Below are 72089 nucleotides of genomic sequence, written 5' to 3'. Positions count from 1 at the left end.
TGATATTTTAGGCTAAGAAAAGATGCCTCCTTTTCATAGACTTTCACATTTGTTCATGAAAACAGGAATATAAAATTCAATTAATTTTATTAAGTACACATATATGCCACTTTTCTATATTGCATGTCAAAGTCATCAGATTCAAGAGGAACCTCTGGCACTTAAATTGCATCCTGGAACATTGACATCATCTTCCAAACTTTAGACTTTGGGGATAAGCCTTGTACTTGCATTCTTTCAATTGTTCCTTATAAGACAGGCAAGAAATAACTCCATGCAATAGGAAATTGGTCATCTATTGTGCTAGGAAGATTGCAACATTAAGAGACAGGCTGCCTCTTGATCTCTTCTTAGCAAAGTGAAAGGCATTTCTATCCCATCCTTTGTGACTCTCATCAAATATTCAAGATTTGCTATGGCATGCAGAGTCTGGTAGTATGACAGAGTAGTAACAAAGCAGAGGGGTAGGGGAGGAAGTGAACTACAGAAGGTTTGAATTTGAGTCATAGATTTTAAAGACTATGTATTTATGCTTTCCAATATTTGTTACCTAAAGGCTCAAATATATGTGAAAGCACCTACAGATACTGGGTAAGTCCTCTTCTTAGTGGGTAAGTCATCCAAGGCAAGACGTATTTATTAATGGCCTACTGTGTACCAGTGTCATTGGGATAGGAATTTAAAAAAAAGAAGAGAACCCCTATCCTCAAGGAGTTTACATTCCAAGGAGGGAAAGACGAGAGAGAGAGAGAGAGAGAGAGAGAGAGAGATAACTGAAGGAAGGTAGGATGGAATGTGTTCAGAGGAGCAATGTTAAAGTCCAGAAAATCAATAACAGATTCAGGAGTGGAATAAAGTCCAAGCACAGTGGATAGAGCACCAACCCTGGAGTCAGGAGTACCTGAGTTCAAATCTGACCTCAGACACTTAATAATTACCTAGCTGTGTGGCCCTGGGCAAACCATTTAACTCCATTTGCCTTGCAAAAAAACTAAAAAAAAAGTCCAAGTATAAATTCACCAATGAGCATTGCTATGGCAGAGAGATGTTCCTGGATAAAAAGACCACAAAACTGGAAGAATGTTTCAGGATGAGGACACTGGGGGCAATGAGGGAAATTTGTAGGGAGAGATAAAATAAGCAGAATCAGAGCCAGGAGTGCAGTGAAGGTTGGTTAATCCTAGGAAGGACTCAACAATGGAAGAAGAGAGTCAGTATGTCTGAGGAATCTTCCTGAAAGTTTCCTGGCAACTTTTTTCTTCAGGTTCCAGGTCAAAAGGAAATAAATTCTGAAGGAAAAGTCCTAAGGCTCCTGCACATTGAAAGTAATGAGCCAGGAATTCTGGGAGAGCAAAGAGCCTCAAGGTCAGATGGAACCTCTAAGATTGTGAGGAACAAAGAACTCTCTAAACAAGGTCCACATCCCTCTGGCCAAGTGGCAATGACTTTCCAAGATAGGTAGGAACCATGGAAACTGCTATAACTCCGACAAGAGAATACTGATACAAACGAACAAATGAAGATGTCAGAGAGGGGGCAATATGAACCCTAACCTTCAGTGAGATCCAAGTCTCAGCTTTAACTGTTAAGCATCCCCTTGGTCCCCCACCATTTTTATTATGACACTATTTGTTTGTGTATTTTTCCCAGAGGGAATATAAGTTAACTAGTGGGGAGAGGAAATGATGAAAATGGCAATCACAACTCATTTGAAGATATCATAGAAGTATTGTGTTTGGATATTAGTTCTTTATTTTTCACATGTAATAAATTTCTTTGTAAACTTTAAATTACCCACATAATATGACTTTTTGATACTTTTATTCCACTCATTCTTTTCATTGTTTATTTCAATGGATATTGAAAAATAGAAGAAGAAAGATACAAATGGCAGCTAGGTGTCACAATGAGTAGAATGCCTCACCCTGAGTTAGGAAGACCTGAATTCAAATCCAGCTGTAGACATTTACTAACTGTGTAGCCTTGGGTAAGTCACTTAACTTGTCTCTTTCCTCATCTGTAAAATGAACTGGAGAAGGAAATGGTAAGGAACTCCAATATCTTTGCCAAGAAAACATCAAAGGGGTCCTGAAGAGTGGGATATAACTGAAAGGGTTGACTAACAAAAAAGAAAGAGTCTTGGACAAGCCACTATACTTCTATTAGTACAGAGATTGTGATTTAGACCTGTATTTTGGGAGGCCCCAAGTTCTCTCTCTCAACGTATGTCACCTTATCTACAACTCAGTTGATTTGAAAATGACAGTGCCTTGCTTGAGGTCATATAGTAAATGTCAGAAGAAGAACAAGAATTCAAATCCTCCTGATTTCTAAGACAATTCCCTGCCGCATCCTACTATTCTTTTATTTTTTAGTGTCCTCTGGATTCTACTTGGGCACTGGTTGGTAGGTGGGAAAAGTAAGTCCTTTTTATTACTAAATAATTGAGATAATACTCAATATTCTGTAGAATCACAGAAAATACCCTTCATGTGATTCCAATGATAGTCAAGAATGTAGTAATGAGATGACCTTTATGCATTACAGATTTTCATTTTGATTGTAAGTTTTCTATATTTTGAAGGAGTTTTTTGTTCCATGTATCTGGAAGATTATGGGTACTTGGGATGGGAATACTTATTAAAATATTATCAACCTTTCATATGTCAATATTATGACTATATGACTATGGAAAACAGTAAGTAATGAATGTCAGATTACAGTAGAATATATTGTTTGATATTTCTAAGATATTTTGATGTCACTATTTATCATATTGGATTTTGTTGTCTATCAATCCACGAAAGGTATGAATCTCTTTTATATTATTCCATCCTTCAGCTTGTGGCTTGGTAGATCTAGAGATTCAGTAGATTCTAACCCTTGAAACTCCTAGATATGTTGCACAGTGCTTATTACTCTGCTGCATATTCTTTCAATGATCATTCCTTAAGCACATCTTTTCCATAATTTCTGGTAACAATGACTTGATTCTAAATTGGCAACAAGTTTTTCTCACAAAAAAATCTGGTTGGCGGTCATTTATTTTTCATGTTTCAACTGTCAGTACATTGTTAGCTCATTTCACATGACTTACTCAGGGAGGACCTTTTGAATCAATTCGTGAATCTTAGCCAAAGTTCCATTCTGCGCTAAACCATTTTTGGTTACCATTGACAGCTCAGATGATGTGTACTGCTATTAGCCTTTTCTATTTTTCAATTCAAAGATGACTGCTTATTTCAAATATATTTCTGTGGCTTTTTGACTTGACTGTTTGGTATTCTAAGATTGCTTATTAATCCTCTTCTTTCTTTTTTGGCGCTCAAGTGTTTATCTTCCTCTAGGAGCCTCAGGATGATGTGTTTGTTGGTATTTTATGGAGTTTTGCTAGAATGATCCCCAAATCTCTTATCCGTTTTACAATCCAGACAATATACATTAGGCTGGTGCTGTGTATTTATTAATTTGAATGTCTTACTTCTATTTGGCTTTGATTTCTAAAGCCAGTAAGTCTTCTAACATAATCACCTGCTGCTTTCTTGATGTATTTGTTTATAATATCTTTATGATGTGTCTTAACTGGAAAAGAAAAAGTTGTTTGTTGCTATCATCTTCATCCATTAGTTCAATATGTCCTCCAAATTCAAGTTTAAAGCCTTGTCCCTATTTATTTTTCCTTAGTTTTATGTATGAAATTTTATACTTATTTGAATTCAATTGACATTCTGTGCAGTAGTAGCAGTGGTAATAATATTATTTAAAGTAGTAGTAGTTAGTAGTATTTAAAATAGTGATTGTAGTAGCAGTAGTAGTAGTAGCAATAGTAGTAGTAGCAGTAGTAGTAGTAGTAGTAGTAGTAGTAGTACTAGTAGTAAGTAATAGAGTTGTAGTATAGTTGTTGTAATAGCAATAGTAGTGAAAGTAGTTAGTAGTGAAGTAGTAATAAGTGATATTTAGTAGTAGTATAGTTAGTAGTTGTTAGTAGCTATTAGTAGTAGTAGGTGTAGTAATTATAATGATAAACTATTATTTATATAGTGCTTACAAATATTATCTTCTCTTATCCTCACAGCAATCCTGGGAACTAAGTGTTATTATTAGCCTCATTTTCCTGATGAGGAAAGAAGATAAGGAACTTGTGGATTAAGCATTTGTGGCAGAATTTCAACTTGTGTTCCTAATTTTGTTGGAGTAAGATTACATGAGTTGAAAAAGCTATTGTGGATGATATTGGTGCTACAAACCTGTTCTTTTTTTCATGTCTTGTTAGTTTCCTGATTTGAGGGGGATGGGGAGGTTAATATAAAAAAGAGTGCTAATAATTAGTCAAATTAAGATATTCTGGAGGTCAGTGAGTGCTGTGAGACCACCAACCCAATAATATGATTATCAAGTAATCTTAAATGCTGCCATAGGGTAGGTTCAACCCTTATAGGTCATCTAGTCAAATAATATCTTTAACAGATTTTACAGAGAAGTAAACTGAAGTCTTAAATTACATAGAAAGTAAATAGCAGTGGGAGTTGTGCCCAGGACATATAAAATTATGTCAGCTACATTTTACTTTCTTCTTTTGGTCTATTATAAATAGCATGTTTTTTTAAAATTTTTATATTGGTGATAAGTGTTAGAAATATCATTTCTATTGTCTCTTCTTCCTACACCTCATTAGGCAAGGCAAAGATCTGAAATAATTATTTAGATATCAGGCTACTTTACACTCAAAAACCCCAGTAACCTGAATACTTGAATAACACCTGAATAACCAGATTTTATTCACTTCCTGACACAATTGTGTTCAGACAATTTGCATAACAAGTTCATCTGTGGTTGATTAAAAATAGCTAATAACAATTTGAGGTTTCCAACATTCATGTGATTTGTTATTTCATTTGATTGAAAGATGCTGTTATTATCATCCATGTTTCAGAGATGAGAAAATTGAGACTGAGAGAGAGGCCACAACTTTACCAGAATCACAGGCTTGGGATCCTTTGGATACCAGCTAAGTTCCAACATAGGATTTCAACTCATGTCTTCCTAACTCCAAATCTAGCATAGTAGACACTTATTTCACCTAGGTGGTTTAATTCCTAATTCATTGGAGCTATACTCACCATTGGCAGTTAGGACAATTTAATACCTAACCAAATATTTTAAGATATGGTATAAAGAAGGAAAAAAAGGAGTGTGCACTGGAAGTGAAAGATGACTAAAAGTAGAAAAATGTCATTAGAACTCTTGATAAACTCTCTGATGTCAGCAAGAATTTAATACGCATTTGAAGAGAAATGACTCACTACCTTATCCGTAGACATTTATTCATTTTATTCAGATTACTCAATGTTAGATTTTACTTGTGTACTTAATTTCATGTTTCCCATTCAGATGAATCACAAACAGTAGCTTGGGGCTGGCATCTTTGCGAAGGCTGATTTTTTGAAGTTATGTTAACAAAATGTCAACTTTAAATAAACAAAGGCTGACAAGTCACTAAGGGCTCACAATTGCACAGATTTTCACTGATGAAAGCATTTTCTAAGAACTAGGAAAAAAATTCAAGCAAGAATAACTTTTAGTATTTTTTTTATTTTGCAATATTACCCTTGAAATTCAGTAGTGTTTAGAGAACGGTACTAGTCCCATCTATCTAAGTTAGCTAGTAGTTGAGTGATTTTGTTGTGTAGAATAGTAATTATTTCCAAAAACTGATAGGGAAAATGAAAAAAAGAATCTATATGCTCCAAAATGTTTATAACAGCTCTCTTTGTGGTGCTAAAGAGCTTGAAATTGCCAGAATTCCCATCAATTGGTGGAATGGCTGAACAAGTTGTGGTATATAATTGTGATGAAAGTTTACTGATCTGTAAGAAATGGTGAGCTCAGTGATCTTAGAAAGAATATGGAAAAACTTGCCTAAAGTAATGAAGAGTGAAATGAGCAAGACCAAAAGGATATTGTATACAGTAGCAGCAGCACTGTTTTAAGAATGACTTTAGGGAAGTAAGTCATTTTGACTTATAATACCCAAATTCCCTCTAAAGGACATATCAAAAAAAGATGCTATCTGCTTCCAGAGAAAGAATTGATAACTAGAAGTGTGTACAGAATAATTTTGCCTTCACATACCTATTTTTGTCTAATAGTAGTCATCTCTAGGGGGGAAAGAAAGAATTTACAAGATAATCTTATTGTATATTTGAAAGAAATAGCACATTGAGTATAGTAGATTAGTCATTTCATTAGCTATCATCTTTTTTAATATGCGCCGTTGTGAAAGTGCTTATTTTAATCCATAAATTAAAAATAAAATAGATTTTTAAAAACAAAATATGGATAGTTAAAGATGTCACTGGAGGAGGCAGAGCCAAGATGGTGGTGTGAGAACAGCCTTTCCTAGGAATTCTCTACAAAACATTTCAAAAACCTTAAAATTATGACTAACTAAATTTTTGAGAAACATAAAATCCACAGAAAAATCCAGTGAGACAATTCTCCAGCCCAAGGTAGAAGAAAATGTGAACTATCTCATTGAAAAAAAAAACTGATCTGGAAAACAGATCCAGAAGAGACAATTTTAAAATTATTGGGCTACTTGAAAGTCATGATCAGGAAAATTGCCTTGACTTCATTTTTAAAGAATTTCTACAGGAAAATTGTCCTGATATCCTAGAAGCAGAGGGCAAAATAGAAATGGAGAGAATCCACCAATCTCCTCCTGAAAGAGATAAAACAAAACAAACCCAGCCCTCAGGAATATTACAGCCAAGTTCCAGAACTCGTAAATCAAATAGAAAATATTACAAACACCCATAAAGAAACAATCCAAATATTGTAGAACTACAGTCAGGATCACACAGGACTTAGCAGCATTTACATTAAGGACTCTTAGGGCTTGGAATATAATATTCCAGGAGGCAAAAGAGCTTGGATTGCAACCAAAATTCAACAGCAAAACTGAAAATTCTCCTTCAAGGGAAAAGATGGACTTTTGATAAAGGGTAATTTCAAATGTGCCTGTTGAAATGACCAGAGCTGAACAGAAAGTTTGATCCCCAAGTACAGGACTCAAGTGAACCATAGAGGGAGTGCATGAGAAAGGTACATTATGAGGGATTTTAGGATGAAATGCTTGTATTTCTGCATGGGAAGATGATACTGATAATATTCATATGAACCTCATGTATTAGGGCAGTAGAAGGAGTTTATGTAGACAAGGTACAGAAGACAGCTGAATTTGAAGGTATAATATATTATAAAAATGGAGTCAATGGGTGAAAAGGAAATGTACTTGGAGAAAGGAAAGGAGAGGTAGGATAGACTAAGATATTTTATGTAAAAGAGTTAAAAATAGCTTTTGCAATGTATGGAAGGGGGGAAGGTGAAGGGAATAAAGGAAACTTCATTTTCATCAGAAATGGCTCAGAGAAGAGACAACACATATACTTCATAGGTTATAGAAATCTAGAAGAAAAAGGAGAGAAAGGGGATGGGAGATAGGGAAAGGGGGAGGGGAGGAGGGATCATGGGAAAGAATAGTCAGATATAACGCATTTTCTTTTTTACTTTTTGTAAGGTGGTGGGATTGGGTGGCCTGTTCAGGACCACCAGGCTTGGTGGTTGCTTGGTCTCTGGGTTGGGATGTGGTCTTGGGGCCTCCTGGCCCTAGGGCCAGTGCTCTGTCTGCTGCACCACTGGGCTACTCCATAGCACACATTTGAAGAGGGAACAGAGTGAAAGGAGATAGAAAATATAATAAATAGAAGTGGGGAGGAATGGATGGAGGGAATTACAATCAGCAACAGCAACTGTGGGAAAATACGGAAGTAACTTCTCTGATGGACTTACAGTAAAGAATGTGATCCACCCTATAGGCAGAACTAATGGTATCAGAACACAGACTGATGCACATTTTTTTCTTTCTCACTTTATTTCTTGTGAGGATTTTTATTTTTGTAGGGAGAGGGGGGATCATGTTTACTTTAACAAAAAGACTATTTTAGTAAAGTGTAAATAAATAAAAATTAAATTAAAAATAAAAATAAAGGAAAAAATCATAGTTCCACTAAAAAAATATCAATGAAGGAGGCCAACTCTTTGGGTTATATCCATTCAATTTGATGTCTTTTATATACTCCAAAAGAACTTTCAGCAACATATACTGTAAGTTCCAACTAACTTATACTTTTTGTTTCATAAATTGAGAAGCAATAGCAAGAGGCTAGGATCCAATTACTCACAACCCTTAGTCCTTCTCCCAAGGGACATCCCATGAAATACCACCCACACCCAGAATACTCTTACCAAGGCTTACTTCTTGCCTGTTTCAGACAAAGACGTGGTGGTTTTCCTGGTGGTTTTCCTGCTATAATCTTCTAATCATTGAATATAGTACTTCTTTTTTAATTTTTAAAAATTTTTTAAAGATTTTATTTATTTTGAGTTTAACAATTTTTCCCCTAATCTTACTTCCCTCCCCCAACCCCCACAAAAAGCAATTTGCCAGTCTTTACATTGTTTCTATGGTATACATTGATCCAAATTGAATGTGATGAGAGAGAAATCATATCCTTAAGGAAGAAAAATAAAGTATAAGAGATAGCAAGATCAGACAAAAAGATATCAGGTTTTTTCCTAAATTAAAGTTAATAGTCCTTGGTATTTGTTCAAACTCCACAGTTCTTTCTCTAATTACAGATGGTTTTCTCCATTGCAGACAGCCCCAAATTGTCCCTGATTGTTGCACTGATGGAATGAGCAAGTCCATCAAGGTTGATCTTCACCCCCATGTTGCTGTTAGCGTGTACAGTGTTTTTCTGGTTCTGCTCATCTCACTCAGCATCAGTTCATGCAAATCCCTCCAGGCCTCCCTGAATTCCCATCTCCCTCCTGGTTTCTAATAGAACAATAGTGTTCCATGACATACATATGCCACAGTTTGCTAGGTTATTCCCCAATTGAAGGACATTTACTTAGTTTCCAATTCTTTGCCACCACAAACAAGGCTGCTATGAATATTTTTGTACAAGTGATGTTTTTAACCCTTTTTCATCATTTCTTCAGGGTATAGACCCAGTAGTGGTGTTGCTGGATCAAAGGGTATGCACATCTTTGTTGCCCTTTGGGTGTAGTTCCAAATTTCTCTCCAGAAAAGTTGGATGAGTTCACAGCTCCACCAACAATGTAATAGTGTTCCAAATTTCCCAAAAACCTTCCAACAATGATCATTATCCTTTCTGTTCATATTTGACAGTCTGAGAGGTGTGAGGTGATACCTCAGAGAAGCTTTAATTTGCATTTCTCTAATAAGTAATGATTACAGCAATTTTTCATATGACTAAAGATTGCTTTGATCTCATCTGTAAATTGACTTTGCATATCCTTTGAACATTTGTCAAATGAAGAATGGATTTTTTTTTAAAAAAATTGACTTAGTTCTTTTTATATTTTGGAAATGAGTCCTTTGTCAGAAACATTAGTTGTAAAGATTGTTTCCCAGTTTACTACATTTCTTTTGATCTTCGTTACAGTGATATTTTCTGTGCAAAAGCTTTTTAATTTAATGTAACCAAAATCATCTAGTTTGTTTTTAATGATATTCTCTATCTTTTCCTTGGTCATATACTGCTTCCCTTTCCATAGATCTGACAGGTAAACTACTCCTTGATCTTCTAGTTTGTGTATAGTATTTTTTTATGTCTAAATCCTGTATCCATTTGGATCTTATCTTGGTAGATTTCTTGTTTTAAAAACTGAATAAGAAACAATTTCTTCATTCTGACAAACCAAAATCCACTATTTGAGGATGCTTGATTTCTAATAAACTTACTTCCCCAGAGACTTTATGTAGCTGCTATGTAAAGATTAATAAATATTTTTTAAAAAAGAGGGCAGTCAGATGGCTCAGTAGCTAGACTCTGACCCTGGAGTCAGGAGGACCTGAGTTCAAACTTGGTTTGTTTAGCTAAGGTAAGGACAGAGTTATAACTAGAATGCCATTCTTTCTTTGTATCCTACCAATTTCTACTCTTACCCTGTGGCTCTTTTGGGGTCTTCCATTTTAAAATTTCATGAATGGAATCAATGCAAGGATGAGACCAATATCTAATCATCTGATGGCATAAATACGTTCCACTGCTTCATGTACCAATGTTTAATTAGTATTTGAACTGCTTAATACACTCATGGATCCATTGGACATTCTATGAAGGCTTATTGTAATAAAATCAATTCATTAACATTTACTAAATTCTTTGCTAAGTATCAATATTACAAAGATAAGGGTAAAACAATTCCTGCTTTCAGATAACTTAGACTCTAATGTGGACAACAGCTTGTCCTTGTAGAACTATTTACAGAATATATACCAAATGTATCCAGGTTAGTATGAAAAGAGTGGGTGCTAGAAGGTGGAAAAGTAAGCAGACCAATGTAGAAGGTGGTTCTTGAGTTATTTTGAAGGAAACTGGAGATTCCAAAAGGCAGAAGTGACCATGGAATGAATTTCAAGTATAGGGAAATGACATTCAAAGATAAGAAGAAGGGAAATAGAGTCATGTTTGAGGAATAATAAGAAGGCCAAGATGGGTAGACTAGACAGTAAGGAGAGGGAAGTTACATCCAAGAAGACTGAAAAGCTAGATTAAGACCAGATTGTAAAATGATCTAAATGCCAAATAAAGGATTTTATACTTGATCCTGTAGATAATAGGGAGCTATAGAATTTATTGAAATGGAGTGATATGATCAGCTCTGTGCACTAGGAAAATCACTCAGGCAGCTTTATTGAGGACAAATTAGAGTAGAGATGAGTCAGGAAGTTAATGTGGTAGTCAAACTACGAAGCTGTGAAGAAAAAAAAGAGCAAATTTTTGCAATGGATGAGGTGGAAAATGACATTGAGATCACATTCCTGAGTGACTATAGCAATAGTGACATTCTTTGCAAATGATACAAAAGAGGTTTTGGGGTGGGAGGCCAGGATGAAGTATAAAGTCCTATTTTGAACTTATTAAATATAAGATGACTATGGGACCTCCATTTGGAAAGCTTATGTGGGATTGAAACTCAGGGAAGAGACTGGGAATGGATAAATAAATCTGTGAATCACTTGGCATAGACCTCATATGTAAACTCTTGAGGTCATCAAGAAAGAGTGTGTTAAGAGAAAAGAAAAGTGACCAGGACAGAGCCCTTGGGAACAATAATAGTTAAAGGTCATTATATGATCATGAAAAGGATGAATCAGGTAGAAGGAGAATTAGGAGAGAGAGTTGTGTCAGGATAATTTGGAGAGAAGAATAACCCTGGGGAGGATGATGATCAACATTGTCAAATTCAGTACACGGCCTAAGAAAAATTAAGGTTGAGAAATAATAATCAGATTTTGCAATTTAAGGAATCACTTAGATCTCTTGAGATATTGCGGCTGAGTACTGAGGTCAGAAGCCAATTTGCAAAAAGGAAATAAGAAGAGAGGAAGTGAAGACAGTAATCCTAGATAACTTATGTCTACTAATTGGATTGAGAAAGGGAGAAGAAATATACGATGATAGCTTGAGATGATAGCAGAGCATAATGAAATATTTTGTTGTGGTAGTGGGATTTCCTCTAGTTCAGTAGTGCAAGCAAAAAGAAAGAAATTAGATGATGGATGGCAATTATCTGCCATTGAAGACAAGGGATTTAAGAATAGATGGAAATTTAGAGTTGAACTAATGAACTATGCAGTAGACACTGAGAAAGGAGAAAAATGAAATCAGAGCAGGGGAATGCCTTGAAGAAGTATTGAGAAGCAGAAGAATTGCAGACCTTTTTTAACATGCAAAATAGGGGTCAGGAATGTTGAGGCATAAGGAGGTATGGATTGATAGGGGATTATTGCCAGATAAAGGAATGTCAGAGTTTTTGATTCAGGAAATAGAACACTTGTGGGTAATGATGATCTAGCTTCAAGGAACTGCTGATAGGCCACACCCTGTTCTCTACAGGAATGTTGTTTGGATGGGTTGGACCAGTTGCAGTCCTGGGGGAGCCTGCTATGAATGAGAAGGGAATCCCCTTTTTATCAAACTTGTTGGTTCATTAAATTCTTAATACCAGAACCACTGGAAAATGATTTTACTTAGTAGTAAATTATATTATGGTTTTCAACTCTGGGAGTCCCTAAAAAGTATTAAGTTTAAAAAAAAGTACTCTCTATATAATATGAATAGTGTTAACAATTAATTCCTATAAACAAAGGAAAGGATAAACATGTGTGCATTAACAGTAACTTCACCTAAATACCTATATAATCTACTCAGAAAATAATACTTAAACTTTTCAGAACATAGATCAGTTTGCAGAATGGCTGGTTGCAATTTCACAGTTTGCCTTGGAAGCTCCTTGAAGTCAGCATTGTGTCATTTTTTTCATCTTTATATTCCAAGATAGAATAACCTTCAAATCCTGATGTGCTTTGTACATCGTTGAGTGTGTGATATTTTTTGAATGTTGAAGGGTTAAATAAGTACAAAATAAATAAATTCACTTTTAAAAACCATTGGAAGCAACTATGTTTGAATACAAAAGTAGAGGTATAGAGACGTGATACTCCCTATCTAGTATTTCTGAGGGGGAGGGGAAGAGAGATCAGGGCTTTTCTCAAATATTATGAGTTAAAAAACAAGGAAATTTTGCTTTTCAAATATCTCATCTTCATTTTTATACCTCTTTTCTTTTCAAATCATGTTGGACATTCAGCTACCCTCTTACCCTTGAACTTATCTGATCTTGGGACCTTATCATCCCTACAATGTTATTCCACCACATGTCTTCCACTAGTGAGTTCCTTTGGGAGTTTCCATTTTGGACAAAACCTAGACCAGCCATGCTTCATTCCCTTTCCTACTCAATTGTGCTTCCTACTTTAACAACATGGTTTTATTAGAATAAAAGTTCATTGAAGGAAGAAACTATCTTTCTTTTTCCTGTGGTTGGTTCAGTGGCTATCACATAGTACCCCATTCACCAAAATTACCTTCCATTTTGGTACTGACTGGATAGAAGCTAAGTGTCAGACTCTCAATATTCAAGGACATGTAAACTTCTTATCAGAGAATCCCAGGACCATTGAAATCCATTGCCAGAGAAGAAGAGGCAAGCCTTGTGATATGGATTACTCTAGAATATATCTCAGTTTTACTCAGCTTCCAAGTGGTTTCTTAAGCCCTTCAGGTATTTTTCTCTCTTTTTCCTAATTAATACTAAAATTACATTGTCCACTACTTACAACTTTTCTATTTGTTTCTCATGTCTGTCACTTTATTTCATTATTCTGTATTGGAAGTGACTGTGAGACTCTCTTTTAGGATACACCCTAGCAAGTATATATCTTTGATCATAGTCTTACTTAGTTCTATTAGTGCATGGAAGTTTTGAAGTTGGGGTATACCAGAGCCTCAAATCAAGGCTGTGATCCACCCTGGGGATCTTCCTCTGGTGATATAGACAGGAATCCATCAAGTCATATCAACAAAGATTTATTTATATAAATATGCTATATAGCACAATATAAACATGCTATGCAACTGTCACTGCCACCAGTCTAATGGAGGAGAAAAATACCTCTATTGGGGGAACCATGCAAGTGTCTATACAGGGAGTTTATTATAGATGTGTGTATGTTTGCGCAAACACAACATGTAGATATACACATTTCCACATTTCCTTTACCTACAAACATGTCCATGTGTGTACATGGACACATCTAGGTGTGTGGACAGGTTTGAACATGCATGCATGTCTGACATAGACCTATGTGGATATATTTATATATGTATATGTTTGTATGTAATTGCAAAATACACAGAGTTTCTACTTTTTGTTCATAGTTGATTGCACTGTTAGACTGAGTTTTGAGTTTTTTATGATCAGGGGTGATTTATTAATTTTTTTTTACTTTTTTGTAACTCCAGTAATTAGCATAGCAACTGGCATGTAGTAAGGGGATAGATTGGTGTTTGTTTACTCTATTTGTCATTGTCTAATTCATCTAGGCAGAATAGACATGCATGCCTCTATACATATACTGGATGATCAAATATAGTTATCTCTAATTTGTCAAGTATTCATAAACCTGTATATCATATGTTGTGTATGTATTAATTTTATTATTAGATACTCTCACTAGTTTGCCATGTGTATGTGTGTATGTGTGTATGTGTAGGCACACATATGCATAAATGAATGACATACTAATCTGAAATGCAAGACACCAGTATTAAGAGGAACTTCAAAAGACTTCTCATGAAAGCCTTCTTCCATAGGTGACTTTCACATTCTATGTGGTTTGAGATCATTTGCATTGGTACTCCTGTTTGGGGGGGCAGTACAGGGGGTGAAATTGTTTTCCCTTGACCCTTTTCTTCAAGGAACAAGGTGAATGAGAAACAGCAAGTCCCTAATTATTGATCTTTCCAGACTACATCTACCTTGCTTTTGGAGACCATGAGGGCAGCTGCTCCTCAATTAGTCATTCAGAAGAAGTTCCCTATGCCCTATCTCCTTGTCTAGTGACTCCCCTGACCTTCTAAAAATGATTGCCCCTTAGAAGCAACAGCTTTATTATTACTCTTACTAGTTTGTCATATATGTGTATATGTGTATGTGTATGCACACATATGCATAAATGATTTTTTTGTTTTAGGTTTTTGCAAGGCAAATGGGGTTAAGTGGCTTGCCCAAGGCCACACAGCTAGGTAATTATTAAGTGTCTGAGGCTGGATTTGACTTCAGGTACTCCTGACTTCAGGACCAGTGCTCTATCCACTCTGCCACCTAGCTGCCCCACATATGCATAAATGAATAACAAACTAATCCGAAATGCAAGACACCAGTATTAAGAGGAATTTCAAAAGATTTCTCATAAAAGCCTTCTTCCATAGGTGACTTTCACATACTATGTGCTTTGAGATCACTTGTCCTGGAAGAACTAAAATTTATATACCACTTCTGAACATAGCAGTACAAAAAACCTGAAGCTTGAGACATCCTAAGAAGAAAGCCCAATATTAACAGTTAAAAGTCAAGAAAAAGGCAGAAAAAATAAACATAAAAAAGAACCTGACCATAGGAAGTTACCATGGTGTCAGGAAAGATCAAAATGCAAACCCAGAAGACCACAATGTGATCAAAGTAGCTATACACAAAGCAAAGAAAAAATGTGAATTGGAAGAACTAAAAATGGACTTTAAAATCAGATAAGAGAAGCAAAACAAAAATGGAAAAAGAAATGAAAGTGATGCAAGAAAGTCCAAAGTTTGGTAAATGGGGCACAAAAACATAATGAAGAAAATAACATCTTAAAATAGACCAAATCTTAAAAGACACAAATTTCCAGTAAAGATAATTCCTTACATAGAAAAATTGACCAAGTGGAAGAGGAGGTTAAAAAAACTCACTTCCTTAAACATTAGAATTGAGCAACTGAAAACTAATGATACCATGAGACAACAAGGAAGAGTAAAAGAAAATCGAAAAAAAAGAAATGTGAAATATTTCATGGGAAAACAACTTCTCTGGAAAATATATTGAGGGGGTGGCTAGGTGGCATAGTAGATAAAGCACCAGCCTTGGAGTCAGGAGTACCTGGGTTCAAATCCAGTCTCAGACACTTAATAATTACCTAGCTGTGTGGCCTTGGGCAAGCCACTTAACACCATTTGCCTTGCAAAAACCTAAAACAAAAAACAAAAAAAAATATATTGAGAAGAGATCATTTAAGAATTATCAAACAACATGAAAGACATACTCAGAAAAAGAACCTAGACAAAATATTTCAGGAAATTGTCACGGAAAACTTTCCTGATATTTTAGAACAAAAAGATAATATAAAAAATGGAAAAAAAGTCCACAGATCACCTCCTGAATGAAATCCCCAAATAAAAATTTACAGGAATATTATTGTGGAGTTTCAAGATTCTAGACCAAAGAGAAAATACTGCAAACATCCAGAAGGGGAAAAAATTCAAATACTGAAGATCTAGCCACTTCAAACTTAAAAGATCAGAGGGTTTGGAATATAATATATTGAAAGACAAAGGAGCTGAAATTACAATCAAGGATCATCTACCCAGCAAAACTGAGAATAATTCTTTACAGAAGGGGCTTAGATATTGAGAACTTTTAAGGATTACTGATGAAAAGACCAGAGATGAATAGAACATTTGACCTTCAATTACAAGACTTAAGAGAATCATTAAAAAAGTAAATAAGAAAGAAAAGTCATAAGAAATTTAATAAGTTTAACTTGTTTATATCCTACATGGGAAGATATTTGTAGCTCCAAAGAAAGTTTACTGGAGCAGTTCAAAGGCATATACATAGACAGAAGGCACAAGGTATAAGTTAACTAAAATTAAAGTGTGAGGGGGGAAAATGATTCATTAAGGGAAGGGGGAAAAGAAGAGGTACAAAGGGATAAATGATCACACAAAGAAGAGGTTCAAAAGAAATTTTGCATTGGAAAGACTGATGAGGATGGTGGACAAGTTTGAACCTTACTCTTATCAGAATCAGAAGAAGAAAGAGCATAAATATATCTTACGCTAGAGTACATAGTAGGGGAAGGCAATAAGAGAAGGCGGGGTGGTGATAGAAGGGAAGGTAGATGGGTAAGGTGGTAGAAACGGAATGATTTTGAGGCAGGATAGCATGAGGAGAGAGAGAGACAGAGAGAGAGAGAGAGAGAGAGAGACAGAGAGAGAGACAGAGAGACAGAGAGACAGAGAGACAGAGAGACAGAGAAACAGAAAGTCATTAAGAGAATGAGAGAATGAGAGTACAGGTAGAGAAATAGGGGAAAGCAGGATGGAGGAAAATAAATGGTTAGTAATCATAACTGAATGTGAATTTGATGACCTCATTCATAAAACAGAAGCAGATGGTATAGTGGATTAAAAGCCCGAATCCTACAATATGTTGTTTATAAGAAATACACTTGAAACAGAGAGACACACACACAGAGTAAAAGTAAAGAGCTGGAGGGCAATCTATTTTAGTTCAACTGAAGTAAAAGGGGAAAAAAAAAGAAAAGAGGATGCAATCATGATTTTAAAGAAGTAAAGGTAAAAACATATCTAATTAAAAGAGATAAGCAGGTAAACTCTATTTGCTAAAAGATCTCATTCACAATGATACAATATCAGTACTAAATATATGCACTAAATTGTATTTTTCTTGTTACTCAATTGTTTTAGTCATGTTTGATTCTTTATGATCCCATTTGGGTTTTCTTGGCAAAGATACTAGAGTGGTTTGTAATTTCCTTTTTTCGCTCATTTTGCAAATGAGAAAGCTAAGGCAAACAATATTAAGTATCTTGTCCAGGGTCATACAGCTAGTAAGTGTTTGAGGTTTTATGCCTCTAAATGCTTACACTGATAAAATAGAGAAAGACCACATCAAAAAATTGGTTATATAGAAACAGCAACAAAACTAGAAAAAAGAACAAATTAAAAATAACTAGTCAAACCAACAAATCAGAAATCCTGAAACTCAAAGTAGACATTAATAAAATAAAATGTAAGAAAATTCTTGAACTAATAAATAAAATTAATTTTATGGGAGAAAACAATAATATAGACAAACCATACAAAAATCTGATTTTAAAAAAGAAAGAAGAAAACCAAATTTCCAGTACCAAAAAAGGAAAAAGGGTAAATTCACCACCAATAAAGAAGAAATTAAAGCGCTTAGTAGAAGTCAATTACTCCTTCAATCTAAATGAAATGGAATTTACAAAACTACAAATTTCCCAGATAAACAGAAAAGGACATAGAATACTTAAATGACCCTAAGAAAAATAGAACAAACCCTCAATAAGCTCCCTAAGCAAAAATCCAGAGGATCATATGGATTCACAAGTAAATTTTAACAAACATTCATAGAACTAATCCCAATACTATACAAACTAGTTAATAAAATAGATAAAAGAATACTAGCAAAGTCCTTTTATGTAACTAATATGGTGTTATTACTTAAACCAGGAAGAGCAAAAACAGAGAAAGAAAACTATAGACCAATTTACTTAATGAATATTGATACAAAATTTTAAAAAATAGAATTATATACTATGATCAAATGCAATTTATACTAGAAATGTAAGGCTAGTTCAATTTTAGAAAAAATATTAGCAGCTTGGCCATATCAAAACAAAATCAACAGAAATCATGTGATTATCTCAATATTTACAAAAAAAATTTCTAGAAAATAAAAGGCCCATTCCTATAAAAAAAACACTAGATAGCATAGGAAAAATGAAGTTTTTCTTAAAACGATATATAGTATCTAAAATCGTCAGAAAGTATTATCTGTAATAGAGATAATCTAGAAACCCTCCCAATGAGTATTGTACTAGAAATATTAGCTATTACAATAAGAGAATTAAAAAGTGAAGGAATTAAATTTTGAATTTCCCAGGAGTCTAAACCCGTATATGTCAAAATCATGATTCATGGGGCGGCTAGGTGGCATAGTGGATAAAGCACCGGTCTTGGAGTCAGGAGTACCTGGGTTCAAATCTGGTCTCAGACACTTAATAATTACCTAGCTGTGTGGCCTTGGGAAAGCCACTTAACCCCATTTGCCTTGCAAAAACCTAAAAAAAAAAATCATGAATCAAACCCAGGTCTTTGTGATTCCAAGGCCAGCTCTTTATCTCCTCTACCATGATATCTCCCATTTTACACAGCAAGCACTTAATAAAAATTAATTTAATAGAATTTAATTGACATTGAAATAATAGTCATGGGGGCAGCTAGGTGGCGCAGCAGATAGAGCATCAGCCCTGGAGTCAGGAGTACCTGAGTTCAAATCTGCCCTCAGACACTAAATAATTACCTAGCTGCGTGGCCTTGGGCAAGCTACTTAACCCTATTGCCTTGCAAAAACTAAAAAAAAAAATAGCCATTATAGGTTTAAATGAGCTAAAACAAATAAAATAAAAATATCAGTGATAACATAAATGTTGGAAATTTTGGAAAATGAAGAAAAACCGGTCATGAAGGGAGAATGATGAATAAAATATGAAAGGCACAATTTTGACACTGGTATCCCTGAAGCAATGAATGAATGTTTATCCTTAATGGAGAATTTAAAGGAAGCACTTAGACTGCAACAGATTAGAAGACAAGGAAGAGAAACGATATCTATCAATGGAGAAGAAAAGTCACATTGATGAAACCATAATTCCCACAAAGTATGGTTACTTTGAAGTCTTGTCCTATTCCCATCTGCTTCAAAAAAACTGTCAATCTACTTTTTCTTTTAGACTCCTAAACTTTTCCCAACCTTCTCATTGAAATGAATGAATGAATGAATAGAAACATTTATTAAACACTCACAATGTGTTAAATACTGGGGATACAAATTAAAAAAAAACAGTTCCTTCCCTCAAGAAGCCTACATTCTAGTAGAAGATAATGCAAAGAAAGAAGTAATTAAGCAGGAAAGGAGTTTTGGTTTGTGAAGTCACAGGTCCACATGATATGCGGACATAAGGGAGTCAACTTTTGTGTCATTTCAGAAGTTGTAGTAGTCTTGATGCAATTACTCTTCCCAGAGTAAGACATGAAAAAAAGGAAATAGAAGGTATCTATTGGCAGATAGATAATATGACCATGGTTGGGATAGATGCTTGGATAGGAATTAATGGATGGTCTAGATTCTGAGTCTATTTAGATATATGTATGTTTAAGTAGGCTGACTCATCAATTAGACAACTCAATCTGAAGCAGCAGTTCCAAAGCTGAATAGATTAAATCACTGACAACATGGTCCCAGGAGCTCTGGTTAACCTGAAGTAATAGCCACAACGTGAATAGCAGAGTTAACCAGCAGTTGTATGAATCTCATGCTACACCTTAGGAAAGGACTAGGGCCACTTTTAAGGTCAACCTTTTTAAGCTTAAATAGCAGCTTACATTAAAAATAGAAATGACAAAGATTTTTTAATTTCTTTTTTATTTGGCTAGAATTTTACTTATAGAAAAGCCTATTTGATGCAAAGATAATTTAAGATGCTAAGAGACTTCCTAATGTATTTTTATTGATTGTCATTTATTGAAAGTGACATGGAGAAATATTTCATATAGTAAAGGACAGGACCTGAAGATTTTAATTAAGTTCTTATATGTTAAAGTAGGATCTTACTAGGTATTTACTATCTAGAGTCACAGAATTGATTGCTTTTGAGTCAAATTGTGTTTTGTTTTAAGATATATGCAATGGATTAGACTATATAAAATAAACACCTGGGAGATCCATACTGGCAACACACCAACTTTGACAGGGCTTTTAATAACTTCAAACTTCTCTTTGGTACAAAGGTACAACTTTTTTTTTTAGGTTTCTTTTTTTTGCAAGGCAAATGGGGTTAAGTGGCTTGCCTAAGGCCACACAGCTGGATAATTAAGTGTCTGAGATCAGATTTGAACCCAGGTACTCTTGACTCCAAGGCCAGTGCTTTATCCACTATGCCACCTAGCTGCCCCCAAAGGTACAACTTTTAAACAACAATACGGTGATGCCTTGGACAGACAGGGAAATTTGGAAGAAGAATGAGAAAATCTGAGTTCTGTTTTGGACTTTTTAAACTTTAGACTCTACAAGAGATCAAAGTATGGAAGAGATAGCTAATCTGATCAGAGTGTAAATAATTTGATACAGACATGGTGATAGTGGAAAATTCCAATCTCTTTTAAAAGTTTTTTTAATAGATCCTATAGGAAAACTGAATCAAAGGGATATTTCACATGATACCACTAGAGTAATGAATTATTAATTTGCAGCAGCCATAGCCTAGGACTGCTATCCATGATTTTCATAGGCAATAATTGTATCTCCAAAGATTCCTAGTTTATATTCCAAGAATATCTTACTCATCCAAGAGGTTTGGCCCATTAAAACCTGGCAGAAGAAGGGAAACAATTACATCCTAATGCCTAACCCAATGTCATGCAAGAAAGTCTCTCCTCCCACATTATTATCTGACTTACAAATTCTTCTTTTTTTCTTTCCAATAAGAGATAGAAGTTTACTCAACCTTACTTTGGAAGGATAACAGTGGTTTTATACCAAGCAAAAGCTGGTTAAACTAGTAGGAACATTTCTCAATGGTTTACATGCAGTTCTCAGAATTCCCACAGTCATTGTGTTAGACCTCTGTGATAGCCAAGAAATCATTTCAATGGGTGGAATGGAATTCTAGAATGATGATTGCGTCTGTCTACCTATTTCCTACCCACTTCTTCTTGAGACTACCAGTTGGTTTATGCCATCACATCCTACTCAGAAGTTTGTATAGCCCTGTAAGATGGATAGTTAATAAATATAGTTTCTCTGACTACAGCAATGATTTCTTCTAGATGGCTCCATTCAACCTAAATAGTTAGTCTGCAAGTACACCCTCTCATGCTTTCAATCTATTTCAGTCACTTCCAGGGCAACAAAACATCCCTACTGTGCATGTTGTTAATCATATGAAAGACTAAACAAAAATCTGCAGGGAAGAGGCAAGTGGATTGGGACAAATCTTTTGAAGTGGGTGAATAGCGCCACTAGATAAAGAAGGGAACTTACATATTTTTATTCAAAATGTATAAAAATTGTTGTTGCATTGTATTGCATTGTTGTTATTGTTCAACCATTCAGATTCTTTGTGACCTCATAGATCATGACATTCCAGGCCCTCCTGGTTTGTGGAGTTTTCTTTGCAAAGATACTGGAATGCTTTTCTTCTCCAGTGAATCACCTTTTGTCAGTATTCTCCATTATGACCTGTGAATCTGACTTGATTGGCATAGTTCATAGCTTCATTAAACTGTATATATTATATTATATATATATATATTAAACTGTATAAACTATATATGAATAACCAATATCTACAGGGTGTCCCAATGTCTTGGTGCAGTTTTGCTATAAAGATTTTTGGCTTTATTTAAGTCATATAATCTTTTATATCCTAAAACTTAAGTAAGACTTCTGGGATAACCTATGTGTATTTTTCTATTAACCAGGAGGATTTATGAAGAAACTATGAAGAAGACAAGAAAGAGATGAAAAGAAACCTCTCATTTTTGAAACTATTTCAACTATTATGTGATAAGGTAATTTTATCAGTAATTTAAAGGAGAGTCCATGAAGAACTAGCAGTAGAGGATATTTTATGAATACTGTTTCCTGTGCTTATTACAGAGAAGATAAAGTTAATACTGAAGAGAAATTTAAAAAAAAATACTTAGTAGATTTTAATCATTATCTGAATTGAACTGAATGAATTGAGACTTGAGTCACCCAAGTGGAATCAATTGCTAATATTTAAAAGGTTTGAGAGACAGTGATAGTGTCACAGATTTTAGCCAAATTACTATAAACACACACCCACACATCCACACACATATATGTCTATAGATTTATATATGTATTCACATACATACTAAGGTCTAAAGTATAATGACTATGGGAATTTTGGTATTTTATGTTCATTGTAGATTCCATGCTGATAAATTATATATGTTGTGATTTTATTATTTATTTAAATATAAAGAAATATGAGAAATTACTTAAAGGAAGATATTCCAGTAATTGCTATTTAAATAACTAGAAAGAGATCCTGAGCTAATTAAATAATTTAACTCTTTCCTTCTCCCCTTCCCTTCCCATCTCTACCTTCCTCCTTTCCTTCCTTTCTCCCTTCTTCACTCCTTTCCTCCTTTTCTTCCTCCATTCCTCTCAAACCCTTCACTTCCCTATTGTGAACCAGAGCATCAGAGGAACTGGTACGTTTTGAGTTTATCACAACACTTACAAAATATTGCTATTGTAAATTAATACTTTGGAATTTTGGAACCATCTGGGATACTTTTAGTTAATTTTGCCTCCTGATTGATTTACCTAACATCCACCTCTGGACCCTTTGGGCAAGGCTCATGTAAAGACAATTTTGGATTTTTGACAGAAAGCTCCTAAGACATCAGGGATGTCTTTGTCTTTTTTCCTGATAACTTTTATCTTCTTTTCAGCAGATTTTAGCTTTGGGTGGCACACATTTTTTAGTGAATATGTTCTTACTATTAGAATTGTTAGTTGAACCTTCAGGCTCTGAGTAATCCACTTCACCAGAGATGGAAAGGCATCAGGGACACCCACCTCCCCTATGGTCCTCTTTATTCCTAATTGATGCATGGTGACCTTAGTCTGACTTCTGAAACTTGTACTGGTAGTACACAAGTTCTGGCAGGTCCTACCAAACAGGAAATGTTCTGAATGCAGACCTGAGAATATATTGCATGTCTATTGCCCAAGTACTAGAGATGTTCATCATATTGTGTGAATTTTTTTTTTTTTTTGCCACGGTAACTTTAAAAGACCACATATAATAAGCCCGGTCCCTATCCCTATGGTAATATCGATTAACCTACAGATTGGAGAACACTGTAACATGATGTTCTATTTCTATGAAATAATCTTTTTTTAATAGTTTTTTTGCAAGGCAATGGGGTTAAGTGGCTTGCCCAAGGCCACACAGCTAGGTAATTATTAAGTATCTAAGGCTGGATTTGAACTTGGGTACTCCTGACTCCAGGGCCAATGATCTATCCACTGAGCTACCTAGCTTCCTCTTGAAATAATCTTTTGATCAGCTGTTTCATTCACAAGAAAAATTGGGTTATACTTTAGTATTCTCACTCAAGATTGGCTTTCCTCTAACCAAGAAATCTGAGACTCTAAGTCTCCCATGTGTTTTGGCATCATCTTATCTTTCCCTCATTTTCAAGCACATGCTCTGAAGCATAATGTCCCCTTGGAAAATTGAGGATTGTGGACAAAAGAAATTGGTTTACAAGATGGATAAAAGTCCAGGGAGAGGAGTTAAGAATACAAATATTCTTAGGGGCAGCTTAGATGGTGCAGTAGATAGAGTGTTAGTCTTAGAGTCAGGAGGACTCGAGTTTAAATCCAGACTCAGACATTTAAAACTTACTAGCTATGTGACCTTGAGCAAGTCATTTAGCCCCTTTGCCTTGCCAAAAAAACAAACCAAGAGAATGTAAATAATAAAAAACAATGATAATTATATTTAGCTTGCATATAGTAACTTGATGTTTCCAAAGTATTTTTCCAAATAATATCTCATCATTCTCACAACAGACCTGAGGGATGCTACTATTGCTATTTTCCAGATGAAGAAACTATAGCAAACAAGGTAACATGACTTGCTCAAATCACAAACTAGTAATTGTCTGAGGTCAAATTCACCTAGCTGCCACGGTGCCAGCCTGACCACTTTTAAAAATCAAAACTCAGAATTATCAGTATTTCATATTTTTATATTAAGAAATAATTGAACTTTGAGGTATAAAAAACTTTAGATGCTTTCCATCCCATGTATGATTTTAGTATGATTCCTACTCTTCCTCTGCAGAAGCTCTGGTTTAGCAACCCCCTCACTCCACTTGAGATATAGTTTATCTCTTGCTGTTTGAAATCTTAGAGGAAAACATAACTATTTCTGTTAAACTTGCTACAGTTTTCACAGGAGAAGGCAGAATTAAGTCTACCATACATCCATTTAAAGAATAAGACTGGGGCAGCTAGGTGACACAAGTGGATAAAGCACCGGCCCTGGAGTCAGGAGGATCTGGATTCAAATCCGGTCTCAGACACTTAATAATGACCTAGCTGTGTGGCCTTGGGCAAGCTACTAAACCCCATTTGCCTTGCAAAAACCTAAAAAAAATAATAAAGAATAAGACTGATTTTAATCTTGAGACTCCAAGTCTCAAAGAGTGTTGGCCAAATCAATATTCTTGCTTCTGCAACCATGATGGGAAAAACAGACAAAATAAATATTCAATGTTCTTTTGGATAAAGGGAGTTGAGTAACTAGAGAAATGTGTTAGTTCCATGATAACTTAGTATAAGTACTCTTCAAGAAAGGATAATCTCTGCACTATCCATTTATGTGTTTACTGTTGAAATAGCATTTCTGACAAAAGATTTAGAAGGCTGTCAAACAGGCTTTGTTGAAAATTTATTGTTCTCCTAAATACTCGGAAAAGTAGATCAGGTTTTTGTTGTAGTTAGTCTTTTTTTTTTTGAAGAGGACCAAGGACACCACAGATGATGTCTTATCTCGTGAGTGCATTGAATTTAAATGAACCAGAGTTATGAAAAGTCCTAAGTCTCCCTCTCTCTTCCTGAGTCATCAAAGTTCAGTGGTAGGACAAAATCTAAGACAACTGGTGATGGTCCAGGATATGGATGACCTTAATGTCCTGATCAAACTCTAAGCACTTCCCTTACTTGGGAACAAATTGTCCTCATCATCCTATTCCAACAGGAAAATTCTTCATTATATTTGAGGTAGACATCCCTTTAATTCATCAATAGGTTTGAGATCTGTATCTTACTCTCAACATGGTTTGGCCTATCTGCTGAGATGGTTTACCTGGTATGGTTGCTACACATACTATAGCCTCATGGAAGCAAAGATGAGAGTTGGGTGAAGGTGGACATCAAAAGTGAATGAACAGGGGCAGCTAGGTGGCACAGTGAATAGAGCACCAGCCTTGGAGTCGGGAGTACCTGGGTTCAAACCTGACCTCAGACACTTAATAATTACCTAGCCGTATGGCCTTGGGCAAGCCACTTAACCCCATTGCCTTGAAAAAATCTAAAAAAAATTTAAAAAGTGAATGAACAGCCCTGAAAAGAGCCAACAGGACCTTTCATCAGAGGCAAGAGTTCCCCCTGAATATCTCATACATGCCAGGTATAGAAATACACTTCACTCAATAAGAAAACTGGAGAGATAGAAATAAGGAAGAAAAGATTAAGAAATGGGTTAGTCTTAATCAAAATAAACTCTTAAGAATTTACAAATATATTTACAACAATCCTTTTTTGGAAATGGCAAAGAACTGGAAAATGACAGGGTGCTCATCAATTTCAATAACCAAATAAGTAATGGTATATAAATGTGATGGAATACTTTTATGTTGTAAAATCTAAATGTAAATGAGAAAACTGGAAAGATTTGAATGAAGTGATGCAGTGAGGTGAGCAGAACCAGAAAAATTATATGATATTGGAAAGATATTTGAAAAATTTTGGGACTATGATCAGTACAGTGATCAAGTTTTATTCTAGATGACTCACATAATGAAAGAGGTGATAGCTTTGGAGAACAGATTGAAACATTTTTTCTACATCACTGATGTAAGCATTTCTTTTGTTTGGTTAGTGTATATTTGTACCAGAGATTTTATTTTTTTTTTCTTTCTTTCTCAAAAGAAGGAGGCTGGGAATTAGAAAAGGTGGATTTTTACGGGTTTAGTGCTAATGTGAGTGGAATAAAGGAGAAAGATTCAAGAGACGTTAGACAGGGTCAACAAGAAGAAAAGGGGAAAATAAAATGATTCTAAAGTTGATAACCTGGATGACTGGAAGAAAGGTGTTATCCTTGACAGAAATAAAGAAGTTTTGAAAAAGTGTACTGGAGAAAATATACAAAATTCTGTCTGGGACAGATTGAATCCAAGAAGTTTATGAGACATATAATAGGAAGTGTCCTACTGATACATTATGAGAGCCCTGAAAATCCAAGTAGCTCTCCAAGACATCTGCCTGGAGATGAAAGATGAGCCTTTGGCAATGGATATAAAGAGAGGGGGAAAAGGGCACAAGACAAATCCTGGAATGCATCTATACATATGGCAAGTAGAACAAAGATGAATGTTAAGTTTAAAATGATTGATATGTAACAGTGAGATAGATAGGAAGAGAACCAGGAAAGCCCAAGGAAAGAATGTATGGGGGCTGGGGAGATGTCATGAGTGCTAAATGCTGTAGAGATGTCAAGAGAGAGGAGGACTGAGAAAGGGTTCTTTCATTTTTGCAGTTAAGAATTGTAGTAGGGCAGCTAGATGGCAGAATGGATAGAACATCAACCCTAGAGTCAGGAGGACCTGAGTTCAAATTTGACCTCAAACACTTGCCACTTACTAACTGTATGACCTTGGGCAATTCACCTAACCCTGATAGCCTTCCATCCAGGGCCTTCTCCAGTCATCCTGATCTGTGTCTGGACCAAGGCAGCTTTGGAGGAGAAAATGAGTTTGGTGACAGCACAGCCCCACCTCACTTAAATCTAATTCACCTGCTTGTCCTGATAGCATCTCCCTTATGTCATGCTCATCTTTGAGAACGAAGAACAAGCATCATCATCATCATCACCATGTATTTAAGAATTGTGGTGGGACAATTTTTATGAAGGGGCCTCTGGGAGAGTCAGAAGTGTAACTGGATACAGGGAGGAACGGCGATCAATTCCTACAGGGGAGAGAGAGAAGCATGAATCAGAAGAGGTACTGAAGGGTCCGGCAATACTCATGCTTTCTCTACGCACACCTACCAGGCTTAGCACAGAAGTCAGAACCTATATACTCCTTTAACCTTTGCAGATTTCTCCAAAATAGTGTTTTGAGAAATGAAAGACAATGTCTAAAAGAGAAAAACCAACTGAAGACCTTGCAAAAAAAGGTGACAAAGCTCAATATGACCTGAAGATGAAAATTAATATTTCTTCCAAAGGTAATAAGAAAAAAATCCAAATGTCCCCAGAATGATCATCATCTGCATTCTTCCTATTTTGCAAGAACCATTGTCCAAATATCAAAAGTGAACATCCAGGCCCACCTATTGGAGATATTTCAAGCTGAGTGAACCATGAGGCCTAAACAATTAGATAAAGACAAGCAAAAAAATAACTAAACAAAAAGAAAAATGTGAAAAGAATACTGTAGCCTATCTTACTGAGAACAAGGGAAAAAAGAAGGTCCTGATGATCTAAGAAAAATGGTATATAAGATGAGGATAAAAAGCAAATTAATATATTGCTGCAAAGACTTTTTGTGTACATGAAATGAATTTCTGATAAGAATTTTGCTAATAATATGAAGACAAGTACAACTCACCTTTAACTTCAACATAAAAACTACACAGACCTGTGTATAGGAGATGTGATTGATGTATTATAAGCAAAACCTCTGTTTTTTTAATGTGGGAAACTTTGAGGGACCACAGTTGCTAGACTTTAAAGCTTTTGATGTTGAAGTTTTTGCATGTTTCATAGTTCTTTTTAAGTTTCTTATCAGTATACTATTCTAGTTCTAAAGCCCTAGGGAAGTAGTATTATACAAATCTAAAATCTTGTAGGGTATTACATTTCTGTTTAAGAATGATTTTGATTAAATTTATAAATATGTCTAAAATAAATTCCCTAAAGGTGAAAAAGTTGGTTGGTTAGTTGGTTTTTGTTTTTCATTATTGAAGAAGGCCAAAATGATATCACTATATTTGAGACAAATGACAGTGTGTCTCATTGTGACTGATTAGACCAATATGAACTTGGAATACTCTACCACAGGTTGGGCACAAAGAGTCCATGTGAACACCTGGTGTGGGTACTCTAAACTTATGGATGCCACCTTTCCTTTGAGCTCCTTCCTCATATCTCACAACACCCTCACTGATAAGGGCATGTCATTCTGGGTGGTCCTTTGCCAGTGTGTCCCATATTGTACTATCAGTTCTAAAATTCTTCAATAAGAACTTCATGGTGTCTCAGTATCACTTCTCCTTACCCCCTTGTGAACACTTGCCTTGTGTGAGTTCATGAAATAGTTTTTTTGGTTTCTTTTCTTTTGGTAAGCATATTTCTGGCATTCTAATACCACGTCCAGCTCATCCTTAGTTGTACTCTCTCTAGTAATGTTGGAATGCCAGGCAGTTTAGCTGAGAAAGGACCCCAGAGTTTGATATCTTCTCCTGCCAGGTGATCTTCAGAATCTTCCTAAGATAATTTAAATGGAAGTGACCCAGTCTCTTGTAATGGCACTGTTAGACTGTCCAGATTTCACAGGCATATAGCCATGAGGCCAGCTTCAGAAGGCTCTGTAGACCTTCAATTTGGTAGTCAGTCTAATATCTCTCCTCTCCCACACTTTCTTTCGGAGCCTCCCAAATACTGAGCTATCTATGGCAATATGAATGTTAGTCTCATTGCCCATGTGTACAATCTTGGAAAGGACACTGCCAAAGTAAGTGAACTTGTCCACAGTGCTCAAAACTTCTCCATTTTATGTAAATGGTGTTCCACATATGGATGGTGTGGTGCTGGCTAATGAAGCACCCGTGTTTTCTTGGTGTTCATTGCTGGACCAAAATGAGCACAAACAGCAGAGAATCGATCCATACTTTGTTGCTTTGGAGGCTCCATTGAGTGCACAATCATCTACAAACAAAAATTATGCACCAGACTTGCTCCACTTTGGTCTTGGCTTATAACCTTTTCAAATTGAAGAATTTTCCATCAGTGTGGTAGCTAACCTGAGGTCATGTTCATCCTCATTGCAAGTGTTTGATAGGGGTGGCTAGGTGGTGCAGTGGATAGAGCATGGGCCCTGGAGTCAGGAGTACCTGACTTCAAATCAGGCCTCAGGCACTTAATAATTACCTAGCTGTGTGGCCTTGGGCAAGCCACTTAACCCCATTGCCTAGCAAAACCCTAAAAAAAAAAAGCGTTTGATAACATGGCTGAAAACATCATGCTAAAAAGTATAGGAGCAAGGACACAACCTTGTTTTGCTCCATTGATGACCAGGAAATCTAGAGAGTATGGGCCATTATCCAGAACCCGGGCATGCATATGGTCATGAAATGATGTTCAATGCTAGTAAATTTCTCCAGACAATCAAATTTTGACATAATTTTCCATAAACTCTTGTTACTGATGGTAACAAAAGCTTTGGTCAGATCTAGTCTATTCTGTTCCAAGAATTTTTCCTGGAGTTGTCAGGCAGTAAACAATATATTGACTATTCCTCTACCCTTTCTGAAGCCGGTTTCAGAAAGGATCAGCCTATTGAGAAAGACTTTGGCAAAAATCTTACCAACAATGACTAAAAGAAAAATATTACTGCGATTGTCACAAAACAATCTATTCCCTTTACTTTTTTTAGGGTTTTTTTTGCAAGGTAAATGGGGTTAAGTGGCTTGGCCAAGGCCACACAGCTAGGTAATTAAATGTCTGAGGTCGGATTTGAACTCAGGTACTCCTGACTCCAGGGCCAGTGCTCTTCCACTATGCCACCTAGCTGCCCTACTCCATTTACTTTTAAAGAGATAGACGATGGAGGCATCCTTGAATTCTTGGGAGATAACCTTTTCATGCCATTTAACCTGGAAAATGTCAGTAAGTTTTTGGATGAGAAATGGACCCCCCCCCTTGTAGATCTCAGCTGGAATAGAAGCAGCACCAGGTGCTTTGCCACTTGAAAGGAGACTAACAGCATTCAAAATCTCTTCTTCAGTTGAAACTTCAGCTAGGGACTCATTGATTTCAACTTGTAGTAAAAGGTCAATGACTTCTGCATTAATTGATGATGGTCTGTTAAGAACACAATGGAAGTGTTCAGCCCATTTCTCTTGGATCATGTCCCTCTCATTAATCAATGTAGATTTATCAGCACTGAGTAGTTGAGATGCACCATATATCTTTGACCCATAAATAGCCTTCAGGACATCATAAAAGCATTTTGGTTTCTTACTGTCTGCATAAAATTGAATTTCATCTGCCTTCTTACTGAACCAAGAGTCTTGCATCTCTCTAAGTTTAAGTTGGACTTTACTTCTGATGGAATTAAATGCTTCTTTCTTAGAAGTGGATGAACTATCCTGCTGGTAAAATATGTGAAGTTCTCATTTTTCATTTAGCAGCTTCTGTATTTCCCATCATTTTCATCAAACCAGTCTTGGTGTTTGCGAGCAAATGTACTGTACACCAGATCTCTGAAAGCTGCCCACTACTTTTCTGTTCCACTGTTGCCAAATATGTGTTGGCTCAGTTTTTCCTCCAAGCTAGGAAAAAAACTATTCCCATTGAGAAAGACAATCTAATCTCTTGACATTAATTCTTCTGGTATTCGTTTTGCCTTAGGGCTGCCACTTTGTTTGAATATGAATATTTACTTTGAAGAGAATGAGTCTGTGATCAGCCCAGCACTCTGCACCACACATTTCCTTTGTCACTCTCACATCCTGTCTGTCTCTTTTCCTTATAATCACAGTGTAATAGATGTCAATGTTTGTTAGGAGAATGCTTGTAGGAAGTTTTATTGCATTTATGTAAATGGAAAATTGTTTGTGATAAGAAAATCATGTTATATAATATATGTTTATACATCTTCAGTAGAAGATTGCTATTGCTATTTCCAACTCCATTCCTCCGAAGGACTCCCTGCCATGTCTGGAAATCTTAACCTACCTTAGTATTAAAGTCACCCAGAATGATAAGCTTGTCCTCCTTTATCCTTTAACACTAATGTTAAGTGTTTCCAGTTCTTCACAAAATTTCAGTATTCATCATGGGCACTGATGATGGTAGCCTGGCATTTTCAGGAAATGGCAAAATACCTGGTGCTGATTCTATTCCAGCTGAGATCTACAGGGTGGGGAGTCCGTTGCTCATCCTATCATTCACTCCTTTTCATAGGCATTGAAGAATGTTGACTCGATTAGTTTTGATTGCAAAACCTACCCTAGCTTCATAGCATTCCCTTTCACTGCTACCACTCCAGAAAAATGTGTATCCAACTCAGACTTCGGTAAGCTGGCCTTCATTAGGCAACCTTATTTCACTCAGGGCTTCTTTTTGCATGCCAACCTGCTGTCTAGACATTAATTGTAACAAGAGATGTTCTGTCTTTCAGGTCTATTGGATCTTGTATTGCCTATGAGTATGTGCACATTCTATGCACTGATGGTGAGTGGAATCTTATTTGAAGAAGTTTTTGCAGGATTTTTGTGTCTCAACCACACTTGGGATTCCCTGCTTGCTGGGGTAATCGGCCAAGGTTGGGGAAGCAGACAATTTTAAGGTACCTTTTCTAGCCCTTTCCTTGAAGCAGGAGGTGAGTAGTTTGATATAAAAGGGCTGCTCAATCACCCAGGGGTAGCTGAATCTCACTGCTGCTTTCAGTGGAGAAACAAAACCCTATGGCCTGGGCTTCCTGTGTACAGGGTTGTGACTACAACTCCCAGTGTCTCTGCACCTGCTGCTGCTTTGTCACTTGCCTGTAGCCAAAGAAATTCGAGGAATGGTTATGAATGATGTCTTGGGTTGCATGCATAAATTGGATTTAAATGAGATAGAGCTGCACAAAATCAACCGACTTACTCTCTCTTCCAAAGTCATCATAATCCAGCACAGCAAGACAGAGTCAAGACAACTGGTGATGGCTTTAGGTGCAGTGGATGACTTTGGCATTTTCAGTGCCTAACCAAGTTCTAAGTGCTTCACAGAACCTGCTTCAGCTGGCTTCATGGCCGTTGGAATGAATTGTTCTCTTCTGCCCATTCTACCAGTGGAAGACTTCACATTCTTGGGGTAGACACCCCTCATTACTCACTGATGACTTTGAGACTCCCTAAGTTACCCTCAACCTGGTTTAGTCCACCTGCTGAAAGGGTTTACCAGGGTATGACCATTGTGCATGTTACAACCTCTTGGAGTCACAGGTGAGAGTTAGGTGGCTCAGGTGGACATCAAAGAAGGAAAGCAGTTCAAAGAGGGCTCAGCAGCGCTCTTCCTTGGACATATCCTACACATTATATTGTCCCAAAACTTAAATAGGCTAATTAGTATAACACACTGTGGATACTTTTAAATGCTGGAAGATCTTCTATATGATCCTGAAAAGTAATATTCAGTTTTTGGAATTTATTGAATGGGATGTTCAAACCAGACCAACTGAGCTTTAGGAAAATCACTTTCATAACAGGGGGAAGGATGGGTTGGAATGGGAAGAAACAAAGAAAGAAAACAGAAGATTTGGTAACTTATTGAATATGTTGGGTGGGCAAGCAGGGTTAAGGATGACACTGAGATTACAAATCAGTCACTAGAAAGACATGACCCTGATAATAATAGAGAAGTTTGGAGGATGGTCAATTTGGGGAGGGGGAGGGAGGAAATAATGAGTTTTGTTTTGGACATGCTGAGTTTAAAATGAGACACCCAGTTCAAGATGGAGAGTAATGCCAGAATAAAGCTCCTGAGAGATACTGAATTGGAACAAAATATATGGGTGCCTAGAGATGATGTTTGAATCCAAGGGATGACTGAGATCACCAAATGAGAAAGCACATAAAGAAGAAAAAAGATAGCTTTTCAGATGAAGTATTTTATTATAATTTAGAGAATGGCCTGGAGTCTTGAGAGCTGAAGTGATTTGGCCATGGTCACACAGCTACATAAAAGTGAATTCAACAATTTCTGACTCAAAGATTAGTCTTTAATTCACTATGCCATGATGACTGTCATGGAATAATAATACAGAGGAAAATGAGAGATTAAAAAACTTGAAATTGATCCTATATCATTCTTATTAGTCCTACTTACACTTAATTGATTTTATCCTAGAAGTACTGAAGTCACAATTCTGTCTCTGAGCTTAGTTCAGAATTCAAGTTAGTCTGTAATGGGTTAAGTTTAGAGATTCATTCCTCTTGCTTATTACCATTCTATTCTTTTCCTCTAGGAATTCTGCTAACCTTGAAGAATGTGACTTGCCATAAGGAAGTCAGGTCTAATACTTTTAGTCTACTAAGCTATTCTATAAGGATGTCTGGTTTGCTATCAAATGAAGCATTGAGCCCTTATCTTTGGTTTTTATGGATGGGTACAAACAATGAATACTTCTCAGTCTCGGGGTGGGGGGAGGTTGTTGCTAGCCTCTTATCACAAACATTCAAACAATCATATTGTTCCCTTCACCTGTTAGCAATCATGTTTCCCTCAACTCACGATGTCACCTACCCGCTTTTCTCTTCCCCTTTTCAAAAATAAATCAAGAAACTTATACTTAGGGGTAGCTAGGTGACACAGTGAAAAGAGTAACAGCTCTGGAGTCAGGAGGACCTGAGTTCAAATCCAGATTCAGATGCTTGATAATAACCTAGCTGTGTGACCTTGGGCAAGTCACTTATAACCCTATTGTCTTCCAAAAAAAAAAACAAAAGAAAACGAAACATATTCTCTTGAAACCAGGATTAGGTCATGTGTCATCACAATACTATGTAGTCAACATGTAGCAAAGTAGTTGTGAACCTTTTATATAGCCTGCTTCTCAGAGCTCTTTTCATTGGTTGAGAGTGACTACTTAATACTTCACTCTGGTGAAAGGGTGGAATAGGTGAGAATTTGAGAGAGAGAAAGGTCCTGTTCTTCTGGACTTCCAGCTTCAAGAGAGAGAAGATAGATTGTCCTCAACTCTTTTCAGATTCCTGCAGGGAGAGAAGGACTTTAGAAAAAAGTCAACATTTAGAGGTGTTAATTGAGTCCATTTTGACTTTGTTCTTGGCTCAATGCTTACTATTTTCTCTGTAATAAATGTTCCCTTACAGAAGTTGTTACAGAGGTGTATATGGAAAGACAGGAACTACTGCCATGAAATATCTATCACTGAGGCTTCAATTTTAAGTTGTAATTTTTTCAAATTTCAGATTAAGGGAAGTCAGTTCTGGATAATTACAAATCAGCTGTGTGATATCTGAAACCTTAAAATTGTAGGTTTAGAAAAATACATAATACACAACACTCTATCATAGGAGCATGCAAATAACTTTGCAGTTATATAGTGCCTGAGCCAGGAATTGGGTGGAGAAGGGATGGCATTTTTGATACAGCTCTTCAATGAGTTCTCCAGTTCGAAATTCTCTTGCCTAGTCCAATCAGTATTTTATTGAAAGACCCAGCCTACTGATAAGGTCTCTATTTATATTCTCATACCAGTTTTCCCACTTTAATCTCTATTTCATCTAAAGCAAACACATGATTCACATTCACCAGTTGCTCTCTTGAAACTCAGGTTGAGAGCAAGCTCTGTTATCTGTCCCAATAAAGAAGACATGGGACCATGGGTTTAGACCTAGAAATTCTTACCAAGGTCCAGAAAAGTTAATTGATTGTCCAAAGTTGCCTAGGATGTGAAGCAAAATTCAGGTCTTTTGACTTCAAATCAATCAACCAATTTGTATTTAAATTTCACTATTTCTAAAATAATGTGATTGATTCTAAAACAATGGAAATATGTGGTGGATTTTGAATAACGTGACCACTTAGTACTAGTCTCAATTTAATTGTATATCCCTAGATGTGGAAGAAACTGGGAGATATAACTGCTGAGCCATGATTAGAGAAATTTGAAAGAACATAGAGAGTGGCAAAAGAGGAAATTTCTTTCTAATTTAAAACAATAAAATCAAGAGAGCAATGCCAGCCATCTATTTTGATGATGATGAGTGCTTCCTGTCAGAGTGAGGTTGAAACATGCATTTCTTTATGTGTATGGCATGTTCATTGGACACCTTGGTTAGGAGTGCAATGCATTTATTCTGATTAACTGCCTAAAAAAGAGTAATAATTCTTCTCTGGAAAAATAGGTACTTTTGTTATCACTTTTTTTATTTTATTCTGGAAGAGGAATTTATAAACCAAAACTTCAGTGAACTTTTAATTATGTCTGATTTTCCAGAAAACTGTAGGTTGTGACCTATTAGTAAGGAGGTTACCTGATGCCTCCAGAGGAGATCTCACCCTTACCCTGTGGTTGGAAGCAATGGACCTAAAAGTGTTAAATTATTTGTGTAAACCAGACTTCTTCCCTAATAATTCCAAAATATGCATTGATTTGCATATGCTTAAGAAAAATCATTTTGTATAATTATGATTCATTAGGAAATAAAAATATATTTCAAATTCCATAAGACTTATTTTTAAACTAAACTCTATCAAGCCTATTATTATCTAAACATATTAATAAAGGCAGTAAGTAGGTTTCTCTGCCTTAAACCAGCAAGTATAAGTTCAGCCATATTTGAATGTGCACACATTTATCATTGCTTCAGATTTTCAATGCAATATCAACATGATATCTGTTTTGAAATCAAAGTATTTTCTTATGAAAGTTTAGTTAGCATTTGTTTTAATGGAGTCAGTCTCAAACTATTCTCCCCCCAAATCTTTTCTTCCCCAATGATTTTTGCTTCTCCTGGTGTCCCGTATTCTCTTCCCTCTTTCCCCCCAAACAAAAGCACACACAGTTCTACAGGTTGTCTGATAGATGTCATCACACAATCAAATGACTGTCTTGGGTACTGAAATTTCTTGTTGACACTGCAGTGGGGAGGGACTCATGTTTCAACCCAGTCATACAGTATATAATTGGTCCCAACCACTAGAAAGATTTTTTAATGCATTTTTCAATTACATGTAAAAATAATTTTATTTTTTTTAAATAATTTTGCATTTCAAATTCTCTTCGACCCCACTTCCCATTCCCCATCACTTAAAAGGCAAATAATTTGATAAAGGCTATAAATGTGAAGTCATGCAAAACATATTTCCAAATTTGTCACATTGTGAATGGAAACAGAGACAAAAACTCAAGAAAAATGAAAAAAGTAAAATAGCGGTGTGTTTCAATCTACAATCAGAGTCCATTAGTTCTTTCTCTGGAACTGGATGTCATTTTTCATTATAGGTTCTTCAGAATTGGTTTGGACCTTTGCATTTCTGAGAAGTTTAAGACTGCAAATATTATTATTACTACGAGCAATGTTCTCCAATGTTCTACACATTTCACTTCCATTCAGTTTGTGTAAATCTTTCCAGGTTTTTTTCTGAAAGCATCTTACTCATCTTTTCTAATAGCACAATAGTATTTTATCACAATCACATATCACAACTTGTTCAGTCCCAGTATATGGACATCCCCTCAGTTTCCAATTCTTTCCATCACACAAAAAAAATTGCTATAAATATTTTTGCACTTATAGGTCCTTTTAAAAATCTATTTGGGATAAAGATCTCATAGTATTATTGCTGAATCAAAGGGTACGGGGTCAAAGGTTTTAAGTCCTTTGGGGTATAGTTCCAAATTGCTCTCCAGAATGTATATCAGTTCACAATTTCACCAACAACATACCAGCATCCAAATTTTTGCACATTCCCTCTGACATTTGCCATTTTTCTTTTCTCTCATATTGGTCAATCTGATAACTGTGAGATCCCCCCTCAGAGTTGTTTCAATCTGCTTTTCTCTAATCATTAGTGATGGAGAACATTTTTTTCCCAAATTACTATAGATAACTTTGATTACTTCACCTGATAACTGCCTGTTCATATCTTTTGATCATTTACCTAATAGGGAATGACTTGTATTATTATAAATTTGATGCATTTCTCTCAATATCTGAGAAATGAGGGCTTTATTAAAAGAAAATGGAAATCCACCCCCACCCAGCTTTCTTCTTTGTTCTAAGACTTTTAAATTTAATATAATCAATTATCCATTATATTAATATATTCCCTATATCAGTTATTTTATATTATTATTTATATTTAATAATATTAATCTATGTATTATTAATATAGCAACATAGTCTGAGGTATTACATTATTTTGTAATGCTCTCTGCCTCTATCTTTATACATAAATATTATAGGTAAGCTATTCAATGTCATAGTTTGCTTATGGTTTCTCCCTACAAACTTGATGGCATCAATCTTTATGAATCCCTTTGAATGCCCCTACCTTCTCATCTCAGGATCCTGAGGTGACCCTGTAGTCCATCTGAAAAATATTGGCTTAAGGCCATAAATTTTTTGTTTATTGTTTTGTTTTTAGGTTTTTGCAAGGCAAATGGGGTGAAGTGGCTTGCCCAAGGCCGCACAGCTAGGTAATTATCAAGTGTCTGAGGCCAGATTTAAACTCAGGTACTCCTGACTCCAGGGCCAGTGCTCTATCCACTGCACCACCTAGCCACCCCCCAAGACCATAAGTTTTAATGATCTGAGAACAGAAGTCAAATCAACACCATATTTTCTGAAAAAGATGCAACAATGTTCTTCTCTCCAACTTCACTGCACAATATACTTTTCTCTGGTCATCCTTCCCTTACATATGTTTTGTTTATTTATTAGAATGTATTATCCTTGAGGGCAAAGGCTATGTTACTTGCCTATATTTTTAACAGCATTGCTTACAGAGTCACTGACACATAATATGCATTTAATGAAATCTTATTCATTCATTCATTGATTCAGTAAGTTGATTTCAGTTCCTGGGAAAATTCTAGAAGGAATACTTAACAAGATGGTTAGTACATATTTAGAAAAGGAAGCAAAGATTAAAAAGAACTTAGACTTCATCAAAATTCACCCAGTAGCCCAATTTCCTTTCTCAACAAGATTATTAAGAGAAGAGGAGAATGTTATAGATTTGGTAAACTGAGATTCTACCAAAGGCTTTTGATAAGAAAAGAAAATCTTGAAACACAATAGTGGTAAGATTCTAATAGGATTGGGGTAGCTGGGTGGTGCAGTGGATAGAGCACTGGCCCTGGAGTCAGGAGTACCTGAGTTTAAATCTGGCCTCAGACACTTGATAATTACCTAGCTATGTGATCTTGGGCAAGTCACTTTATCCCATTGCCTTGCAAAAAATAAATAGATAAATAGGTAGATGATTATAATCCTATGAACTAAAAGAGAAATAATGTACAACTCCATATTTGAGTTCAAAAAATGAACTCCCCCCCAAAAAAAAATGAACTCCAAAAGTTCAAAATGGTGGCAACATGGTTAGTGAGCAGTTTATCTTTTAAAAAGAATACCTCTCTCTCTCCCTCCAAGTTCAGAAAACTGAGGTATCTTGTCATCTGTATTGCTAATGTCTCCTTCCATTCACATAATTTTGAAGTTGAAACTCAAGGGCCTGACCTTTGGAAACATTGTCCATTTCCCCGAAGGAGTTAATTTTCTCAGCTTTGGAAATCTACCCCAAGGCTAAACTTTCAATAATTTGACTGAATGAATGTCAGTTCAAACTCATCTAATCCACCATATCACTTTGTATTTTTTTTCCCTTTTTCCCATCTAATTTATCCAAAAAAAAAGTTGGTGTTTTTATCTGTTCTGTTCAGCTTTGGCTCATTCTGAGATTTAACCATCTTGTCTGTTACTGGCTTCTGCCCTGGCTTCACTCTTCTCTACAAACAATTCAGTTTAATTGTTGAGTTCTGTGTATATATCATTCAATTTGGCATGTTCTTTTCCTCCTCATTAGAATTGTTGGTACATAGAATTTTTCTAATCCTTTCTAAGAAACCTCCAAAATCTCCTCTATCCATAACTAGAGTGTATGTTAGGCTATGTTCAGCTTTCATTTATTGCAAATTCTAAGATATAGCGGTTATTTTTATAAGAATTTCCTCTCCTTTTCCAATTTAACAATTACTAATTTCTTGCTAATGAGAATCAGATCCAGAATAGATATTCCCCTTGGTTCCTGTGCACCTATTGAGGTGGGAAATAGTCAAGACAAGTCAAGATATTATTAGCTATAAAGAGGAGCTATATATGGTAGACACACATATAATTGAAATATATACATCACAACCATTTCTACTTTTATTTTAGTGGTCCTATCCTCCCATGATATCTCTTCTTTTGCTGACCACATTGACTTTTATGCCTATTTTCTCCATTTAACTTCCCCTTTCTAATTCATGAATTTCCTCACCTGGGAATATTTCTTAATATATATAAAATACTAGTTACTCCATCTTCCCTCACACTCATTCCTCATGATTTTATTTCCACTCTACAATATGCAAATTTTCCTTTGAGCTCTTTCCTCTCTCTCATCTATTTCTACCCCCTCCCACTCCTGTGCCATCCTAGACTCACCTAGGTACAAGACTTTAAACTGCCACAACTGTGCCAACCCACTGATAAAAGAAAATATGGTTGCTCTTTTTTCATCTATGCAATAATTTTCAATTGTAGACTCCTGTTATAACCCATCTTCCCAGGATCTGTCTTTCCATGGGACTCTCAACCCCAATACCTGGGCACCTTTGATATCATTAGGAAAACACATTCAATGTTTCAACAATTAACATACACACAAAGAACGAAATGAAATTTAAAATAAAGACAATATATCAATATTGGTTTTATGTGATATATTTAATTATTTTTCACCCGATATAATGTGCAATTAAAATGTGCAATAGTTTGTAGACTTGACATTCTCCTTCAATATGTTAAGGTACATCACTATCAAAGCTGATACTGGACATAAACAACAAATTGATACAATTCAGTAGGCTCTTATCATTCAGACCGTCATAAGCAACAAATTGCATACAACAAAATTTTATGTTCAATAGAATTTTTAATATAAACTGCATACTAGAATGTATTACAGAATTAAAAACATGCAATTGCAGTGTTTGCAAGCAAGGTGAGAAAAATATAGACTCCTTTTTTACAAAATGTAGCATTTGAAAATCTGATACGACTCATGAATTTTTTTCTGATGAAAACATTGACATAATTGGCCTAAGACTTATCCTCCCCCTAAGCATCATTGAAATTGGGAAAAATCAGTAAATTTTTAGTACAAGGTTTTGGTGCTACAAAACTAATTAACAAAGAGAACCTTAAACTAATAATGAAAGGGGGGGTCTAATTTAGTCACCCTTCCAAAAATAAATAGTATTCTTTGAAATAAAGAGAAATTAGATATTTACACTGTAGCCACTCCAGAAAATACAATTTAGTTTCATGTACCTAATAGCTGGAATTTAGTTAACTATCATCCTTAAGACCAACAAAGACCATTGTGTGTGTATCTCATAATTTACATGAGACGTTAGGCAACTCTTTGATATTTTCCTCTTCCAAAGAATAAAACTACTTAAGTAAATAGGAGTAGATTTTATTAAATTAGGAATTCATGAAAATTAAATGTTTTGTTTTCAGCAAGGCCTTTTAATGTAATTCCAGACTGGGAGTGCTTGTTATTTTAGGATTTTTTTCCTCCTATAGTAATAGAGTATAGTAGATTATGTTAGAGCTTGTCTGGGATGTGACAAGTGTAGTATTGAGCTTTATAAACTCGTCACCATTTGCATACCCATGTCTTTGACACACATAGTCCCTTTAAAAATTATATCTCTGACACAAACTTTCTTAAAAAATTACAGGAAACAAGGTCGAGGAAAGACATCCATAGCAAATAGCACAACTATTGAAATCACAAAGAAGATTTTTTGGAACATAATAAATTTACAATAATTTGAAACTCTATGGGAAATATGAAAATGATATTGCCCCATACAGCTGCTGAGCGACAAATTACTTTTATTTAAAAATGGAACTCTTAACTATGTTGATTTACTTTCTCTCTTAATCCCAGGTCCAAAGTCATATTTCTTTTCCATGCTTTCTCAAGGAAAGTTCCAAGCACAATATGGAGGTTTAGTTGTTGAACTGGATTTAAAACTTCTGGTAGGGGTGGGCCAGGGAAGGAATGGGAAGTGTAAGAACCATAACCAAGATCAATTATGATTGATTTTTTACTTTATTCCGGATTGGTTTTCTTATTGTAAATTCAATAGAGGGCATGTCTATAAATTAAATGAATGGATTTCCAATGAGCCATTATTTTAGTGGTACAATGGATGAGAAATAGCCAAGGAATTGCATAGGTGACCTTGCTGAAAACATGTTGCTCAGCATTTACATAGATGATGTTCAAATCTGTTGAATGAATTAAATGTTTAAAGAATTTGGAGCACAATTTGATTGAATTTGTGCCACCAGATACAGATATGGTATTTGGTATGTCATTGCTTCTTATTACTCTACCTATATTTAATTATATCTTTTAAATAAATTTCTAAGATTTTTTTAAACAGAAATTTATTCACAACCCATGAGGCATAAATCTACAAGAAATAGGCACTATGTTCACTACATACAGCTCTGTGCTTTTATATACACACCATGATCCAATTTATAGCTACCAAAGTTTGAAAGTTCTGAAACTCCTAGAGCCAGAAATGGTTGTCCCTAGTCTGGGGTCTTGGGGCCCATACCTCAGAATAGAAGGCAAAGAAATATCTAGAGAAAAAAGAAGGGCATTCATTTGACACATAATCCTGAGCAACCCTAACCTCAATTTTAATAATTTTTGACATTTGCAAGTCGATGGTATCTTGGAGTATAAAGCCTTGAAAGAATTTCATCATGCTACACAGAGCAGTAGGATAATATTGACTTTGTATCTAAGGAAACCAAAGGTATGAGCATACGTTTAGTGATTTTATATCTCATGTTAACTCTAGTTCTCTGGTAGGAAAGAATTTTGGACTGATTTTCACTTTGCATTGCTTTTTTATCTACTATGAAACCAACTGTTGAACAATTTTTCTGTATGGGCCTCTATGTGTGTGCGCACTCCATTCATGCATCCACACATCACCTTGGATCTAGACCTCATCCTACTTCTTCAGTGAGATTTTTGTGAAAATGAGATTTTTTTTCCCCCTGAAAATTCCACAACAGCAGCAACTACAACAATAATATAACAACAAAACAATGTTAATACACATGCATTGACTTTTGTTAACATAATACTGTACAAAATAGGACTACTCCTGAAGCCTTATTTCCATGTTTCATTGTGGTATGGAAGGTCATCCTGGGCACTTGTAGTCTGAGTCAACAGTGGAGAGCATAAACAAGTTAGAAAGACTTCTGAATATGGACCTGGCTAAAGCACAAGCTTGGTACAGATTTACTAAATATCTATTGATATCTAGATTAACCAGATCTAGTTAAATTGCAAGAGGCTCATTACTCAAAAGTTGGTCAACAGTACCCCACGTAAAGAATTGCTTTTATCATAGTAACTCATGAAAACTCTCCATGAAGGTAGAGAATGAGACATTTGTTGGTGGAGAAATTCACAGTGAGAAAAATCTCAAATGTTTTGAAATATTCAAGTTTACAATAAAGAAAACTGATCAGATCCTAAGTTACCGCTCAATAAAAAGGATAATCAAAAACTGAAATTATAACAAAACATTTTTTATCTTATTGCAGAGAATACATCCAGGCCCTGATTAATGTAAATAATGACTCTTTTGAAATGGTTGCCTTATTCAGGTGTGCACAGTATAGACTGTGTACCAATTACCAAATTTTATATATTCCTAACTTTGATGAGAATTTGAATTCCATGAATCATTATTCACACTAACTGAGACCTAGTTGTATATTTGATTTGGGGATTTTACAGTTATGAAACCCTAAAATGGAACACTGTACACAATTACTCGTGATAGATAAACATTCAGTTCTTAATAGAGTGGAGGGGAAAAAAGTCTTTGCCCAGACCATTTCCATTGGTCGTATTTTTCCATTTATAATTGGCTTGTTTGTCACAGGACTCCAAGGCAGATCGTATCTTCGACTTCCAGTCCCATCTCTTTGATGACAATTTGCATGATGTTTTCCAACAAATTAATAGGTAAAAAATGCAGTACTGTCACTTGTCAACATTTCTCCCATACACATTATAGGAGATGGCCTTGGATCAGATTATTGTACAAGCTTGCAAGTTTTGTTGCTTTCATTAAGGCACTTAGCCCAGGAGTTTGAATTTCTTATAAAAATTGATTTTATGTATAAAGTAGCATATGTACTTTATATATTAGCAAACATTCCATCATACAAAAATAATAAAATAAAAAATAAAAATAAAATCTTCTCCATGGACTTCTTTTAAAAAGAAAAATATATGGTTTGACCTTTTTGTGTTTTGAACATAAATATTATTATTATTAATTATTATTAAAACAAAAATATTAATACTAAGAGGTTGTCACCAGGCAGGTGGTAGGGAATGTGCCATTTGCTTCTTCTTTCAGACTTGCAGCAATATTGAGTTATTTTCATCATTCAAAGTCACCCTTTCATATGCTTTGTTTGATTCTTTACTTTTTCTGCTCTTATACCTGGGAACATGCAAAAATGAAAAAAAAAACACATTAGGACTTCAATAAGCATAGTCAAGAGCAAAGTAAGTCTACCATGTTCAACAAGATAAATAATTTTGTGGACTCAAAATATGCATGGACCCCCATCTCCTATAATCAGTGCTGTCAGACATCCATGGCAGACTTTCAACAGATGGCCTTCACCAAATTCAAGCTATCTTCAATGCACAATAAATGGGTGGGACCTGGATATGTGTGGATTGTCATAAATAGGTAAAAGCTAATCTTTCTTGTTGATACTTTTGACTTTATATGATCAAAACCAGAACCATACCATTGAATGGCAAGGAGAAATGCCAATTAGACCTTATCTTGAGCACCTGAAATTTCATAGGATATAAGGCATGGATTTTTTTTTTCACGACAAATCACTGTTAACCTATGGGATATTAGATCTAAATTGGAAGGGAGCTTAGATGCCATCTAATCTAGTCCCTTCCTTTAACAGATGAGGAAACTGAAGCCCAGAGATAAAGTGATTTGCCCAAGGATATTGTTAGGTAGTGAATAGCAGAGTTTAGGTCTAAACTCAGATTCCATGAAGGTGAGAATCACACCCCAAACTCAGGGCATTTTCCCCATCAGTCTGTGGCCAACCTCCTTCTTTCAGGTTAGCTGCCCACACTTTCATAAATGCTACCAATCTGATTTTTTTCATAAGCTTTTTAACAAGATTGTTCTTGATGGCAGTAATCTGTTTCTCCCTCTCTCTGTCTGTCTCTCCCTCTCCCTCTCTGTCCTCTCTTTATTTCTCTCCTTTTCTCTCTGCCTCTCTGATTATAAATAGAAAATATAACTTGATAAAATTTCTTTTGATATCATTAATCTTCCCCAATATAGACCTCCCCTCTCTTATAATAAAAGAGATAGAAAGAGAAAGAGACAGAGAGGAGAGGGGAGAGGAAAGATGGGAGAGGGGAGAGGGGAGAGAGGAGTCAGAGCCAGAGCCAAATAGCTCACTATATCTTTTTTAGCCCTCAGTTTTATATACTCTTACACAGGTATGCCTGTCCCTTGATGTGTCAGTGCTCTGGACAACATCCAAGAATCTAAGTTGTTGGTTGTAGAGAAAGTTGATTATAAGGGACTTTCCTCACCTGGGAGTTCCTAATCCCAATTTCTAATACCAGACTTCTTCCCTTTACAAACCATCTCTGTGAGTTGAATAATTAGAACTAGCAATCATATAGCATTAGAATAATTAAGAATTTACTTTTCTTAACATTAAATCTGTGCACAGTACTATCCCTACTCCCCCCAGTAAGAAACTGAATGCTCAGAGATTCACTGACAATGCCTAAATTCACACAGCAGATAAATTGTAGATTCAAGATCTGAGACTAGGTCTCTGAAACCCAAGGTACAAGGTCTCTCTACTACAAATTGTTTCCAGTTTATGAATGAAGAGACTGAGACTCAGAGATTCTCCATATGTGCATGATGCAAGTTTAGTCTAGACTTTTATCTAACCTATAATTATTCTTCCTAGCTAAAAAAATTTAATAGGAAAAAAGGTATAAAAAATGTATCTTACCACCTGAGGAAGTAATATGTGGAACCAGCAACAATAATCAGGAACAGAATAACAAGGAAGATGGTCAGTACAACGTATTCTTTGCTCAAGGGTTTTTTAACAGTAAGGATAATATGCTCACATCGGCTTCCAGTATAGCCTACCTCACACCTAAGGAAGAATAGAAAAGACAGGCATAGTTATTTAATAAAAGAGTCACTTTGAAGGGAAAGGATATCATGGAGGGTTGGCCTAGCAGCAACTATAATCTTGTGACCTCAAGGGAATGCTGTTCCCCATTCCCTAGGAGAATCTAAGCTCCTTGAAGATGTTTTTTTTTTTACTTGTGTATTTCTGCTTACATTAAAGAGAATAATCCTTTAATTTGTTAAGTAAATCAATTAAATCAATTAATTAATTTATTAAATAAATTAAACAAAGTCATTTATCATGCAAATTGCAGGTTATAAAAGAAGCCATTATTCTATGTGAAAAACTCAGTGTTATATTTCATGCAATAGTCTTAGGGACAGCTAAGTGGCACAAAGGTTAGAGTGCTGTCCTTACATTCAGGAAGACTTGAGTTAAAATCTGCTTTCACTTACTAGCTGCATGACCCTGACCTTGCTGTCTGCCTCAATTTTCTCATCTGTAAAAAGGAAATAATAATCTCTACTTCACAAAGTTCTTGGGAGGCTCAAATGAGATATCTGCAAATTGTTTTGCTGGCTATTTATTTTTACTGTGTGGTTTTTAAATCATCTTGATTGCTATTTCAATGTCTGAAGCAAATTGTGATTTTTATGGAGATAAATGGTTTTACTCAACAGAGAACTTGATGAAATATTCTAGAATAGGACAATTAGGTGGCATAATAGTGTGCTCAACTCTAATCAGAAGCAAATCTAGCTTCAGATACACTCTAACTGTGTGACTCTGAGCAAATCAATTAGCCCTATTTACCTCAGTTTCCTTATCTGTAAAATGAGTTGAAGAAGGCAATGCCAAACCATTCCAGTATCAGAAAAACCCAAATGGCTGAAATTACTCAACAACTCTATGCCCATTTTCTACTTTTATATTGTCTAAAATGTTCTTAAAATTCATTTAAAGCACATGAAAAATTGTTCAGTTGGTGCAATTCAACCCAACAAGCATATATTAAGGGCCTACTATGTACCAAGCCCTGTAAACCCCTGGAGAATGTTGAGCAGAGAAGGGGCATGGTTAGATTTAAGAAGCCTTAGGAAGATTTCTTTGGCATATCTTTGAAGAAGAAATTGGGAAGGGGGAGCCTGGAAGCAGGTAAAACAATTAAAAAGAAATTATCCAAGCAAGAGATGATGAGGGCCACTTACCGACAGGATTGTTGTCTCATATCCAACACGTAGAAACATTCCCCATGTAAACAGTAGCCTTGCATATCCTCGTCACATTTTGTAATTACTACTGGAGCCACCCGAGCACTGTTATCTATTTGAACTGTGGAAAGAATGGAAAAGAGATGGGTTATTTTGCTTCAGTCTTTTAAAAACTGAGTGTCAACTTTATTAAAATGAATATGACATCAAGCCACCATTACAAGTAGGTGAGGCAGTTTCCCAAGAGGCCAGGTCTCTTGGATTTTTTTCTAGAAGCATGGAATATCTGAATTGGAAGTTCAGAAGTTCAGAAGTAAGGAAATCGAGGAATTTTCTTTGGCATGCCCAAATGAAGGACTTAGATATATACAAAGCAACCAACTGCTGGGTCAAGTAATATCATGGCCATGAGACAGAAAAGCACAATCTTAGATTAGCCAGTTAGGATCCTGTTCAGAGGCTTCTATTCCCTGAGTGAGAACTCCACAGGCACATCCTTCCAGTCACTGCCCAAAGAGCTGCATTGATGGAGAATGGAAGGATATTTAATTTCCTTCTGCTCCATCTAATTTTTAGGATGTTTTTTTCTTGATGTTACATAGGAAAGCGAGATGGCACAATGGATAGACTTTTGGACTTGGAATTGGAAGACTCAATTTCAAATCTGGCCTCAGATACTTGCTAGCTGTTTGACTCTGGGCAAGTCACTCAACCTTGTAAAAAAGAGCTGGAAGAGGAAATGACGAACTACTCCAGTGTCTTTGCCAAGAAAACCCCAAATGGGGTTGCAAAGAGTTGCACAGGACTGAAATGCCCCAACAAAAACAACAAACTAATATTAAGCTGAATCTATTTCTGTGCAATGTCCACCCAATTTTCTTAGTTTAATAAAAAAACAACTGAGTTTATATGAAGCTTTATAGAAATTTTACCCATTACCCTTAGTTGAATGATGATGATGATGGATTTTATTTGAAACTATATAACTTCTACCCATTACTTTAGCTTAATAATGATAATGATGGGATTTATATACCCATTGCTCACTGAAGCAGAGCAAAGTCTAAGAGAAAAGTGAGCTATTATCAATAGTAATAACCACTCTAAATAGCCACTCTCCCATGAAATATGGGAATCCTCTTCCAGAGAGGAAGAAGATGCTGCTTGTGTCCCCAACATGCAGAACAAGCACATGTTTTTGGACATGGCCAATGTAGACATTTGTATTTCTAGGAATTGTTTCCTTTTTCTTTTTCCCACCCGTAGGAGGGAAAAAAAAGAAATGCCTATTAGTTAGAAGCAAATTTAATTTTTAAAAAAGAGAATATAGAAGCAGACCTTTTTCCTTTCCTCCTTCCCTCCCCACAACCTGCAGACATTGCCTTTGGGCAGTGCTGCTATTCTCCCCAATGAAGAGAGCCTGCAAGCAGCAACTATATGCTATTCCTTGGGTGTAGCCTGGTATGAGGTAGAACAGGAAGGACCTGATTCTGCCATGTAGTGCCTAGGCTGTTGCAGGCTAGTTACTTAGATGCTGCTGTGTAGGGGGGTGGGAGGGGGCAGGGAGCCTAACCAACAGACTGACTTGAATACTTTGCAGGGACTTTTCCTTTGCCATGGCCATTGCCCTTATGGGGCATTCTAACAAGTGGGGGGGGCATTCCAAATCAAGAGAAGACATATTGGAATCCACCTACCAGTTGTCCTCAAGGTGTCCATTGTGGGTACTATCATAAGGATGACTTAAAGATCCCAAGGTCTGGGAGAATTTTGGCAGGTTCAAGTCAAAGATCAGAGAGTTCCAAGGACATAGATGATTCAAGGACAGGAACTTGAAGTTCCTGTTTCCAGCCCCAGGTCCATCTGGTAGGGCTATATCTGACACCTGCCTTGAAAGGGAATATGCTGTGTGGGGGGGGGGGAAGGGGCATGGCTTTGAACTTTTAGACAAATCTTGTTTTCTCTACATATTATCTATGTGAATGTACACACAAGTTGCTCTTCTTCTCTGAGACTCAATTTGCCCTTTTTTTAAATGGGCATAAAAATATCCAGTCTAACCATTTGTAAAGTAGGGGGGTATTGTTAGAAAACAACTATTTTGTGAATTAAAAAAGTATTTAAAAAAAATCTAAAGTTGTAAGAGATGATCAGGATCAATGATGAGGAAGATGATTAAAATGGTTAGAATTTATCTAGAGCTTTAAGTTTTACAAATGTTATCTCATTTTATCCTCGCAATTGTTTAACAAGCATTTATTAAACACCTACTATATGCTGGGAGGTGGCACAGTAGATAGAGTGCCAGACCTGGAGTAAGGCTCATCTTCCTGAGTTCAAATCTGACCTCAGACACTTCCTAACTGTGTGACTCTGGACAAATTTCTTAACCCTATTTCCTCAGTTTCCTTTGCTGTAAAATGGACTAGAGACAGAAAGACTGAACTACTCCAATGTCTTTGTCAAGAAAACCCAAAATGGGCTCCTGAAGAGTAAAATACAACTGAACTACAATAAAACTACGCCAGACACCATGCTAAGATCTGATGAGAAAAAATGGCTAAAAAATAGTCTATGTTTTCAAGGAAGGTGACTAGCTTATTTATTAAGTCCTTAGTGTGTTTCCAGCACTGAGGTACTTTTTCAAATATGACTTTATTTGATTCTTCTAACTACTCCAGCAGATAGGTGCTACTGTTGTCTCCCTTTTACAGTTGAAGAAACTGGGTCAGATGGTCACAGTGTCTGAGGTTGAATTTGAACTCAGGTCTTTCTGACACTAGGTCCAGCTTCCTATTATGATGGAGTCACCAAGATGCCTCTTTTTTTTAAAGGAATACATAATGTAATGATGGAGATGACACACAAACAACTACATACAAACAAGATGGTGACAGGATAAACTAGAGATAATAATTGAATATAATAACCCTAAGAAGAAGGTGCTATTATTTTTCCATATTTTGCAGATGAAGCAACTGAAGCCCAGAAATGGAAACAGAATACATGCAGTGGGAAAAGCCCTGGCTCTCCATTCAGAGGTCCCTGGTTCAAATTCTCTTTCTGATGCTTTCCCCTATGGGTCTTTAGTCAAATAACTTAGTATGTCCAATCTAACATCATCCTAGTTTCATCTGAAAAATGGAATTGCTAGATTAGATGATCTCTGGGGTTCCTCTCATTCCCATATCCTATAGTTCTATGAAATTAAATGATGGGTAGCAAGATATGATCCATACTATTTCCACCTACTTTGTGTTAGAATCTGGCTTGCCATCTTCAACCTCTCTCTTTGGATCTGATCTTTGTAAAGTTGACTTCTTTCCTCCTACCTCAGTTTGATTTCCTGGCTCCCAGCCTTGCCAAATTCCAAGCTCTTGCTGCTCACAACTGGGGGGGCCCCTGTATCTGTGGGTATCACCTCTTCCCTCATTATCAGCTTTGTGGCTATTTAATCCTTCAATTTCCTGGCACTTCAGGTTATGACAAGCTCTATGAAACCTGAGAGCCCCAAAGGTGGTAAATGTTGAAAATGGAAATAGGGGAGAGAGGGAGGGAGAGATGGAGAGTCAGAGAGACAGAGACAGAGAGAGACTTACAGAGGGACACATACACACACACACACACACACACACACACACACATACACACAGACACATAGAAAGACACAGAGGAGGGGCAGGGAGGGAGAGACAGAGACAGAGAGAGAGAGACACACAGCGTGGGGTGCGGGGGGGGGAGACAGAGACAGACAGAGAGGCAGAGAGGGAGGGAGGAAGAGGAGGAGAATGTTTTCTAAGAAAAGTCCTGAAACTCCGATATGACATTATACTCTTGTTTGAATTTCTTCTATGATCTAATTTTCCTGCTGAATTGTAGACGTGTCCAATTTTTACTTTTCTACTTTCTTTTCTTATTTCCCAAATCTATTCACCCTCTAAAAATATCATGGGGGGGTGAAAAACTAGGGTTTTTCTTTTTTATTTCACATACACTCATATCTCACTTCTGAAAAATTCTGATTACGTGAGCATGGAAAGTCATCTAACTTCTCAGTACTCTCAGGGAACTCTCTATAAAACTTCAAGTTCAAAAGAAAATGATACCTGTCTTAGTAGAGGGAGTTTCCTCCTCCATAAGTCACCTAAACCTGAAATCACAGGTTCTGGTCTTGTCTAATTTCTTTATTAGAACCATAAAAGTGATTCTATGACCAGATTTGGGGCAGCAGGTGGCAGCTGGGTTAGGGCTTCAATCCTGAACTCAGGAGGACCCAAATTCAAACCCGTCCTCAGGTACTTTCTAGCTGTGTGACACTGGAAAAGTTACTTAACCTTATCTGCCTCAGTTTAGTCATCTTTAAAAACGAACTAGAGAAAGAAATAGCAAACCAACCACTCCAATATCTTTGTCAAGAAAACTCCAAATGACATCACAAAGAGTCAGATATGTCTGAAATGACTGAACAACACAACCATGTTTAAAACTGGTATAGATCATAGACTTAGAGCTAAAAGAGGCTCAGAAAGCATTAAATGAAATCCCTTTATATTACAGGTGAGAGAATGGAGACTCAGAGACCTTTAATTATTTGCTCAAATATTTATACAGATTTATTAGCAAATGATTAGGGTGTTGAATCCAGGTTAGAGATAGAGATAGAGATAGAGATAGAGATAGAGATAGAGATAGAGATAGAGATAGAGATAGAGATAGAGATAGATAGATGCATAGGTATATATATATATATATATATATAAAGATATGTGTGTATATATACTCATACATACATGTAGATATATAAACATGTATGGATATGGATGAATATATACATATATGTGGATAAATATGTATATCTATATATAAATAAAGATATATAGTTTTAAGGGAAAACATTACTAGAGATGAACATATAATTTACAATACTTGTTGGCAAGACTACAGGGCAGTTTTTTCTTTTTTTGTTGTTGTTCAATGATTTTCAGTCACTTCTGACTCTCTGTGACCCTATTTGAGGTTTTCTTGGCAAAGATACTGGAGTGTTTTTTGCCATTTTTTCCCTCCAGCTCATTTTACAAATAACAAAACTGAAGCAAAAAGGATTAAGTGACTTGCCCAGGGTCACAGGCACTTGCCCAGTGTCTGAGGCCAGATTTGACTGCAGGCAGATGAGTTTCTGATTCCTGATTCTAAGCTCTGAACTCTCTCCATTGGTTGCCCCACATAGGTATTAGCATTGATGGATAAGTGAATCGGTTCAGTCATTCTGGAAAGCAATGGAGTAACACAAGAGAGACTCTCAGCTTTATATGAAATCCTTTCCTTCTGTTCCTCAATTAATATGGAAGTGTTTATTTTATTTGGTGTAGTGAACTTTAGAATTAAAAACAAAACATTAAAGTTATAACTAGGATTTCCTTCTCATTGTAATACACAAATATTGTGCTTCCCCTTTGTCCAAGTAATAACACTTGGCCTATACCCCAAAGAGAACATAGAAAGAGGGAACAGACAGACAGACACAAACATTTATAGTAGCTCTTTTTTAGGCTATATGGAAGATATGGGATTGGCTTCTAGTGAGAAGTGGTTAAATGAATTATGGAATATGAACATAAATATATTATTAATGTTCTATAAAAAACAGAGACTATCAGAGGAAATGCAAGATTTCTATGAACTGATGCAGAATTAAGAGAGAGTAGAACTAAGGTAACAATTTATACAATTATAGCAACAATTTAGAGTAAGGTAAGTATGAGAACCTTTAGATCATTGATTATTACAATGATAAACTTTTAGACCAGAAGACTGAAGATAGGACATGCCTCTTACTCCCTGAAGATGACGAAGAGGTAATTTACTTAAAATTTAGGGAGAGACATACATGTTCAGGAATGGATAATGTGAGAATTTACTTTGCATGAGTATTCATGCTTATGGTGAGAGGGGCTTTTTTGGTTTTGCATTGTTTTTTATGGGGGATGAGTTATTTTGGTTCCATAGGGGAAGGATAATGACACAGAAAGATTATAAGTGCATGTAAAATATTTTTCAGGTGACCATACCTAAAGCAGTGCAGTTGTCACTTGATTCTCCAGGGATACACGATGGAATCATAGTTGTATTATGAGCACCTTGCAAAAGGCTCACACCTGTTTTCAAAGAAGAGAAGAAACTTCAACTGATGTTTCAAGTAAAAGAAAATTATTTTAAATACTTATAATTTTCATAGATTTCTCAAGAGTTTTTGGTAATAAATCTATTAGGATCAATAAAATTAATGAAAAGAGGTGTTTGATTCTTTAGCAAAAACATACAATTAATTATATTTCAATAGTTTTATATATTCTTTTGTTAGCTAATATATCATTGCCAAATAATATATTGCCAAAGAGCTTTAAGGTAAATAAATTAAGAAACACAAATGGAAGAGAGTACCACTGATGGGGGGGAGTAGAAGAGGATTGAATTCCTAAATTGTAAGTTTAACTCCAGAAACTCCATTAATTCTACCATAAAAAGAATGCTTAGGACAGTGCTTGCCCTGAAGTAAGAAAAATTCATCTTTATAAGTTCAGATCTGGCCTCAGACATATACTAGCTGTGTGACTTAAATAAGTCACTTAACCCTGTTTGCCTCAGTTTCTTCATCTGTAAAATAGCCTGGAGAAGGAAATGACAAACCACTCCATTATCTTTGCCAAGAAAATACCATAAGGGTTCACAAAGAGTCATACATGAATGAAACTATTCAAAAACAATGAAATGAATGTCTATCTTTAGGAGTTATATTGGAAATTTAAGATGGATACCAACAAAAGACAAAATTTTATCCAAATACTATGTGTATTAGAGGAAGGGACTTAGTATTTATTAAGCTAAGCACTCAGCCAATGTCCCATTTGATCCTCTCAACAGAGTTTCCAGTTAGGTGCTGTTATCTTCTTTTTTGCTGTTGAGGGAACTGAGGCAAACAAGTTAAAAGACTTGCACAGGTTCACACAGCTAGCAAGTGACAGAGGCCATATTTGAACTTGAGACTTCCACTGACAATTGACATGGAAACTAAACCTTAAAAAAACTCTCATATCCTTTTTTAAAGTTCCTTTTCTATTGGTTTACATAATTAAAAAAAATTTAAATCCCATGATCCATAAATGTGAAGAGAAATTCAATGTATAGATTCTTGCATATAGGAAATGTCTAAATAAGGGGTGGAGAATTTTCTTTTCTGCCAAGGGCCATTTGGATAGTTATAATATCATTCACCTGCTCTGGTTAATCAAATAATTAATTAATTCACTCCCTAAAAAGCTCCTAGATTCATTGAATTTTGAGTTCTACCTGTGGCTGCCATGGCAATAACAGAGGGTGGAGTTTTCTTGCCCCTGGTCTAAATAGATACCTTGGATAGAAAAGACTTAAATATTCTATTACTCTGTTCTAGTTTTCTGATATTATGTCTCACCAATCTGGGAATCAGAGAAGGCACTTTATCTAAGTGTACCTCAGAGAAACAGAGGTAGTTACTATTCCCTGACCAGTGGTTTCCACTAGGGTTTGTTTAATCCTGGAGTCTTCTATTCAGAAATATATAAAACCAATGAAGGAAGAACAAGACCTGCAAGAAGATGGCAGGCTCATTCAGTTTGTTGCTTATTTATTTAATGGGGGAGATGGGGAGGGACAGAACCATTTCTGCTAGCTTCTGTAACTAGTTCTACTCCATAGACATAACCACTGGGTAATGGACAAAACAAATGGAAATGGGCAAAATTAAGAACCAAGGAGGTGTTTTTTACTCTAACCATATTTGGAGTCAATGAATTTGGTTAAAATTATGATTGTGTTGCACATGTGTTAGTCATTTAAATATCTGGAAAATAATGTATTTGAATCCAAATTTCACTCAGGTCCCTTGTAAGTCTAAATCCTATGATCTCAACCAGGGCAGGTTCAGATGCTATGATCCCAGAAATCTTAACTGACAGAAGAAAGGTCAGAGATAATCACAAACAAGCAAGACAGGTTGAAAAGCCAGCTCTGTACAAGAGAGATTCTCAGTTTTTTATGCAGTCCTTTCCTTTGGTTCCTCAATGTATTTGCAAGTGCTTAATTTAGTTGGTGTAGGTGAAATTTAGGATCAAAAACAAAACAAATTCAAGTTATAACTAGGATTTCCTTCTCAAGGACTCTGGCTAATTCTCTTTATTTAATGACTCATTCACTGATTTATTTTTTTAGCTGTCTATTTGTGTGTGTTTGTATGTATGAATTTATATATATATAAATTCATACATATATCTACATATATAGATACACACACACACACACACACACACACACACACACACACACACACACACACATATATATATATATATATATACATTTATTTGTGAACAGGGTGTGCTAAGAGTGCCCTCTGCTGTCAGACAGTAAAATCAGTATGACCTCATTCAAGAGGAAACAACTCCCCAACTCCACCCCCCTTCTCCAGTATTCTAGTTAACATTTTTAAAAAATCATGTCTATGGTCTGGTGAATGGATAAATCTCTTTTCCTGAAATGGTGGGTGGGAAGAGCAACTAGGTAGCATAGTAGATAGAGCCCTAACCCTAGAGTCAGGAGAATTTGAGTTCAAATTTAGTCTCAGATACTTGATACTAAACAGTTGTGTGACCTTGGGTAAGTCATTTAACCCCATTGACTCACCAAAAAAAAGGAAGAAAAAGAATGAAATGCCTTGATGACTGTTAAGCTGAATGCTCTGTTTTTCACTCACTAAAACCATATTTAGTGTGTTCAATCTCCTGAATTCATATAGTATTAGAATCAATAGATCACTGGTTTATTCACTATAGTTTTATGCATTTTTTGAACTCCTAAGATTTCAAAGGTGGAAGGAGCCATATAAGCCAACTATGCCAAAATTTTCATTTTTACAAATTAAAAACCTTTTGCTCAGAGTTCTGAAATATTTTGTCCAAAAGTCAGCACAGTTCATAAATAGTCAATAAACAAATTTGGCTGTTTAATTGGAAGACTAAGAAATAAAAGCACATCTTCATCTGCCTTCATCAAATTAAAAATAAAGCTAATGAATTTAAAAATATTGTTAGATGATCTGTATTTCATCCTTGAGTAGGCTAATATTTTCTTATTTATTACTTTCTTGAAGGATAAAATATAGATACACAATCTTTATTCTTGATTTTTATCCTGCGACTCTGATCCATATTGCTTATTGCAAAGGACTATTTTAATTCTCATCTATATCTACTTTTGTTGAATTTCCCAATATGATATTCCCATGGAATTGTACCATCTAGGTTAGCTCATATGGTCACAGGTATTTAAATTAAATGTTTTTAGCTATATTGTTTTCAATTCTCATTTAACCTTCCTAACAAATTATTATTAGTCAAAGAGCCTCAAGTTTTCCCACAAGAAATAGCAAGTCTGTAAAATACACACATACAGAGTATCTAAACCCTATACTTTACAGAAACCAAACACTAGTCTTTCCGTTGTTAATTTTTCCACTGTTGGAAACTTGGTTCCAGTTCATTCAGGCCACAGGTGAAATATTTGTCTTGGTTAATTAAAGAATGTTCAATTTAGGGTGTGCCAGCCTGAGAACTGGGCTTTCCTTACCTGTGGCCCTCCCTTGGAGCCAGTCCAGTGATCAGGGAGATTTCCGTGAGACCTGTCACTGAATTGCTAGAATTGCAGAGGTTTTATTTTTGAATCTAATTTTAATTTTAATTGAATCTAATTTTAAATCATATCAAAGGCTCACTTTGTCAACTGTATTAAGATTGCCATCTTTTGCTTATTTGATTGTAGTTATTTGGAAATGGTCACATGAGGACAGAATTTTTTTCATCTTTGTGACTCTCCTGGTACCCAGAATGGGACATGTAAGGTCCCAGTCTTTGAAGCTGGTAGAAAATGTTGGAGATCATCTGGTTTAACACTGCCATTTTAAAGAGGAGAAAACTTGAGTCCTGGAGAGGTGAAATGAATTTCTGAGGTCATTAAGTGACTAAGTGACTGACCTGGGATTAAAATCTAAGTCTCTTATAGTTCAAATCCAACTCATCTTCCATGACCTCTCCAAGTAGATGCCTAATAAACATGGAACTGAACCAGTTATATTACATTACATAGACACCACAATGCCTTAAACTAAAATTTAATCAATTAAGGGTGGCATAAATGCTTTACCTATGAATTTCCTGAATAGCTCAGTTCCTTTGGATTATGGGAACAAGACAACCATTCTACAGATCAATCATTTACAGTCTGGTAAAGCTTTCAATCCTTTCTTGAAATAGTTGTACTATGACTTTTCTTCCCTAATGGTCTATACAGACTGTGATGTATCACACCAGTCCAGCTTCCTTTGTAGTGGGCTTGGCTAGACCTATTTGATGGGGTCATAGAATCATGGCTTGAGAACTGCAAGAGGCTTCAGAGGTCCTTGAAGCCAAGCCTGAATCCCATTGTGTAGATGAGGAAACTGAGTCTTAGGGAAATTGTGTTGCTTTTCCCAGGAAACACAGGTTATGCCATATACTACAGTGTCTTCTGAAGATGGCTAATAAATAAAAATATTAAATGTATGGATATATCTAAATGTGCATGTATATTTATACCTATAAAGAGAGAGCCTCTACAATATGAAAAAGAAAACTTGCTAGAGATAGTGTAGATGCTTGCCCAGTCTAAGTAAAGTTACTCTTAAGATCTAATTCATTTGAGATGTTCCTTCTCTCCAACCCCCCCCAAAAAAAAACCACATACACACATACTTGATTGTTTCTTTTTCATATAAACTTGGAAAAACTATGATATGGTGAAAGCATACTTGGGGTTCTGAACTTCCCAGAATTCAAAAATCTGATGGGTACACATTTTCAAATGGTTCTACATCAGTGAAAACACAGGTCCAGTAGCAGGAAATGTGGTGGGTGACTCACAACAGACAAGCTACCTCTTCCCTCTGAGTCAGGATTCAACCCACACCCTTGCATAGGTCTAGGGGCCTTGGTGTGTGGGAGGCATGAGTGCCATCCTTTGGAATGGGGGTAAAGCCCTATTACTAAACATTGACTTCCCTGGAGCATTTGCTATGTTAGAAGGTCCTAACCCCATCGCTCACGGGAATTCTGGGGGTCGGAAAAGCCATTCTTAATTGTATATGGTACTCTTTAACTTTGTTCTTAAAAGACACTTTGTGTAGTATAATTACTAAAGGTAATAATACAGGATTGCGTTAAATTAGGTGCAGTTGAAAAATTAATTGTCATCAGGAATAATTGTGATATGGAAGGGAAAGGGTCTTATTTTCCTAATTTAGCCTAAATGAATTTCATCAAAGGACAAAACAAAACAAACACCAAAATGCCACAGTCCTCTGCTGCCTTATTCTGCCCTGGAGATCACCCAGGGTCATCTCAAGGATGATGACCATGGAATGCAAGCTCCTGTAGGTTCTCCCAGGCTTTGTCTGTAGACCCAGAGATGGATTGTATGTTTGTCATCTCAAACCCAGCAATTCAGATTTAGAGAGGTTTGTCATCAGAAAACTAGTTCCTAGATCAATATATTTTGGCCACACCAATTTACAAAGTAATTAAGACAGAGAAGGGTTTCAGTTCTCATAAGTGGATATTCCCTCACCACAGATTCTTCAAATACTCATGTAAGAAACCCAACCCAGCTCAATCAGGTTACAACATCTTCTTTCTTCACACTTTTATTTTCTATGGAGATTAACCAACTTCTGACCTATTGCTAGTTAACAATAATTTTTCCATTGCATTCTATGATTTTAGTATTTGTACAGAACATCCTAAACTTGTTTTTTAATATAACAAAAATAAGGCTAAGTCCTCAATCTATTTATTAAATTTCATTAACAGGTAGGGTCGTTCTTTGCCTACTAAAAACAATGATGAACTCCCTTTCATATTAGTTATAAGTTCTGTTTTCTACTAGCACTTTTCAATTTGCAACATATTTATTTTTATAGAAGAATGCAAATGTAAGAGTTTTTACAAGGCTTTGATTTGGCTATAAATGACTCCTATTCCTACTGTCTGCCAACAAACATATAATTATGTTTCATTAAGAGCTGAATGCAAAAAAATGCCTAAGAAATATTTTAAATTAATCTAGATCTTGATAAGAGTAAGAGGAAATTGCAGATATTTACATTTAAAAATTAAGGCCTGAAATAGTTCTTATTCAAGAACTGCTCTTACATTCAGAGGTAGGATAGGATTATTCTGAATTGGGCCCTTTAGAGGCATTTTGTTTTATTACTGTAATTTTACAGTAATTTATAACATACTCTAGATATATTAAAATCTGGGATTTTTATATTCATAATTTCATGCAATGTTGGGTTCACACAATCAAATAAAACATTAACATATTTTAAAGTGAATCTATATCATAGTTTAGTATGGATTCATGGAAATATAATAATACATTTATAGAGGCATAGTCTTGTATAAAATATACTGTTAAAATGAATATTTAATTGTTTTTGCTGTTGCTATTGAGTTGTTTCAGTTAGGTCTAACTCTTTGTGACCCCATTTGGTTTTTTCTTGGCAAAGATACTGTAGTGACTTGCCATTTCCTTCTCCAAATCATTTTACATATGAGGAACGTAGGCAAATGGGCTTAAATGACTTTCTCATAACTTGTTTGTTAGGTAAGTGTCTGAGGCCAGATTTGAACCCATGAGGGTCAGTCTCTGATTTCAAGCCCAGTGCTCTATCCACCAGACCACCTAACTAGTTTTCTTAGAGTTATTTTTTTCAGTTGGATTATATGGGTCTTTCCCTCCCATCAAACTCTGATTAACTACTAGTTAGGTTCAAGATTAAAAATAGTGTGGCAGAGTGGATAAGGAGCCCAGCTTTGGAATGGTGGGGATAGGTTCAAATTCTTGTGATATGGCAAGTGATATTTGTGATATGGCAAGTCTCAACCCCTCAGAGCCCCCAGGCAAATCTCTAAGAGGATGTTATGGAAGAATGGCTGATTTTCATTGGTAGATGAAATTTTCTTAATGGGAGCATCTACATTGATAAAATCACAGACACAAACACACACACACACACACACACACACATCCCTGATTGAGGGAAAAAAGTAAAAATTTTAAAAAATGGGAAAAAGTAAAAGTAATTCCTGCCCTCAATGGAAGAGCATATGATATGAAATGAAAGAGAATCATTGGAATCATTAAGACCTAGGTTCAAATTCTACTCATAACACATTAGCTTCATGATCAAGGGCAAGTCCCTTAATATCATTTAGTCTTGAGTTCATCATCGATAAAGCAATGGTGATACTTCTTGTTGGGTGCTGCAAATGAGGGAAAGTATGTAAAATACTTTGCAAATGCTAAAGTACTACATAGATTTCAGTTTTATTGCATTCTGCAATTCAGGGTGTCTCAAAAATCTCTGTGCAGTTTTGAGCTTTGATAGCTCAAAACTGCACAGAGACTTTTGGGACAATCCATAAGTAGCATTCAGAGAGGGATGGGGACTGGGACTTGTGATTTCATTGTTACAGGAATTTCTTCTATCAATATCATTGGAAACAGAGATCCAGATTGAGGAAATTCCTTTACCAATGAAGAATTAGGAAACTTCTTCCATCAGTACAGGTCAGTGCCTTCTCTCCAGTTCTCCTGTCTGGGGTACTGAAAAAAATTAGGTGGGTTGACCGTGGTAACCTAGCTTGCATGGTCATCTCCTCGTCTCCAAGGGTACACTTGTTCTAGGTAACATTGCTAGAAACTGAGTCAGGGTTTGAGCTCAAGTTCCCTCCAAAGCTCTATGTACTCTACTTTGATCAGATTCCTGCTTAAAGATTGTTGGTTGGATAAGTATGGAGAATAGTTTGGAAATGGGAGATATTTGATATGGGAGAGAAATAGGAATTCTTTTGAGAGATAAGAAGGGCTTGAATAGAACAATGGCCATATGGATGATGGAAAGAGGACAGATGACAGAGATATGGAAAAAAGACTAAAAAGTACTTGACAATTTGATTGAATTTGGGATTTGAGGCAGTCAGCTCCTTCAAGTCAACAAATCTTTATTAAGTCCCAACTATGTGCAAGGCTACAAGTGTTGGGGCAACCAAGAAAGGCAAAAACAGTCACTGTTCTCAAGGAACTCAGAGTCTAATGCGAGAGACAACATGTAAATAATTATGTACAAATATAGAAAAGATGAATTTCCGGGTGATAATCAACAGAAGAAGACACAAGCATTAGCGGGAGTCTGGAAAAACTTCCTGGAATAAATGAATTAGCTGAAGCGTGAAGGAATACAGGAAAGCCAGGAGAAGAGAATTCCTAGACTGCAGGTCAGCCAGTGAAAATGCATACAGTCAGAAGACAGAAAATCTTGATAGAGGAAGTCAGTGTCACTAGGTCATAGAATATGTGGAGATGAGTAAGGTGTAAAAAGACTAGAAAGGTAGGAGGTCACCAGGAAAAGTAATAGATGACTCTTGGGTTGCTAAATTGGGTGACTGAAAAAACAGTGATGTCCTCAATAAAAATAGGGAAGTTAGGAGATTAGGTTCAAAGAGTTGGTTGTGTAGACTTTGAGATGCCTATGGAATAGCCAGGTAGAACTATCTATTGATGATTTGAGAATGAAGCTCAGGAGAGAAAATATGGCTGATAACTCTGGGATTTGACCCCCCACAAGGCAGGTATGTTCTGCATGATGCCCTTTTTTAAGAAGGGAGAAGGGTACCACTTTGTCACTTCTTCCTCACCTCCAATTCTGCCTACTTCTGGAAGATTGGTACCAGTGGAATATTCTGGGTTTGTATCCCTGGGAATATGAGGTCTTTATATTCTTTTCATTCTTTTCATTGTCTTTCTACTATGACTCAGTCTTTGAATGCTGCTGACAATGATTTTTCTCTCTTAGAAACATACAACTTTAATCAACATTTACAAAGACAATTAATGTATATAAAATAAGAATACTAAAATTGTTTCTCTCTCTCTCTCTCTCTCTCTCTCTCTCTCTCTCTCTCACACACACACACACACACACACACACACACACACACACAAACGAAATCCCTGAAAGTCATTTTTTCTGCTACTTAGAGAAAGCAGTAAATGCATCCATTCATCAAAAACTATGAAGGTATTTTATAGTATGAGATTTCAAGAGATAAGGAAATTATGCCTAAGAATTAATGCAGTGAGGGCAACTGGGTGGCATAGTGAACGGAGCACTAGTCTTGGAGTTGGGAGGAACTGAGTTCGGGTTGGCCTCAGACACTTGCCTGGCTGTGTGACCTTGGGTGGGTCACTTAACTGCATTGTCTTAAATGAATTAAAAAAAAAAACTTTTAAAAAGAATTAATACTGTGAGATCTACATATTCCATAAAGGGTGTAAGGACCAGGTGGTAAAGGCAAAAAGAAATCTAGGTGGAGGGTAGAGGATTAGATTATTTACAAAGCACTTTACATACATTATTTCACAACACTGTGAGCTAAGGGTCAGTATTATCCCATTTTTCACAGCTTCACCGATCATTCAACCAAAGCTCAAATCTCAAATTCAGCTCAAACCATCTATATCTATCTATATCTATATCTATATCTATATCTATATCTATATCTATATCTATATCTATATCTATATCTATATCTATATCTATATCTATATCTATATCTATATCTATATCTATATCTATATCTATATCTATATCTATATCTATATCTATCTATATCATCTATCTATATCTATATCTAATCTATATCTATATGTACATCTACATCTACATCTACATCTACATCTATATCTACATCTACATATAAAATCATTAAAAAGTACACAGTTATTAAGGGACATGTATATATATATATATATATCTTCATCTACTTATATATTAATCTAGATGATATGTAAAAATTTTTTTTAAAGACTTGGATTTCATTATAATTGTTTTTTAATCTTCCTGAGGGCAAGAGATAGAAAACAAGGGTTTAAATTGCTTCTCTGAATTTTCAGTGTCATTTAAATTCTATCTTGGGAAATTCAACAATTTGGGTTTTTTTTTGTTTTGTTTTGCAGTCCTTCTGCATTTCTTTCCTCTAATTTATTCTCCAAACAACTGGCAAATTTATAATCCTAAAGCGCAATAGGGCAACCCCATTCTTCCTATGAAAAAATTCTGTTTCTTCCTATTACCTCTTGGAAAAAATGCAAACTTCTCTCCAATCTTTCATACTGCCTTTTAAACATACTAGACTTTCCCTCACTCCTAATTTCCACACAGTTCTCCTATCAAACTGACCTCCCTCCTTCTCCTGGTGGATCAGATTCCTTCTTTTGACTCTGTGGATTTAGATATGCTGTAATTCATGACTTAAATAACTCCTCTCTAATTTCTCCTTTTGCTGAATTCTACATCCTATCCATCCCATAACATGAGTCGCTAAAAGAAAATAGTGGAAAAAGAGAATGATTGAACAGTTTTATAGATAAAGGCAACCAATCAAAGGAGTCTATTCTCATCCATGTGCCAGGGGACAAAGAACTTTCCATTTTAGGCAATATAGACTTGATCCAAAGGCCCCTCAAGGGCTCCTCCATATTAGAATTGGGCATGCCCAAAGAAACCTGTATTGCACTTACATCTACTTATCTATGTAGGTATTGTTCTTCCCCATAGCAAAATATAAGTTTCTTCAGGCCAGATACTTTCTTTGTGTCTTTGTACCCTCTGGAATGGTCATGTGGTAGAGGTTTATCAAGCTCCCCAAACTTAAATTGGTTGTTATCTGTACTTGGGGAGAAAGAAAATTCCCACAATGGTAAAATCCTTCCTAAACTGACATTAATAGTAGCTTCATTTCTCAGTACAGTTACCTTACCTTCCTCTCAACACATCTCCCATCTAACATCTCCCTAGCCATACTATAATGACCTCATCACCTCTTATGAGGACTATTGCGGCAACTTCATAATTGTGTCCTTCACCAATTCATCCTCAAATTGATCTTCCTATGGTTTAGAGCTGACTCTTCACTTCTGAAAACTCCATGGCAACCCATTGTCTGGTTCAACCCCTCTTTCTGGATGGACTATGTATACTCCCCTTCACTCACCTCAGGTGGAGAATCTGTTCCCCAAGCATAAGATTTTCATTTTTGCCTTCAAGACTTTTCACAAGTTATACCCTACTCATCCTACTCACCCAACTTTGTCTCCTGGGGCAGATCTTCAAGAGAGCTTTCCAGATTATGTACTGCTGCCCTCCCCAATCACTTTCATATTTATTTTGAAAATAATTTGTATTCACTTCTCTGTGAATTCATTATACTCCCCTACTGAATGTCAACTCCCTTGGCACAAGGATTATCTTATTTTTGTATTTATATTATTTGCTCCTGCATAGAGTGAGTCCTTAATAAATGCTTCTTGCTTGTTTGCTTGATGCCACTTACTCCAGGGATGATTATTTAATTGGTGATAATTAGATTTTGTGCTTTTCCATCCTCTGACTATTCTATGGGTCATTGGTATTTCATAAGGAACCTAGTCCAATTTGCTACTTTCCAGTAGTTCTTGAGCATCTTTTTCCCTGGCAAGAGTGGGGTCTATAATTCTGATACTTGCATCATAGGCAAGCTACTGTGTAAAGGCATGTCTCATTGAAGGATTCCATTGAAGTGGGACATGCAGAGATGGGTGGAGGTCTAAAAATTTATCTTAGTACAAAAGTGCTAACAATTTTTGTTGTTGTTCAGTCTTTTTTCAGGTGTGCTAGACTACTTGTGATGCCATTTTGGATTTTCTTGGAAGAGTGGTTTGCTATTTCCTTCTCCCTCTCATTATACAGATGAGGAAACTGAGGTGAATAAGTGACTTGCTCAGGTTCAGTATCATTTTGAACTCAGGAAGAGAATCTTCCTGATTACAGGTCCAGCACTCTCCCCCACCCCATGTCATCTAGCTACCCAGCTAACAATTACCAATATGCTATTTTTGTGCTCATTACTATGACAAGAGGAGAGAGAGCCCTCAGATTAGATCACATGCACTCATCCTCAATTAACTTTAGTTATAGGATAAAAACGTCAGCTTAAGCTAGATTAGACCACAAAGTTTATCTGGGTAACCTCCTTCACATTTTACAGATGGGGAAACTGAGATCTATGGAGGTTAAATGACCTACCTCATGTTGGAGAATTTCTTTAATTTCAAGTACATTCTTAGACATCTACATGAAGCTTAGACATTCATTCTTTGAAAATTGAGGTAAAATGAGTTTGTTACCTAATTCATTCCATTTTCAAAAGTTGTTAATTAGCCTTGGCAGCAACTACAAAAATGTTGGGGAGAAATAATGGAAATAATTTGAAAATAATAATGAATAAAATTCAAAATCCACACCCAAGGAAATAACTGGAAAGGGTCATACTGCCTATCCCTTTCTCTTTTCTTAACCTCCATGGATCTCAGTTTTTTTATTAGTACACTCAAGACTCAATGAGTAAAGCAACTTAAATCTAGATTTGGAAGGTTCATTCCCTGACCTCTGAAAGGTCCAGCCATTAAAGCACATTACCTATAAGCAACTTAGTACGGTGAATTCAAACTGATTTTCCACTGGAATCTCTTCAAATTTTTCCCTCCCACCTATTCTCTAGCTTCTTTAAAGAAATATTATTTATGACTAATTGAATTGTGAGAATTGAAATACATACACTAGAAAAAATAATTGCTAATCCCTATAGCTCAAAGACCCTTGTTTTCTAATATTCTTTTAGATTGGGTCCAATCTAATAACATAGGCAGTAAAAATTCATATAATTTCACATTCATTTGAAATTTGCAGATAAACTATATTATCTGGAATGGGGGAGGGAAGTAGCCTGTGGGATATTAGAATAAATTCAAGACATCAGAATTTTGATTTCAAATAAAATACAATAATTCTGAATCAAAACATTTAGGCTCATTTTTAAGAACGTTTTCAAAGTTGAAGTAAAACATTCAGACACAATAGAGGGATTTTAAAAGTGATAATTAGAATTTTGTGACATTTCATGTTTTTTTTTCTTTCCATCTGAGAAAAGTATTAAGTCTCTATTCAACTGTTATTTCATGCTATAAAAAGTTTGCTAATATTAGAGCTAGTATTATGAAAATCTATAAATGTAAATCAAAGATACAATATGAAATTTTATTCTGGCAACTTGTTCTCTTTTGTGATTATAAAAAAATTGCCACCTAATTAATAAACTTTAGATGAAATTGCTTTTCCTGGGTAAGTTGTATTTATTTTAATTTTTTTAGATTTTTTTTTGCAAGGCAAATGCGGTTAAGTGGCTTGCCCAAGGTCACACAGCTAGGTAATTATTAAATGTCAGAGGTCGGATTTGAACTCAGATACTCCTGACTCCAGGGCCGTTGCTCTATCCACTGCGCCACCTAGCTGCCCCTGTATTTTCAATCATTTCCCTCAGTGCTTCTCAAATAATGTCACTATTACCTCATCAGTATATCATCAATACTAAAATTGTTTGATACTTCCTAAGTAAAGAGATATTTGTGATTATTCTTGCTTTAATGCAAAGTCAACTAATTAAGAAAACATTATTATACACCTAAAGCATACTAAGCATTTCACTATTCACTGAGGAAGAAAGGAAAAAAAAATTGTGCTTGATCCAAAGTTCAGATAAGGAGTCCTTGCTCTCATGGCAGTAAGTGGGGTGGATTACATATACAAATTAATATAATACATGATAAATTAATAAGAGATGTGACAAGGATCTGTTGGGAATAAACTAAATTGAGTTAAAGGTGTGTGAATATTTTAAACCTTCAAATGGTGTTCAAGCTAAGGAAATAATTACTTTAATAAGGAATTTTATGAAATATATTTAGCCAATAAAGGTTTGTATATATATATATATATATATATATATATATATATATGATCAGATATACACACACAAAAATTTATGTAGATATATACAATACAAATTTTATGAGATGTACCTGAGATGTTTATGATATATGAAAGATTATATAGTATTGTATGGTATATATTTTATTAGACAATATCCACTCTACTGAATTCTTTCATTTAAAAAAATAAATCTAAATTTCTCATACTAGTCTTTAGGTCATGATAGTCCTCTCCATTTACCTCTAGGATTATATTTGGGGGTAGATCTTCCTTTGTCTTCTATTAGAATGCCCATTAGAATTTAGATTAATCATATTATAAATAAATTTATATTCTTTATACATATAAATAAACACAAATTCATTGAGATTTATGGCTACAGAAAGTTCTTTATATAGAATTCCTTAAATGGTATTTGGGACTGTACATTTGTATAATTACAGAAAATAAATAAGCTCCCAATGTAAATCAGGATTAAAAGAAATTAAAGTTCTAATTTTGAGACAGATGGCACAATTGAACAGAGAAAGTCCACCTTAGACATTTAATAGCTGTTGTGGTCCTGCGCAAGTCACATAATTACTGTCATTCTCAGTTTCCGTGTCTGTAAAATGGGAATCATTTACAGCAAGTTTGCTTCATAGGATTATTGCCAGAATCAGATGAGATAACATATGAAAAGTTTTGCAAACTTTAAAGCTATATGCATACTAGTATTATTTTATTTTTTCGAAAATGTTTTTCCTTTAGTATGTGCATTTCTGCAAGGTATAATAATATATAACATAAAGGGCAAACATATGTCTTGTTGCTTAATTTTAAGTGAAATCAAGGCCCAGGATCATCCTGTAACAGGACAGCCCAAGGCAGGACCTGCAATGGTCCTCCCATAAGTGGATTAAATTCCTGTGACATAACTACCTTCCTAAATTAATTTGATATTAAAACTAGCCAAAGGCTCAGGTCAGTCTGTTGGGAATGCTTCAAGTTGCAACCACACCCTCTGATCCTAGACATAATTCCAGGGTAAATTGAAGGTGACCAGTTGCATCTTAGAAACAGCATAATTCTGTGGAGAAATTTGGTTTTTGGAAATTAAATGTTTTCTTGTCAGTCTCCTGAATTGCAACTCTCCTCTCTAGCTATGATGAAACTTAAGATAATAAATACTGAAACTTCTCAAGTATACAAAGACTTTCTTCTGATTGATGCTGGAATGAAATCATTTTTTAAAAAAAATAGTTCATGGCAAAACTCTTTTAGCTTAAACAATATTCATTATCTTTGTTCCAACAATAAGAAATGGATTTTAACACTATAAATTTGAGTAAATCTTCTAATAGAAATTGAGAAGTATTTTTCCTCTCATCTCTGGGACAATCACCAAAACACCATTTCTTTGTTCAAACATAGCTGATTTAATCAATTATGGAAGGGATTTCAAATCTTTAAGATCCTATTCTTTTATTTGCTGCTCAAGGAAATGAAAATGTCTTCTCTCTTTTCATTCATGTCCATTGGGACTTTAGGGAAACCATTTGAATTGGATTGATTCACTTCGATTCCAATTTGCACAATGAGGAAATTAAAGTGTATAGAACACACAAATACACACATCCATATGTTTATATTTTCAAAAGCAAACAAAGTAAAATGTGAATATCAAATGAAAAGATTCACTAATTTAAACCTAGGTGCATTCATTTACATCAAATTTCACTTGGCAATGTTCTGTGCATTTTTTCAAGAATAGCATTTGATATAAAGTCAAGGTTATACATGTGTAGCTTATTAGATTGTTTTTGATCATGGGGAGGAGGAGTGGAGGGAGGAATGGAGAAAAACGTAAAACTTAAAACCATGCAAAGAAAATGATAGTTGAAAACTGTCATTGCATATAGTTGGAAAAATAAATAAGATAATTTTTAAAATAATAACATTTGAAAGGAGTTTTCATAGATAACAGCAAAAAAGGTTAATAATGTCTAGAAAAACATGTCCTCCTTTTAAAAAAATATAGTATTCAGTAACTTATTCCAGCATATATATATATAGATTATATATAAAACAAGACCTAAAGAAATGCAATCTCCTTTAGATATTTGAAATTTTTTTTCAACTACTGCTATACTTAGATATAACCCTAAAGACCATTCATACTCAATCATTCCATAATTCTTACATTGATCACATTAAAAACAGAGATAATATTTCTAATTCTTAGTTGGCATTGGCTAAGCCATTGGCAATCAAATTGCTGCAAGTGACTAGAATAAAAAGAACTCATCTTTAAACCAGGTTTTTTTCCAAGAGACTTGGAAGTATCTAAACAAACTGGGAAAACAGAAACTGAAGTGGCTTATTTGGAAACAGGCTTGGGGAGCTGATGAAACAGGTCAACCATAATTAATTAAGTAGTGCAATAAAGTGGTTGAGCACTTTCATGACAACAACAAAAACACGCTATGTAGATAGTAACTAGTTTATTTTTAAGGCTTTAGCCTTTCAGATTTGTATATTAAAGTTTTAGTTGCTGGACAGTCACTTGCAAGGCAATGTTACTTGAGAGAGAATGGTCGTGCCAGGAGTTTTGACTTCTGGGTTAATTTCCTAAATCCATAAAACAATAACAAAAAATTGACAATTGGATATTTTGTTGTATTCTCCCTCAAAAATGGTGACCAATTGAGTTGCTTTGAATTCTTTGTGACCCCATTTGGGGTTTTCTTGGGCAAAGATACTGAAGGTTTGTCCTTTCTCCAACTCATTTTACTGATGAGGAAATTGAGGCAAACTCAAAAACTCGAGTGACTTGCTTAGGGTCACTGGTAAGTAGCTGAGGGTAAATTTGAACTTGGGAAGTCTATCACTCTACTTATTACCACCCTGGTGTTATCCTGGTGATCAAAATACAAGGGGACAAGCTATTTTCCTTTTCTTTTCTTGTCTTTATGACTTGGGATGCAGTAGCAGAAAGTCGGGGTAATTATCATACCTCGTTTCCTCCAGGAAGAATTCCCCCAAACCTAGTTCCTCCCTGAAAGATCTAATTCCAGTCCCTGCCCTTGTAATGTAAATTGGAAATATGCATAGCATGTTTTTCAACTGGTCTACCTACTTCTGAGGCCAAGGTGGCCAAAGGATGATTTAACTGCAGTATGTGGGCTCGGAACCTCAGAGGAATTCTCCAATCTCAGAAAGGAGAGAACAATCTTTCTCCTTTCCAGAAGGAATGTTAGGAAACCCTTCTGCCATCTACTAAGGGTGAATTCAAACCACTCTGTTTTTTTTTCCATATAGGAGCTCTGGGATGAACATCCTTATCCCCCAATCCCCTAATCAATGAGTATTAACTCAGAAAACCATTAGGAAAAAACCCATCTGGAAGTGAAACAGGCTAGGAGCACTTGGCTGGGAGGAGAAGGAAACTGCAGCCACCTGATGCGCCCAGGTGAGGCAGCTCCAAGGAAGCCTCCAGAGAGGAAAGCATGGGGGTGGGAGTTGGAGAGCCTACACACTTCCCTTCTCCTCTCCCCTGCCTAGGAATGCCATTCAGCATTTTACTATCATCCTCTCTGGTAACCAGACAAAGTGGGAAGGCACATTGGACTGACTAATGGTTTTGTCTCTGTCTCTCTCTGTCTCTCTCCCTTTAGGTATGAGAAGGGAAAGCATAGGTCTTATTTTCTTTCTTGGTCCTATTTTCATCTGAAAAAAAAAGTCTCCCTGAGAGGTCGGCAGTGATCAGAAGGTGGAAGCTGACTATTGGGGAGCCCTGGCTTCAGAGCCGACTCTGCCACTTCTATCTGATTGCCTTTTGCCAAATCCTTTCCATTTTCGAAGCTGCACTTTCTCCTTCTTTAAAAACATGGGGTCGGACAAGATCGGTGGTTTTTGTTTGGTTTTTTTTGAAGAGAGTTCAGAAAAGCCCTGAGAGTCCCCGAGGTCAAAGCTGTGTTCACAACAATATTAGGACATTTTGATTACCAATACAGTAAAGAACGATAGATGTAACCCAATACACCATAGTTCTTTGTGAATTCCTCAGGAATTTTCAGGGTGCAAAGGGATCCTGAGAGTTACTGGGTGAGATTAGTGCCAGGGGTTCTGAGAACCACTGGGTTAGATTAGTGCAAAGGAGATTCGGATTAGATGAGTTCCAGGACTCCTGAGAGTCACTTGGTTACATTAGTGCAAAGGGCTCCTGAGTAAAGTTGGGTTACATTAGTGCCAGGGCTCCTGAGAGCCGCTGAGTAAGATGAGTGCAAAGGAGAACTAGGAACGACTGGGTCAGCTTAGTTGCAAAGGGGACCTGGGTTCGGTTGGTGCCAGGGCTCCCGAGAGCCGCCGGGTTCGGTTGGTGCCAGGGCTCCCGAGAGCCGCCGGGTTCGGTTGGTGCCAGGGCTTCCGAGAGCCGCCGGGTTCGGTTAGTGCCAGGGCTCCCGAGAGCCCTGGGTTCTAGTGTGCCCAGCCCAAAGGTGAGTGGCGGCTGCGCGGCGCGGAGCTGGGCAGCCGCGGGGGGACCTTACCCAGGGTGAGCAGCAGGGCGGAGAGGCTGCGGGAGGAGCCGGGCATGGCGGGGAGCGCGGCGGAGCCTGGGCACACTGGCTGACCACGAAGCGGGGACCTGGGCGGGGAGCTGCGGCCGGGCGCGGTGGCGCTGCGAGTCCGAGGAGCGCGGCCGGGCGGGCGCAGGTGTGCGGGCCGAGGCAGCTGGTCCTGTCTGACGAGTGAGGTGGCCCCGGCCAGGGCTTTGTTTTTATAAGTCCAGTGGGAGGGGTCTCGGGCCTGGGGATCGGGGCAGAAACTTCCCAAAATGTCGTAATCGCTTTTGGGGACAGTGGCAGTGCCAGATGGGGGGGGGAGTGGCCCTGGACAGTGCCTTGGCCACTGGCCCTGGCAGCAGGGAAGGCGGCTGTGCCCCTCCCTCTGTCCTCGCCCACCTGGCCCTGGCTAAGGGGAAAACAATCTGCTTCTCCCCTTGGGAGAGCCCACGTGGCCAAGGCTGCCCACATGAGCAGGTCCTTCTCTTCCACTGCCTAGGCCTTGGAAAAGTCCGGAATTCCGCCCCCAGGGAAGTTGCAAAGGACTGAGTTCTTTGGGGAAAAGCGATGACTGGGGAGGAGGAGCCAAGGAAAAAGTGGGTGGGCCCCCCCGGATGTCCGAGTCTTTTGGAGGGGCCAGAAGGTGGGTTC

At 36.2% G+C, this 72089-nt stretch overlaps 1 protein-coding gene across 1 annotated transcript; it reads right to left on the bottom strand.

Moving 5' to 3' along the window:
* Nucleotides 1-40133: 40133 nt before the first annotated feature.
* Nucleotides 40134-71498, bottom strand: EREG (epiregulin). The gene is made up of 5 exons (XM_074228455.1): nucleotides 71424-71498; nucleotides 52967-53053; nucleotides 46896-47019; nucleotides 45559-45708; nucleotides 40134-43982 (listed from the first exon to the last, which is right to left on the bottom strand). Exons 1-5 carry the CDS (start codon nucleotides 71467-71469, stop codon nucleotides 43892-43894), a joined length of 498 nt encoding a protein of 165 aa, XP_074084556.1. The 5' UTR covers nucleotides 71470-71498; the 3' UTR covers nucleotides 40134-43891.
* Between the last annotated feature and the right edge of the window lie 591 nt (nucleotides 71499-72089).

Source organism: Macrotis lagotis, chromosome 3, assembly GCF_037893015.1.
Source record: "Macrotis lagotis isolate mMagLag1 chromosome 3, bilby.v1.9.chrom.fasta, whole genome shotgun sequence".
NCBI classification, from domain to species: Eukaryota; Metazoa; Chordata; class Mammalia; order Peramelemorphia; family Peramelidae; genus Macrotis; species Macrotis lagotis.
The sequence above is the reverse complement of the archived record's forward strand: the minus strand, read 5'-3'. Positions and strand labels throughout refer to the sequence as shown.

What these genes read in the sequence shown, in the direction of transcription:
- EREG (XM_074228455.1), bottom strand. Translation starts at nt 71,469, where the DNA reads ATGCCCGGCTCCTCCCGCAGCCTCTCCGCCCTGCTGCTCACCCTGG. An exon ending in TGACAACTGCACTGCTTTAG is followed by an intron (nt 47,020 to 52,966) that starts GTATGGTCACCT and finishes TTCTTTCCACAG; the next exon opens with TTCAAATAGATAACAGTGCT. An exon ending in ATGAGACAACAATCCTGTCG is followed by an intron (nt 45,709 to 46,895) that starts GTAAGTGGCCCT and finishes ATTCTTCCTTAG; the next exon opens with GTGTGAGGTAGGCTATACTG.